This window comes from Pangasianodon hypophthalmus, chromosome 28 (genome assembly GCF_027358585.1).
Source record: "Pangasianodon hypophthalmus isolate fPanHyp1 chromosome 28, fPanHyp1.pri, whole genome shotgun sequence".
NCBI lineage: Eukaryota > Metazoa > Chordata > Actinopteri > Siluriformes > Pangasiidae > Pangasianodon > Pangasianodon hypophthalmus.
Window position 1 is genome coordinate 6,933,868 of NC_069737.1, and position 64,558 is coordinate 6,998,425.

A 64,558-nucleotide genomic window follows, 5' to 3' on the forward strand; every position below is an offset into this window, starting at 1 on the left:
TCAGAAGTGGAAAAGTAGGTGTTTACCTGCTCTAACACACCTAAACACTTTAGTTTATACACAAGCGCTCCACAAGGTTTAAATTAATATCTTTGAGTAGAAAATGGTTCAAATGAATCCTGAAACAACACTGGGAAACCCTGACCTTTGACAGAAATTGATTATCTTTCTCCATCAGTGGAACACTGAGTTTAAAATTTTTAGCATGATTTTGTAAATTTTTAGCATGTTTTTGTGTTTTGAGGAAGGAAAACTTTGTGGTGAAAAAAAATGATTATTCAGTTGAAATAGTTAAGATGAATCATAGTTCAGAATCAGTGTACTTTAGGGAAGTGAAAATGGTTTCGAAGAATGGTTTCGAAGAAATTCTTATTTTCAAGAATGTGGTGGATTGTAAATGTGATTAGTGTGTTCATGTTAAAAAATGACCCTGCTTGGTGATTCTTATCTTCCCAGTGAGTCATGAATCAAATGAATCGATACTCGCTTCACTTAAGTTGGTGTTTCAAAAGAATCAAATCCCTAAAGTGACTTGCAATGTAATGTTTATGAGCTAGCTTGTGAAAGTAATAAACACGCTATTCGTTAGTGCTAAAGTTTTGCTTCAGGAACCTGTTTTAAAAAAAAAGTGTAATTTAAATAAATGAATAATGAAATTAAGGTGAGATGAAAACAGAATGGCGTTTCAGTTATGGAAGTAAAACTCAGGGTTGCCAGGTCAGGACAAAACAAACCTCAAAACCTTAAAATATCTTTGTATAACGGAATACAGTGCTTCTAAAAGTCCATTGTCATGACTATCACTGCAAATCGTACTGTAATTTAAAAGCTGGCTAATGTTATTCTAACAAAATAAACAACAAAAAACCCACACGCTTTAGTCCATGCAGAAAAAAACTTTAAGTGCTTTAAGTACTTTCATGTTTTGCCATATACGCTTTTTAAAAAAAAAAATCTTTTTTTTTATTTACATGTGTTTATATAATTTTATAGGAATATATGCAAATAAATAAAGAAAATTCATAAATAAAAAATAAGCATAATTTAGCCTACTTACACATTAATACCTAAGAATTTTTTATTAAATATTTTTTATAATTTAAATAATTTATATATGAGCAAATCAATATATAAGATTATTTATTTATCACATTCATATATAATGATATGACAATTTTATGAATATGTACAAAAAATATAAATAAAGAAGATTAACAAAACAAACAAACAAACAAATAGTCCAAAAATTACATTTTATACAAAGACATTCTTTCACTAATATTTCCTTAATAAATGCACTCATATTATGACATAAATATTCATAAATAACACATAAATATGTAATAGCAATGAGCAATAAGCTATTTACTGTCACTGGTGTGATCTTTTCCTCCTGTACTGTGTATGTTTTCCATGGCAATGTGAATGCACCTTTAAAATGACTTAAAGTACTAAATAGTTGCGCCTTTAATGATTAATTATATAAAGGATACACATCTTCAGTAAAATACACAAGGTACAATAGATGTACCCCATGAGGTTGCTACACCTGTGGCAAGGAAAAGTACAGGTTAGTACCCTGTTTTTTTCTGAGAGTGCATGATATTATATCCATGCAGTAGGCAAAGCATGAGGCTGATGTGTGAGAACTGTGGATCTGGCAACAAGGCTATGCACAGAGGTATCTGGTAAGGAAAGGAGGAACCGCCCCCAGACAGCATCATCACCATCACCATCATCAGCAGCATCAGCATCAGCATCGCTCAGAGAGACACACACACACTGAGGGAGAGAGAGAGAGAGAGAGAGAGAGAGCTCCTGGGCTCACAACCTGCTGCTGCCGGCGCTCCTCTCCATGCATGTGAGTACTGTCCTGCTCAATACTACTCATCTTTAATAACTAATGCATGTTTCATTCATGGATTTTAATATTTTCTTTTTATTGTAGTGAAGCATTCTTTTATACTGCTGCTTATTCTCGAGATGGATACTCATGCCATCCTTACTTTGCAATATTATAACCTAATATTCACGTGCATGCACTATATATTGTGTTACATCTTGGATCTCAGGGTAAATGTCATGCTGGGGGTTTTATTTTTAAACCCTGCTCGAGAGATGCCTCTTTCTGCTCCAGGTAGCACACACTATGTACTGCATGCAAAAACAACCACAATAACAACAACAACAAGAACAACACACACAAACACACACACAGCTCATATGTGTGTGATGCTAGCCTGAACCAGTGTCCCGTGTCCTCCAGTCTAAATGTGCACATCCTGAACCATGGCTTCATGTTACACAGCTGAAGCTATACGCCGCATGGGCTTAGTGGGTTTAAGGTGAAAAAGCTTTCCTCTAATCCCATTATAATGCAGCTCTGTCACACATCCAGATCTGTTTACACTAAGAGAGACGTTTGGACAATATTTTTTTTAAAGTGATGCTCATTAAAGCTGTAGCTGATGCACGTCAGATTGCTGTGAAAATTTTAGTGGGAATTTTTAAAAAATGTATTCAATTTTTTTTTTTTTCTTTGCCAAAACGTGAGATGCTTGTCAAATAAACTTGGAGGACAGTGGCGGTTTGGAGGGACTCACTATGGAGGGGTTGTGGATCTGGCAATATATATATGTTTTACATATATATATATATATATATATATATATATATATAAGCTTGCATTGTTGCTTGCAAATTGGTGTGAAATGTTAAAAATCATTAAGATTTTAAAATGTTAAAATGTTTACTTTTTATTTTTAATTTTTTTCTCCTTTTGGTGTTAAATGTCACACTTTTAAGATATTAATTTAATTCACCTTCATATATTTAATCAAATATTTACAGATATTTACTAGAATGAGAATATTAAAAAGCACTTCTTCTTCTTCTTCTTGTACATATTTTAAAGCACAGAACTGTTTTTTTAATGTTCAATTTATTTATTTAATGGGAACATTAACTAGCACATTAATTATTATTATTATTATTATTATTATTATTTTTATTTTTATACATATTTAATAGCATGCATTTTTTTTTAATTTAGTAAGATACTTACAAGAATATTAACTAGCACATAACAATTTTTTATTGTATTATTACTTATTTATTATTATAACTTATTTAATAGCATGAAGTTGTTATTTTTTAAATACCCTATTTATTTATTTAATAAGATATATACTAAATGGGAATATTAACTGTCACATACCTAGTTTTTATTAAAAAGTTGAGAAATTTACAACAGCTGCTGTTGTACATTGACCTGGCTGGTTAAAAGGCACAGGCAACTTGAGAGAAGCTCTGGTGTTATTCCTCCTGCTAGGTTTCACGTCGATTGTTGCTGCGAGCACTGAGTCCTGCATGGAAACACAGCACACACAGCGGCCTGTGTGTGGCACACATACGGATCTTGAACTGTCAAATAAATTTAAACTCCAGGCTCATTTGAGTGGGATGTGGCTGCTGATTCTGACCAGCACAATTTAAAAATGCAAGTTACATCCCTCTGCTTCAGAGCAGTTATCAGTAGCTAATGTGAATCTGCCGGTCGTCAGCCGTTTCTACAGTAACGTGGAGGAGCTGTTGTGCTGCTCCTTCACCCTTGACTTGCACCTGTCCTCCAGCCCATTAATCTTTTCAATATTGACGCCTCCTCAGACGTATAGCTCAAGACGGTCACGAATGTTGTGGAGTGATGAATCTGAAGGAAATGGCTTCAGACGGATGCAGTTTTGACATTGCATCGTTTCATGGTGACCTTGAGCGTACATACGCAGCTGAGCACAAAAGCCAGGCAGCGCTGTGGGACTTTCCCATGGGCCTGTGCAGGCAGTCTCTCTCTCTCTCTCTCTCTCTCTCTCTCTCTCTCTCACTCTCACACAGATAACCTTTCACTTAAAGTAAACCTTACAAAAATCTGTGATTCAGAATATTGCCTTCAATACATCAGGCTAGCTTCTTCATTTTTAGATGTCTGTCCATAAAAACATGGCTGTGTCCCCAGCTGAAGCAGAACATTTTAGTCCTTTCCCCTGTTTTTCTGTAACTAACTAACAAACTATAGGGTATCACGCTGGTACACTGGGTAGCATTGTCACCAAGGTTGCTGGCTCGATCCTGAGCTCAGGTTACTGTCACATGTTCTGACTGTATCTGCGTGGGTTTCCTCTCCAGGGTTCTCTGCTTTCCTCTCACCTCCCAAAAGTCATGCAGTAGGTGGATTGGCAAGTCTAGGTGTGAATGAGTGTGCTGATGGTGCCTTGATATAGACTGGTGTGCCATCCTGGGTGTATTCCCAACTCATGACAGATCCTGACCAGAGTAAAGCCCTTACTGATGATGAATGAATAATAATAATAATATAGATAATGTGATTTGACAGACAATTTACCTCCCAGGCAGCAGAGGGCTCTAAAAATAACAAGCTACACCATTAACCACAAATTTGACAGGCTACCTGAATTTGTAACCACACTATTGGTGAAAAACATCTAGAACTGAAAGTGTTTTTTGGTTTGTCTGTCTTGGGGAAATCTTAAAGCTTGTTTGCAGAACCCTTCAAGAGAGGTCAAGTCAAGTGGCTTTATTGTCATTTCAACCCTATACAGCTAGTGCAGTACACAGTGAAATGAAACAGTGTTCCTCTGGGGCCATGGTGCTACATAAACCCAGAACTACATGGGACTACACATTCCTTCATAAAGTGCACATGCAAATGTGTGCAAACAGCACAAGACAGTACAATAAGTACTAAAACAGGACAATAGGCACAGCAAGAGACAGTGCAGCACCAACCAGTACACAGTTCTAGTGTTGAAGTGTCAGATATAACAGGTACTGCAAAAGAATAACAATATGATAAATTGCTGTGAATGCAAACATAACAACTATGACACGATATTCGGCAGATAAGCTTCTACTATATATGGACATAGCAGTTATTGGGTTAGCAGCCAGGTAGAGAGTATAGTAATGATAAAAATTATATACAATATTTTTATAAATACAATAAGTATGAGTGAGAGAGAGGGATAGAGAGAGAGTCTATGAGTATTGAGGAGTCTGGGGGAAGATGGCTTGGGGGAAGAAACTGTCGCACAGTCTGGTCATGTGGGCCTGCATGCTTTGGTACCTTTTACCAGTTGGCAGGAGGGTGAAGAGTTTGTGTGAGTGGTGCGTGGGGTCATCCACAATACTGGTGGCTTTACGGATGCAGCGTGTGGTGTAAACATCAATGATGGAGGGAAGAGAGACCCTGATGATCATCTCAGCTGTCCTCACTATCCGCTGCAGGGTCTTATGATCCGAGACGGTGCAATTTTCAATCCAGGCAGTGATGTAGCTGCTCAGGATGCTCTCGATAGTCCCTCTGTAGAATAAGGTTGTTTCCCTAGCAGGGGTCCAAGTACAACCTGCCGACTAACCTTTTTTCTTTCCCTCATACCCTTGTTGTCATTTCCAGGCTACTATGAGGAAGCCACTGGAGTGCTAAAGGTCATCCGGATTTCCTGCACAGCAGCAGCATGTATTGTGTGTGCTAAGACGTACTAGCTGAGTGTTGCATCATGGGTCAGCAATCGCACCACGTCATCAGGAAGAAGCTACGTCCAGCACGGGTGCTCGCGCTCCTCCTCGGGATCTTGGCAATAAGCTCTGTTTCCTTCTCCACCCTCGGTGCCTTCTTCTCCTCCTCATCCTCCTCCTTGTGGAGCTCCGCCTCCCAGCTAGAGGAGCCTCATGGCCCTGCTCCTCACAGGACTCTCCTCTCGGTTAGTATTACCAACGCATCAGGGAACCAAGGCGAGTATCCTGAGGACTTGTTCACGTTGGAACAGCGTCGCCAAGGTGCAGTGATCCTGCACATGCTTGGCATGCTGTACATGTTCATCGCATTGGCCATCGTGTGTGACGAGTTCTTCGTGCCCGCACTCACGGTCATCACCGAGAAGCTGGTCATATCAGACGATGTGGCTGGCGCCACCTTCATGGCGGCCGGAGGATCCGCTCCTGAGCTCTTCACCTCCATTATTGGCGTTTTCATTTCGCACAGCAATGTGGGCATCGGCACTATCGTGGGCTCGGCCGTGTTCAACATCCTGTTCGTGATTGGCATGTGCGCCGTGTTCTCACGCGAGATCCTCAACCTGACATGGTGGCCACTTTTCCGCGACGTCTCCTTCTACATCCTCGACCTGATCATGCTCATCGTCTTTTTCCTGGACAACTACATCAGCTGCTGGGAGAGTGTGACCCTGCTGCTGGCCTACGCCACCTACGTGCTCTTCATGAAGTACAATGCCCAGGTGGAGGCGCTGGTCAAGGGCTTGATGAACCGCAACCAGGTGGTGGAGGTGGCCGAGACGCAGCCTAAGGTGAGCCAGATGCCATTCTTCTACGTTTCCTCAAGGTTCTCCTTCCTTCCTCTTTTCTCCTGCCTTTTCCTCCATCACCTCCCTCTTCTTCTCTGCTCACCAGTACCTTCTCTTCTCCTCCTGTCCTCCCCTCTCTTCTCCCCACCTCAAAATTCCTTCCTTTCTTCTCCTTACTTCCTGCTTGCACTTTCTTTCCTCTCACTCCTTCTCCTTTCCATACATCTCCTTCATTCTGTCACGATTCTCCTGCTTTCATTTCCCATTCTCTCTTTTCTCCTTCTCTCTCTTCTACACACTATATCTACCATTCCCTCATGACTGACTCTGTCTGTCCTTCACTCACAATCCAGTCCTCTCTTTCCTTCATCTCCCTTTTTTCTCTTCTCCTTTACCCAAATCTCATTCCACCTATAATTTTTTCATTTCATATAATTTGTTTGCACTCACTTTTTCATGTATTCACTTTTTTCCTTTTCCAGCTTTATGACTTACTCTTCTTGATTCCTTTCCTCTCCCTTTTGGTACATTCTTTCTCTTCTCTTCCTCTCCTCATATCTTCTTTCTACCCTCATGTTTCTCTTCTCTTCTCTTCTCTTCTCTAATACTCCCAAATTGAATACCCCCCTCGTGTTCTCTTTCATTTGTATCTCACTCTTCTCCTCTTCTCCTCTTTTCTCTAATCCTTCCTTTGCTTTCCTTTCCTTCCCTTTTCTTCTGCCCTTTCTGTTTCTTTCCTTTCTCCTACTGTTCTCTCCTCTCCTCTCTGTTCTTCCTCTCTTCCTATCTCATTTTCTGTCCTCTCCTCTCTTTTCTTCCTCTCCTTTCCTCTTCTTTCCCCTCCTCTCCTCCTCTCCCCTCTTCCCACTTCTGCCCTCTCCTCTTCTACTCCTCTCCTATCTTTGTTTTTCCTTCCTTCCCTCAAAATTCACTCCTCACCTTTCTGTCCTTCCTTCCTCATGATTCACTTCCTTCCTCTCCTCCCTCTCCTTTTCTCCTCCTCTCTCTATATCGCTTCCTTCATCCTCTCCTCTCATCTCCTGTACTCTCCTCACCTCTCCATCCTTCTCTCAAGACTCAGTCCTCTTCTTTTTTTTCTATCTTCTCCTCATTCATGTTATCTCCCCTTCTCCTTACTTCTCTTCCTTTCTTTCAAAATTGACTATTCTACTTCCCTCCTTCTTTTGTCCTTCACTCACGTCTTCCTCATGATTGACTCTCCTGCCCTCCTAAGTCTCTCCATTCCTCCTCTCTCTTCATGACTCCTTCTTTCTCCCTTTCTTCCCTCTCATTTCCTCCAATCCTCTAACCACTTTCCCTTCTTTACCTTTTCAAACCCCTTCTTTTACCCTCCTCCTTCCTGCTGATTAAAATCTCTCCTCCTCTCTCCTTCTTGTCCTGTCCTCACCTCATGTTTCACTCCTTTCCTTTTTATCTTCCTCTCTCCTCTTGCCCTCTCATTTTCTTCCTCCCTCCACAGTCCACTCCTCCCTCCCTCCCTCCCTCCATCTTGCACTGATCTGCATGTCTGCGTTTCAGGATTGAGCACCTGGTAATGATGGAGTGAGACAGTGAGAGAGAGCGAGAGAACGATAGAGCGATACAGAGACAGATTGATAGGGAATGATGGAGCCTTAGGGTGACAAAGTGAAAAAGATTGAGTGATACTGACAGAGCAATACTGATCTGGTGGTGAAATTTCACCCAGTGTGCTTCTTTTTAATTTTGCACTACATTTTCACCAACACACGTCGCACACCAAAGAGTCGACCCTCTAGGTTGCCTGGCAACAGGTAGCGGTTTGGTTAGCAGGCGAGACAGCTCTACTTGCACTCGAGCGCACACAAGCATGCAATCATCAATGATTATGTTTCTTATAGTGCAGTGCACAGATTAAATACTCCAAGCTCCGTCTGCTTGTTTTCATGAACGGTAAACACATCCGTATAACATTTCATGCTTAAGTGCAGCTGGAGGAAGCCTACCTGCTCTTCTTAAAGTGTTTGTTGCTAATGTTTAGCGAGGTCTAAGACGAGCTCTGAATGTCATCCTGGAATCATTTTGTTTCTCAGAGCAAGGCTTTTAATATTGGACAGTGTTTTGCCTGATCAGCTAATTATATGATTAAATAGACAATTAAATCACAAAATATCAAACTTGAAATGCATACAATGCATATCGAAATTTATGCCAAAGTACAACCTTTTAGGAAAATTTGGATATTTTTTGGACGTCATTACAATGTAGCGCTGCTGTTAACATTTACTCTGTCTATAGCAGTATAACATTAGAGCCTGAAACATCCTTGAAACATCCTTGCTAAATTGTTCAAAGTAAAATTGGAAGTTTGGCATGGATATTGGTGTGAGATGAGTGTGTGTGTGTCTGAATGGTGAGAGAGAGAGAGAGAGGAACTCCATGATTGTGCACAGGATGTTATTGCTTGTGTGGGAGTGTGTGAAAGTGAGAGAACATCATATCAGTGTGTGTGTGTGTGTGTGTGTGTGTGTGTGTGTGTGTGTGTGTGTGTAGAGTGGCAGGTGAACATGGCAGCATGTCGTCAATGTTCTGTGCTTTGGCAGCTGCAGAAGGACGATCTGTTCATCACAGTCTGATCTGCTCCAAGAGTTTGTCACACTTCAAACTGAAGCTCAGAAGCACTCCTCACTCATCTGGCCCACACTCTGCCATGTAATGAATTTTCAGAAGGCATGATCTTGGAGTTAGAGTTAGTGTTGCATGATAAGGGTGTGGCCTGAATTAGTGGAACTGAAGACCATGAAGCTGCTCTCAGCATATCTAGGCTCATGTGGGATTACTCAAACAAACACCAAACGCCAGAGCAGCCACTGTGTCTTAAGCTCAACAAATTGTGTCCTACTTAAAACAATCCTTAGAGACATCACGACTCTTTGGTAACAGTCTATCGAGCATATTTTCTCTTCGTCCAGTTCTGAATGCTTGGACAAGGTTTTTTTTTGTCTTGATGAGCTTGAACTGGCCATTTGCAGTATTAGCTCAGCTTTGTGCTTGCTAGCATGATTAAGTCCGTATCACAGAAGACATCAAAAAAATCTAACTCCCTTCAATAAAGTGTTTCCCTTTTAGAACTCCTTGAGGAGGCTTAAAAACTCCTAAATATCTTAAGAACCCAATTCTTAGGTTAGGTTAGGTTAGGTTAGGGGTTCTTAGCTTCCTAAAGGATTCTACATAAAACCTTGAAGGGTCACAGATTACGTTTGATGTTTTTTTGGAATTTGGACCCACAGCCTTTTAGTAACTATAGTAATGTCTAAAGTTCCAGGAGAAGAACACCACGGCCAAGCACTGGGAACTTGTGGTCTGTCTAGTTCCCAATACATGGCTAAGATGAAAATGTAGATATGCTTGAACATTAGTAGACCTGTGCTAGTGATGGATGGTTCCCAGGAATATTATTTTAGGGGGCTTTAGCAAGGATATAGAGCTTCACCTACAAATGTATGGATTTGAGCATGTTCACTTCTACAACGAAAGAGTTCCGATGTCAAGTCCTGACTTCAGCATCAGCTGTTATGTACAGCTGGTGTTGCATCGTGCGTAAATCTCTAGAACTCTAGAATAACAAGTTCTGGCATGATCCAAAGATTAAAAAAAAGTGTGTGAGCACGTATTATGTCCCCACAGACACGGGAACACACACTGTGCTGACATTTTAATGGTCCTCCTGGGACCAAAGCACAAAATGCTTCTCTCAGTTGAATGAGTCAAGAGTCAGTAGTCATTGTACTAGATAGTTTAGATATGATAAAAAAAAAAACAAAAAAAAAAAACACAAACACAAACAAAGGAAGAATCTTAACAAGCCAGTGTATAACCGGCTAATTACCAAATCTTTTATTATGATCTACAATTATGATTATAAAATCATATTTTAAAATGTATTAAAGTGTCTCACTGAACAGTATTTGAACTCAAAAGCAACCTTTGTATTGGTTTAATATAAGGGTTCAGTCTAGCATGCATCAATAGTAGTAATTATAGTAAGTACATTGTTTTGAATCGATGCAAAAAATGATGCAAAAGTGTGTGTGTGCGTGTGTGTGTGATGACAACATGTTATTGTAAAAATATATAGCAATTCTTCATGGCAATGATCCTCCTTGGCGAGATTATCCCTGATGGATTTAGGTTACATGAGCTGGGATTGGGTTTTTGAGATATGATTCGTAAAAGCCATACGGTGAAGCTTTAAACAAATCAGGATTTATACTTAGCACATAAAGAAGTTAAACCAGACCTCCCCCCACATCGATTGTCTGAAGTGTTGATGAAACACTAAACTGTATGTCGCCATGAAGTGTGAAATAAAATGTGCAAACATTCACAGCAGTGAATCACCAAAGGTTTATGATGATGACCTTGAAATAGAGAAGGTGCAAGGGATATAACATGAGTGAGTGTTGAAATTTTATTTTATGCATTTACACCCCTTTTGCATCAGCTTGTATAGAATATTATGGCTAGTTGTGTATTATGTCTGTCACGTGTTCTCATTTTTTTCAAATTTGTTCTAGTTTATATTCTCCATCTTTGTGGAACCTTAGCATCTAAAAAACTCTAACAAAGTTTTAATGAACCTTTTTAGGCTTTATAGCAAATCTCATGTGTGTCCCCGGTATAAGATACCACTGTAAAGAAATACATAAAGCAAAAACAAAATGAATATTATGGTTTTCAATTCACTTTCTAAAATTTTGTACCTTGTTGATGACCTCTATAAGTGAAGTATTTTGGATGCTGTTGCTATGGGTTGCTAGGAAAAATATGAGGGAATCAATTGTAGACTGTACGTGACCTTGGGCACTCAAAAATGAAGGGATAAAATCTGTGGGTATGAAGCTTTGACAAAAAAACCTGTCCATATTTTCCTAAGTTTTCGAAGATCTAAACAGGAGGAAATTGCACAATCTAACAAAAACAAAAATCTCAGCCATTTTCTTACTTTCATACTTCTTTTGCTACACAGTTGTGTGATTATAGCACTCTTTTAAGATAATCACTTGTCACACTGTACGAGATCTTAATAAAATCTCGGCCGAATTGTATAACAGACAGAGCGATAACATAACGTGTTCTCCATGTCACATTATATGATGAAGATCCTCTAACGATAGACCTGTGATTAATGAAAAGTTACTACGTTCTGCTCCTGTCATCAATCAGCGTGATCTATAGTTTTGCTCATGCGGGAAACAGGTTCGCATAAAACGAAAACATCGCTCAAAGTGAGGTTATGAATTAATACGGAGATTTTTTCTGTCTATTACCTTGTTTCGTTTATGTTTCGTCATCGGCACTAATGTATTTGTAGCTGTCCTGTGAGTTTCATCCTATTAGTGGCTTTTAAACAAGGGTCATAGCAGCACTCACACTCATTTTAATGCTCACACATTAAAAATTCCCAACACTGCCAGAACGTTGTTGTCGGCCATCTTTGTTCGCAACGGCAGTAAATCACACACTGGTGAGTATTTCACATTATGCGTTCTAAAACCACACGACTTGTGACAGCAAAATCAGGATGAAAATCGTACAGTACAAAACCAACTTAAGGTGGAATGACATCTGTTACTCCGCCCACCAGGTGTAACCCCGCCCCAAGCTCTAGACTGCAGAGAGGACCCTCACATTGCACCTGTTTGTTGCAGGTTTTCCCTTCCCCCAACACGTCTGATCTGGGTTATAAGCTCATTATGAAGTCCGCTATAAATTGGATGAGGTGTGTTGGGTGCACGGAACACTTCAGACACTGTTCAAGACCTCCAGGATTCAAGCTAAAAATCCCTCATATAGATTACCCTAACAGATTATGTACACGGCCGGCAGATTGAATACGGTTGTTTAAATCCTAATTAAAATCCAGTTTAAATCAGCTCAGAGTGTAACGTTCGCAGATGATATCTACCTGCCTGAGGTAATTTTCTTCCCAGCCTAATGTGATTTTATAAAATAGCCCACGTGGGGCGTGAAACCGTGCAATCAGGCAACGCTGATTACACGCACTGATTATATTAGTCTTGGAAATAAACTTCATGAGGACTTGAAATTGAACCCACATATTACATTAGGCTGTTTTAAATATTTCACTATGTGCTAATTTGTGTGTAAATGTGAATGATTTATGCAGCATGAGGTTAAATAACTCCAGAGTGTATTCTGAGATGGACTGAATTAAAACATTTTAAGCCAATTTTATTACATCAGATAATGAGGTGTCTCTTTTATGTATGAGCGAAGATTTTCATACAGGGCTATTTCTATAGTAACACAGGGATTCCACATAATCTGTGACTAATAATAAACAAATCAAAAACCTATCGCTATTTAACAAAGAAAAACATATAGCTGTTGAGATGATGAAGCTTTATTTAAGGCGATGTTCATTTAATATTTACAGAAGGAGTCTCCAGTGTCAGCGCCTCGTAACAGTCAATAAGTTTTCTGAGACGGGAGAGTTGTCCGGACAGAGGACTTTGCACATTAAGGGTTTCTCGGTAACGTGATAAGCTGAGGTTTTTTAATTAACATCAAGAGAAATAAACAAGTGAAGAGAAATTGAAGTGTTAAATGTCACTAATGTGGTAAAACACGCAAGCCAAATAAGTTTGGATTTGTTTCTGAGGCTGCGGGTTGAGTTACTTAGTGATTTATTGCTTACGAGCTCGAAACACTTCTGTATCCATGAAGCTTTAATGAGTCATCAGTCGTTAATAAGCTTTTAGTAAAAGCCTGTCACCGTGGAAACTTAACCGTGTGTGTGTGTGTGTCTGTGTACGCACAGCTGTGCATGAGTGCACTTTTGTATATATGTTCTGTGTATGTGTGCATGTATATTGTTGCGTATGCATGAGTGTCTGTGCGTGTGTGTGTGTGCATGTGTGTGTTTGTGTGTGTGTGTGTGTGTGTGTGTGTGTATGTGCATTGTGTGCTGGACTTAATTACAGTTGCTCCAGATCATTGTGTCGATGCCAGAGCTCATCTCCATCATAAAATGCTCTGAATGATGAATGGAAATGTGCAGCTTGGAGCTGCAGCGTGACGCTCTACACTATCACGAGTCCTAAACACTGAAATGCAGAATTATGTGACACTCACACACACACACACACACACACACAGGAGTACACATCTGATCGAATACAACTCCATATCCTGTCTATTTCTTTTTCAGTCCATCATGTGTCAGTGTGTTGGTGTGTGTATTTGTGTGTATGTGTGTGTGTATGTGTGTGTGCATATGTCTGGGGAAAATTCACGTCTCGGTTTAATCCCAGGCTACAAGGTCACCTGTAGATGATGGCGGTGGGGGAGGACAGCAAAATGGAAAGAGAGAGAGAGAGAGAGAGAGAGAGAAATTTGAGGCCCAATCAATGGGAGCTATTTTAAAAGATGAGATAATAAGCTAATGTAGTAGGCACTGTACAGCCACTGCACCAAGGACACGGCTTTCCCTTACTGAAGCATGATATGATCTGGTGTGCGTGTGTGTGTGTGTGTGTGTGTGCACTCTATAATCTTAAGGCTGCAAAATCTGTAGTAGTCAATGTCCCTGGTGGTGTAACTATTAAAGAAAAACTCCAGCATTTTTCATCTAGCATCTGTAGTGTGATTGTGTGATTGTGTGATTACTACTGACAAAAAAAACCAAACAAACTATTTTTTGTTTGAAAATCGATTTATTCCAAACTCAGTAATTAGAAGTAAAGATGGCACAATACCACTTTTTCTTTTCCGATAACAACACCGATACTGAAACCTTGAATATCAGACGCAATTGATACCTACCCAATGTTTTTCTTTAAAAACCCATAAGTTTTAAAATGTTTTATTTAACTGAATACTTAAATAAAAAATACACAGCTAAAACACAATCTTGTTTTTTTATATGTAAAGACTTACAATTTAAAAAAAAAAAACATCAGTCTTTCCATTTATCACAGGATTAGATCATTAGATCAAGTACTTTATTTTATTATTTTACTTTATCCAGTACATTTTTTCCAGCATTTTTTTTTCAGCAAATTAGAAGTCATTCATAAAATATATTTAAAATAGAAAAGAAATTCAAAGAAAGCTATAGTCCAGTTCTGTTTCTTAACATTTGACGGTTTGTTTTCATTTATAAAATATAAGTTCTTTTTATAAAATGAAAATGGTAACAAATAACAAATGGTCAAAAAAAAAACCCAAAAAAACAAATGACATTTGAAAAAAGATGGGCGTGTCTGAATGAAGGTATTTTACGAAATAAAAACATCGGAATGGAGGCGAATGAGGTGTTGATTGTATAACATGTAACAAGCTGGCCATTTCTGTTTGCTTGTTTGTTCATTCATTTATTCATTTATGCCACTGTACTCTTATGGATTTAAAGTATTATGCCTTGAAAAATGCTTAAAATGTTCAAGAAGATACAATAAAGTATGAAAATTAAGCTTAGCTGTACAATTCCTACCTTTTTTCTGTCTTTGTTAATCGGCCTGAAAAAAAAATTGTGCATTTTTTTACAGACATCAAGTTCACTCTGTAACAAATTTCCCAAATTGTTCCATGTGACAAAGTAGTTCTATCTCTCAAATAATGACTATAGAGATTTAAGTCTTCAAAATGTATCAATTAGATTCTGTACTTAAACGTTATAAGTGATAATAACAAGTATTAACAATTAAATATTTGCTTTTCTTTGGAAATCTGATTTGTTTTGACAGATCTTTCATGCTAACAATAATGTGCATGTTGACTGTCTCGATTATCGACACTGCTGCATGACTTTCTAGGAGGTTCGGTCCTTGTCTTGTATGTGGTGTGTGTGAGTGAATGTGATGCTCTGGCTCTGCACTACAGAGAAAGAGCTGATTGCAATCAGGTCTGATAATTACTTCTGAGAAAGGCTAATTATCAAAATGACTGAACTGACTCACTGAAGTCGCCCAAATGGCTGTCCAGAGGCTTTAGCCTGGGCACAAGAGAGGAACTCGGACCGTATTCAAGGTGATCTCGACATGCATGTATTACTGAGAGCTCTGTGTGTGTGTGTGTGATGACTACAAGCTGACTCACTGTTGTGCTGTAAAATTAGTTGATTTCATCTCGAAACAGATGTACAAATTAAACCGCTAAAACAAACTGCACTTGTTTTCTTAGATACAGTGCATATGCTGCACTTGTTGAGTCACATAAAGGTTAAATTATAGGTTTGGCATTTTTAAAAAAAAATTATAGACATTAATATTCACTGTGCCTAGACGAGAACTGCTCTAATAAACAGCTTTGGATTGCAGACTGCAATCTGTCACTGCAAAATTCAACAACTGAGGCTTTTATTAATCACACAAATAAGCTAGTTTCAAGAGGAAGATTATAAACAGTAATCCAAGGATATGCTAGAAGAATCTGTCCTATATATTTATTCTAAAAAGTATAAATAGTGTCTTGGAGTTTTTCAGGATATTTTGTGAGACTTGGTTTCCAAACCTCTCTTTGAGGCGTACCAGCTATAATCCATTAGTAATCCATTAGTAATCCATAGATTTACTGAAGCACATGCCCTGTTTATAGGTGGTGCATCATAAAAAGATATTATCAGAGACCCATAGCCTAACAAACTGGATTTTCAAGATATGATATTCAAACAGTTAAAGAATTTGAACTTGGCAAAGGGAAAGGATTTTGTTGTTGGAAGATCGTGAGTTTAAATTCTGACAACGCCACAACTATCTGTGGCCGGAAGACATGACAGCAAAGTTGCCTGTGCTTTCTGGGTGGGAGGGGCATATCCTCTCTTGCCTGTCAATCACAGCGACACTAGCTAATCGTGGGCATCTGTGAGCTCAGGTATGCAGAAGAGGGTAGATAGCGCTTTCCTCTGAGTGTGTTACACTTCCCGGTGATGCAACAGTTCAAAAAAGATGCGGTTGGGATCAGTGGAAGCATGTGTTAGCCCTCACCCACCCTGGGTAGTAGCTGTTGTATGATCGGGGAGACCTGGCTGGTGGGTGGGAAATGGCAGGTGACCAAAATGGGGAGAAAATGGGGAAAAAATGCATGGTTAAGGTGCGAGTAGAGACAAACTCACTATGAGCTTTATTTGGGTGAATCACATTCCAAGTCTATAGCGTGGGTCAAAACACTGACAGGAGAGAAGATGAAGGAAATAGGCAACAGTCTAAACCAGAAAGAACACTGAAATATCAAACTTGGAAAACAAGGTTTAGACTTATGCAATATTCACACTACACAATTTCAGCCTTAACTACCCTGTCACAGGCTAATTTTGGGAATCTGTGACAAATCACAACTCCATTCCCTCACCCCCAAAGCTTGGCAAGCCATCACTCCAGTACAGTTTTCTCCATCTGTGAGATATTGTAGTTGCACCAATATTTTCAAACATATTTGATGTCCTCTGCAATGAGCACCTCTGTGCCACGTACCAAGAACATCCAATGAGAAATTATTTGGCACGTCATAACCTAATAGTTGTTAGGAAGTGCAAAAATATAAACAAACAGGATCCCTGGTTATGCACAGTATAAAAGGAGTTGTGTTCCTTTGCACTGTGCCTCCAGTTCTCTTTGCAGAACAGACAGTCCTCACTGCCCGTGTACAAAATAGCACAGAAACAACTACCACATCCAGTTTCTCAGGCTCCATCTTGACAAAGTCAGGATAGACAGCCCTCGTGTTTATTTTCATGAGATCTGCAGATATGGTGTGTTTTGGCAGAGATAATTCCAGGTGAAAGTAGTGCATGATCACTTGTCTAATGTGTACACCACTACATCCAAAAAGCAACAGATAAAAGTCACATAGAGTGAGCAAGACATCAATTATAAGATTTTGAAAGTTGTGTACTGAAAGCTAGGCATTACAGTAACTGCAAAATAGTAGCAAACTAATCAAGAACTAAATCAGAATCAGAATCAGAATGAGTTTTATTGCCAGGTATGTTTACACCTACGAGGAATTTGTTTTAGTGACAGAAGCTCCACAGTGCAACACAATGACAGTGACAAGACAAGACACAGATAATAAAAAGAATAATATACAAATATACAAATAGACAATGTACAAAATAGCAAAAACACAATATACAAAATAGACAATTTTGTATGTACAGTATGTATGTAAACACAAAATAGGTGAACACAGTTAGGCAATAAACCAATGACTGGACAGAGTTAGAGACAGGACTAGAACAGAAACCAAAACAAACACAAGCGTTTGTTACTATGGGAACAGTGACGTGAAGGGGGAAACCATGACAGATTGGTTAGCATCTGGTAGACCAGAAAGCATGGAGAAATGGTCCTTATGACAGCAAAGAATCCGTTTACTGTAGGAAGGCAAAGCAGGTTTTTCTCAATCTGCAGATTTTGTATTACATTTCTGTTTTAAATTTAATAACAGTCACACATTTTTGTGAAGGAGGGTGCAATTACTTCTGTAGTACTGCAAAGATTTTACAGCATGGTTGTGAGGAAGCAAGTCTCATGGAACAATACAAAGTTCTCAACTTTTTTCTATTTTTACTGTAGCAGAAGGACAAAGCAGATGTGTTCATCACTCTGGTCTTGATTTTAATTGAAGCACACACTGTACTACACAACAAGCACTGAAATATCACGGAGTAAAAATTATGCCTGAACACACAGCTGTTTTTATTACTCATTTATTACCCATCTGTTTTCTTTTCCATCACAGATAAATTAACACAGCATGAGCTCTTCTCCTCCTTTCCTCATCCATCATTTTAACCAGCATAAAGTCCAATTTTTTTTTGTCTGGCTGTAAACTTCGACAGCTCAGTTGTTGTTTGCCTTTGTCTCGATTTACCATCGGATTTAGCCACAATACAAAAAAAATTTTTGTGATTGTGAAATAGTGTCTAACTTGTACAAGAATTGAATGGTGTAAGCCCAGCTTAATATGCTGAAAATTAAAAAAAAAAACAGATTTTTGTCATTATTAGTAAAACTGCAACTGTGTGGCAAAACTCTTTTCACCCGAATACACTCTAAACACCATTATGACCACGATTAACATGAGTTAATGCTGAGAGTTTGACCATTTGTGTTTAAGACTTCATCCTGATGTGTGTGTTTAGGGTCTGTGGTGTCCTGCGCTGCTTTGTTGGCGATGAGGGCCGTAATTAGGTACCATAATTAGTCTCCTATAATGAGTTCTACTTGAAGAAAATCAGGTCATTAATTAGCGAGTGACTTGATTTGTTGTATGTGTGTGTTTTCTGCCTCTCGAAGTCGTTGATTGTCCGCCAGGAGTCTTTGAGGGCAGAATGGAAAAATCACAATGTCTCGGAGACTAGGGCAGAGTGTGTGTGTGTGTGTGTGTGTGTTGTTACATTCACATCATATTGTAACATTCATATTGTAATAATTGACTAGCTTTGAATATGGATTATGATGTTGTTAAGTTATTGTATAAAGAAATATTTATAAGGCTCATACGACACAAGAAGAGAGGTGCAGGAACTGGATTAAACAGTATGTTGATGCATTTTCCGAAGTCACATGCATCAAAAGACAGTTATTAAAATAAAAAGTAAGCAGCTGTCCCCTACTTGTTCTTAAGTAAGGAGTAAAACATGACATGGTGATGTGATGTGGCCTGACGCAAAGACTATTATTTTTCTTTTGAATCATGTCCCGAAATGTTTTAATCCTTTTATACCACAGCAAATTTCCAGCACTACAATTTTTATTTATTAAAGAACCATATCTCATTATCTTTTTTATGTGTTTATAGTTATTTTTAATTTGTGTAACATCCATGAAACAAGCTAGTGACTGTTCGCGCATACATTATTGCAGCTATAAACCTCTATAAACCTGTAATCCTTCACCAGCCTCTCTTTTTTCTTACTCTTTAAATTAATATGACAAAAAAAGATTTTCCTGTAGCTGACACTGGAGACTCCTTCCATAAATGTTACATAAACATGTCCTTACAGAAACTTCCCCATATCAACAGTTATACATTTTTCTTTGATAAATAACAGTTTGTTGAACAACTTCCTCATTATTAAGACTTAGTAATTGGTATTATTTTGTCTTCAACTGGTAGAAAGAGGCTTTGGCAAATTTAATACTTGCCCTCTGGACGTTTTAATTTGCACTTCTGTGTTGAAAAAGTGACATTTATTCTGTGGTAAGTCACACTGCAGGTGCTAAATTAATTTAACTGAAACACCTCAAATTTCATACTCATTGAGGCAAAATGAAAAAAAAAAACAAAAACAAAAAAAACCCTGGACAAGATGTGTTACTTTGCTGACATGAAAGACACAGTAATCCTGTATGTGCTTTTACACACACATCCTTTAAAAAATCAGAGGTTGTGTGTCTTTTTTTTATGGGTGTTTATTTTGTCAGATCCTGAAGCACCACATTAGAGATGCAAGCTCTTAAAATACTGACATCTATCTACGCAGCCCAGGAGCGTCTCTCCTCCAATAGCCTGCTGACCATAACTTTAAAATTCTCCTCCCACCAGCTTCTGAGTGTGTGAGCTCAGCGTGTTGCGGTTTCGCTGGGTCGTGATGGGCAGTGGTATTTTTAGCAGTTATTTTTCTGCACACACCGAATGATCTCGCCCTGTCTGCAAGATTACAGCTCAATAAAAGTCTTTCGGGGAGCCGGAGCATCAAGAGGCCCGAAATTGATTTTGCTGCATTTAAAACCTGCGGGAAATGACCTTCCAGGAACCTCAGCTCAGGCTAATGTAGCACTAAGCACTAATGCTGCTTCACCCTCCCATATCTGAACTTTTGCTATATGGGGGAAAATGGAAAAAAATAGAAACTGGTCCTAGATAAGCAATCATTCAGGATTCTGATTGAATGCTGGCTGGATTTCAGACTCAGCCAAACCAAACTAGTGAAAAAAAAAATCCATATGTGTCTATGATTAATATTAAACAATTTTGTCCAATAATTAGCATCGTTACTGCATTACTGTTAGCCTGAAATACTTGATTAGTATCAAATAAGATTTTTTTTTTACTAATTGTATCTATCATAGCTAGAATTCTATCATTGCATTTTATTCTTTTTAAATTGCTTAGTGAAGCCACTAAATCAAAGACCAGAACACATAGCACTTCTGCAGCACTGCAGCACTGTCCTTTGGCTTAGTTTTGGGTTTAAAATTGAAATTAAAATCTCTTGCTTCGCTTAATTTTGTGCAGTGTGAAAACAAAACAAACCAAATAGTGAGCAAATCAAAACAAAACAAAAAAAAAAATTGTACTCTGCATTTAGTTTACTGACTGTTGCCATGGTTTCACTAGTAGCTATTAATACACACTAAATGAGTAGTGTCCTGATTTCATTTCCATTATGGTTCTGCTCACGTGTGTGTGACTGGACAATCTTTCTAAAGGATCTTAAGCATCGTCTTTTTTGCCTGCTAACAGTTTCTGAATGAACACTGTGTCTAATAAAAGTGATGTGAATGATTTAAAGGAAATATCACACCTCAGTCAGGTTACTTGTTGTTGTTCTGTTCTGTGTATTGTTCTGTTTTGTGGAGTCTTTAACGGTGTACGCCTGTTCCTGTCTCACGTCCTTGTCTTCTGTTCTCTCTCTTTCTCTCTCACACCTTTATATTATTTCTGTAAAGCTTAGTCCAGTGCCAACGGAGGATGACAGCAAGCTGTCGGTAGGTCCAGTCTACGTCTTTTGTCTGCATGTTTCTGAGTGGGTTTGTTGTTTGCGTCTTTTGTGTATGTGTTATCTGATGGTTTCTTCACTTGATGCTAAAGCGTGATTCCAATTCAGAAAAATAAACCCTTGTGGTAGGAGAAGCAAAAAAAAAACACAAAAAAAAATGTTTTTGATGCCTGATGATCACATATATATTGTGATAGTATATAAACAGTATGCACCTTAAGTCCAACGTTTACGGTAATATTTACAAGGTGAAAGTTATGTGTATTCAGAATCAGGTTACACAACCGCAAATGTTGATTTGTTGATCAGATGATGGAAATCACCTGCATGTAGTTCACACCTCTAACATTCCCAGATTTTTCTTGAGTAGTAGTGTCTGAGATGGTGTTTTTCAGTAGTGTCTGAAGGACTCACCTCCAAAAACTACTGTAGGATAGAAAATGACTGAAAAAGCACATTGCATAATTTAGCCTTTATGTCGAGATTAGTCAGCTGTAATTTTTCCAGCTAATCGAGATTTCTGTAGCAAGCAGATACAAAAAAACCCATCCTGACTCTTCTATTCAGAATATCATTACTGTAATGTTTATACTGTAATACTTTACTGTAGCTTAAATGAGACATTTTTGCAAAAAAGATTGAGGCTTTATTTTTCTTGGAGTTGGAACATTTCATACTCAATTTTTACATAATTATTGCCATTAAAACACTTCGAGGTTTATGAATAAGCTCCGTCAAACACACACGCACACACACACACACACACACACACACACATACACCTGCACGAGTCTCTGCAGCTGACTCCTTCAAATAGCGCTGACGTGTTGCCATGGCGGCGAGCCGAACGGTGCCCTTTACTCCCCCCTGCAGTGCTGAGCTGTGTTTCCACTACAGCAAGCTTTGCTCTCTAGGCCCTAACCCCTACACCCAAAACCCTAATCCCAAAACCATACACCCTACCCCTTACACCCTATGACCTAATTCTAACATGGTTCATTCACTCTCAGATGTTCAGATGTCTCCTGGATCAGGGTTTCACACACTGCCATAGTTTCATAATAGAGAGTATAGTCATGGAAGAGAACGGTTTGACTGACATGTCTCTCATCCAATCGTAGGCCAAGCCAAGGCTGCAGAGAGGTGGAAGCTCGGCGTCTCTGCACAACAGCCTGATGAGGAACAGCATCTTCCAGCTCATGATCCACACGCTAGATCCACTTAGCGAAGGTAACACAAACACACACACACACACACACACATTAGACAAGCACTAAATGTATCTTATTACCACTTAAACACATGTGCACTCTTAAGAGAAGATCTTTAGTTTATTTAGAATTTTAGTTTTTGCACCATTAACAAAACTTAACAAGACAAGAACCCTTGAGTAGTAAGTGTAAAAACTTTTGGAAAATGTAAGCACTTCACACTTCACAAGGTGAAATGCAATTAAAAAAGGAGTCATTAAAACATTTTAATACTTAATTAACATTAATCACTGCTTGAGTTAATATTAACAAACCATGAACATACTCTAAGGGTCAATACACTTTATTCAGTGTTAAAAAAGTAATTAATATTTGCATTATTTTATATATATTATTAATAAATGCTGTAATAAATAACACCTGCATTAACACCTGCATTAACACAAATTAATAATGGTTTATTAATAGTAAAATATAGGTCCAATATAATCAATATTAGCTGATTTGTTTGTGCTGGTTAATTGCCAAGGATTTCATAATTCCAGCTGGATGATGGGTGCCAATACTTATACAACAATACTCAAGTTTTATCAACATGGTGATATTATTACTATTATTATTATTTATAAATGAATGAAAAACATTGCAGGAGTATTTAGTTTACATCAATATCAATTGGTACGTGTTCATTTCCTTTGTTACTTTGATAACCTAATTAATAATTTATAATAATTACAATACATTTAACAATAACTATAATTATTACTTTCTCTCTCTCTCTGGAATTTTTTCTCTTCTTTTAAATTTTTTTCTTTTTTAAATTTTTAAAATTTTGTTTTGTTTTCGTCGATGTTCACATTCACACGTTCATAATATTTTCTTTTTTCAATTTTTTCCTTCTTTTTTTCTCTTCTTCTCATAGGAGTGATGTTAAATAGTCATTAAAAAAATATAACTTTATACATATGTTGCCAACAAAGTCCTCAATTCCCTTCGAAGCATGTTTAAAAAAAGATTAATTAATAGTTCATTAATTCCCAAAGTTTATGGCTTGTCAACGATGTTAGTTAAGGGAACTTTATTGTTATGCGTTACTGACACTTTAGCAGGTTTAAATAATGAATAATATGCATATTTATATATACAGCATATCTATAAATGTGATGAGTAAAGAAGGTTGTGTGAATGAGTCAGAGTGTGTACAAGAGCTGACTATGTTTAAATGGAAGTGTGTGTGTGTGTCGGTGTGTCGGTGTACTGTAAGCGTGACTCGTGCTGTCCATTTACTGTTTAATTTGCCACATTAAAGAAGAGATTTCTTATTTATTTGAATTCATTTTTAGCTTATTTATGAATCTCAAGTACATACTGTTTTATATACAATTTTCTTTTACATATTATTATTATATTTCCTTAGAAGAAGGTTTGGTGCTTGAATGTTTATATATATATATATATATATATATATATATATATATATATATATATATATATATATATACGTGCCATGTAAATTGTATAGACACTGGTTACATTGTATACACAGTTATTGGCAATATAATGTGATGTAATTATCTGTGCAGTATCGAGGTACATGGTATTATTATTATTATTATTATTAATAACAATAAAAATAATAATAATAATATGTGTCATTATACCTGCACACACTACAGCTATATATTACATTATACATCGTATGCACATCTTTAGGCCTATCACACAAAAAAAAAAAGGCCAAAAGCAACTCGTGAGTGGCACAAAAGAAATTCCTCAAGGGCCGATGCGAATCCAATGATGCCACAGATATCCATGGCCGGGAGTCCAAGTAAGCAAAATTGGCCATGCTGTCTGGGTGGGAGGGGCATACTCTAAGTCCCCTGTCAAGGACAGCAACACTGGCCAATCATGTTGTCTGTGAGCTCATATATGCGGAAGAGGGCAGATAGCGCTTTCCTCAGCCCTGTGACGTAGCATGAGAAGCAGTTTGAAAAAATGCTCATTATTTAACTTTTACCACTACTGTTGTTTTCCTGCAGTTTGTTAGCGAACCTATATATTGTGATCCATGTCGTGTATTGTAGAAATGTCCTCTAGTATCGTGATATGATATTTATGGTCATATCGTCCATCCCTACACCAAAATCTTCACTTTAGTCAAAATTACAGTCTAATTGAACCATATCTCCATGCTGCATTTACAGAACATACACTAATGCATGCTGGGTTGATACCGATCAATTCATATGCATTTAGTTCTCGAAGAAGACAGAGCCATGTCATGTTAACCATGTCCTTTTAACGATCAAGTTAAATTAACGTTTCTTCTGAGGAACCATTTTTTATTAACACACATCAGTGAGAACGTTCTCAGTATAATGAGAACTACAGTGAAAACATGAAATCTGCTGCAGGGTGTTTTTCCATTTTAAAAGCTTGGTTGAAAACTGACCTCTCGGCTGGCCGGCATGTTTTGATCGGGAATTACCTCCTGCTGATCTGAAGGAAGTTGTTCCTATTGCTGAACTAATGGACCACACAGAGGCTTGTAACATTTTAGGCAATAACCTGAGTTACTCGTGCACTGTTAATACATATTTTTGATCTTCTTCTCGGGGGGTTTCGTTAATGATGCGCTTCTGAGCTTCTAGTTTTATTTCATCACGTTCTTCTCTCTCTTTGTCTTCCTTTCTTTCCTTCTGTTTCCTCAGAATTCGCTGACTCTGGTGAGTGAGTTATTCTCTAAATCTTGTCATCATGGCCTCCCTGTCCTTCTCCCTCCGTCCCAGTATAGTGTGTCACACTGGAGACTTTGTGCGTCCTCACCGATAATCATCAATAACGTTTTTGCTCCTCATATCACTTCTTTTGTTTTGTTTTTCCTTGTTGCCATTCATCCATGTGGGTTTTGCTTCACTGTGTGTGTGTGTGTGTGTGTGTGTGTGTGTGTGTGTGTGTGTGTTTATGTGGTAACCCTCATTGGACATTTTTCCCCTCTGATCATGTCCGTGACCCTTCGCTACAGCTGTTCACTGAGCGAGCACATCAACTCTTCAGTATGGAGCTCAGATCAGATTAAATCAGATTTGCTTAATAATTTACGAAGGGCACATAAAGCCGCTCGGTAGGACACGGCATGAGATCACCAACTCTGACTGTGTGAATGAAGAGAGGAAGGTTCGTCAGCGGAGAAGTTCACTCTGATTTCTCACTGATTAAATGAGTGCTCCAGGGCTGGGCAGTCCCGTTTCTAATCATTTGCATATTTTTTTCTTATTCATATATTCCCTAAAAAAGTTGAACAGTATGCACAGTATGAAGTCCTTAATTTTGAGGGACCATGTCTTTTTATTGTTCAGCTTTACAGTATAAATTGAAAGCACAATACAATTTTTAAAAAGGGTTTAAAAATTTGAGACAAACAAATAAATAAAAAATTTACAACATTAAATGAGGAAAACACTTGGCACATGGCAATCGTGTTGTGCGCCTTATTAATTTTTTTTTCCATTTTATTTTAAATTTTCTGTCCAAAAGAAATGTAGAGGCCATTATAGCTAAAGAGAGCATGTTTGACTATCAGCTCAGAGTTTGTTTTAAATATGGAAGCACAGGAACATTTTTTTTAATAGCATAATAAATAGAGCTGCATAAAATAACAATCACAATTACTGTGGTCAATATTGGAGCTCTATACCACTTAATTTCCCTTGGGAATAAATAAAGTATCTATCTATCTATCTATCTATCTTGGTTGAGACAAGACAATTTATATATAAAATAATATTTATAACATATAAAATATTTTTGTTGCCCTTCCTCATTTCAAAGCAACAGAAAACAACCTTCTTCTTCTTCTTCTTCTGAAATAAACTAAGACCTCTCCTTATTCTTATTAATTAAGTAGATCTTTTAAACCCTAAATATAAACACAATTATACATAAATAATAAAAAGTATTGAGGCAGAAATTTACACAGATATTATGCCAGAAACTTGAGTCTATTAATATGATACGGCCTCACACACAGGTATCAATAAACGATAACACTGAACACCCTCTCTGAAGAGGAACTTGTGACCCATTTCCTCCATTTTGGATTCTTTTTCACTACACATTCAGGAACCAGCAGAACTAATTTATTTTCTGCCAACCTGAGACATGATTGAAACAGTAACAGCGATGACAACAAAGCGACTGCGTCAACGTTTCGGTGCAAGAAACTGCAATTTTTTAAGCCCTACATGGAAGAGTGTATCTTTAACAGTCCCAGTGGTGTCGACTTGTGGAACTGGTGGACATTTTCCTGAAAAGAGTAGTGTAAAAACAAGCACTCTATCGAAAACATTTGAACATCTCTTTCTAGAACATACATTATACCATTTAATATGATGATATGTACATTTTGAATCATTTCATTTTATAAGTATAACCATGATTGCAGTCATATCCCAGTTTGAACAGCAAGTGATTTGTTAATGGTATACCATTGGGTCAGTCAGGATGAGATGACAGATCATGTTGGCAGAGGATGGGACTCGAGCAGTTTCCTTCAGCTCATTGACTCTGTCAGTCATGGCCAGTCGTGACCACCAACCAGTGGCACATGCTGTCTCGAAGGTTCAGCTCATCTTGTGCCGGCTTTCTTGCACATCCAGATGTAGGAAAAGGTGTTCATGACCCTTTTTTTTCAGAGGTCCAAAATAATAAAAACATTGAGAGTGCTGTATTATATATTCAAGCTTTACCTGTTGGAACCCTGTCATTTTTCTTCTCCTTTGCTAAAACAATGCGTGAAGCAACAACCTTAAAGTTTAGAAACACCAAATTTGGTGGAAAGTTGCAGAATGCCCCCCACTTACCCAAACATCGCCATTTTCCTAATGGTGGTGCTATAGTGCAACATTTTACCTTTTGGTCCATGTTTCCTGAACTATATAACCTACTCTCAAAGTTCTTGTTTTTCTTGATTCATTGGATAGTTCAAAACACAAGAACCTCAAAACTCTGTAAGCTCCACCCACTAAAACTCAAGCTACTTGGCATAATATGTGGAAGATGCGAGTCCTTGGATTTTGGACTAATCATCACAAAAGTGGAGTCAAAACACTCGTAAACTCATTTGTGCCATTTGTGAACAATATGGCTGCCATATGCCTATCATTGCTTCTTGGGCAGAGCTTGGCTGGCTTAAATTTCACTAACTAGTAAGTGGTTTGTTGGGTTCTTATCGAACTTGAAAGACACCTTCATGATGTGATTCTGAGCAGGTTTATTTCTCCTCTACATTTTGCTGAGAGTGCAGGCAATGACACTTAGCAACAGTTATCATATTTGTCAAGTGTGTTCATCTTTTTTTTTTTTTAAAAACTCTAGCTAGTTTTTTGTATTTATTGGACACATCTTTTTGCCAGATGGATTATAATTATTGCTTGGAGTTTACAGAGTTGTATTAAGCAACATCTCATATGGGTGAAGGGGATTTTGTGTGGTAAGTGCAGCCTTTTTTGCCTTCATGCATTCTTTATGTTGCACTTTGTGCTGCCTTTTCACATGGTTGAATAGCTTAAAAGTTGTGTCACTATGCGGCACTGACTCCATCCTAAAGCACATATCAAGTCTGTATCTACCCAGTAACAACATGCGGCTCAGCAATAAGGGCTCTGGAAAACTGATCGGAAGGTTGTGACTTCCAATCCTGGGACTGCCAAACTGCCAATGTTGGGTTCTTGAGCAAGACTCTTAACCCTCATCTGCTGCAATTTCCCTCGGGATCAATAAAGTATCTATCTATCTATCTATCTATCTATCTATCTATCTATCTATCTATCTGCTCAGTTCAAATATAAGTCACTGCCAAATGAGTAAAAATGTAAAATGCATAGTCCTTTTACTAGATATTGAATCAGTTGCCCTAAATTAGCAACAACATATAATGGTTTAATTCTAGCAACTACTTTCTCATGTTGCTTGTTCTGCCATTTGTTTGGCTGTTTTAAGATCTCAGTTACCTTGTGTTGCAATTTTTTATTTCTCCCTTCTATCCAAATGAAGCTGCAGCAGGAGTATCCAATCTTATCTGCCAAGTGCTCCTGCATGGCTGGAATGAAATCCTGCAGTCACAGCTGCCCTTTGCAGATAAAACTGGACACACCTGGGTTGAGAAGCCAAGAAAAAAAAAACAATTAAAGTTAAAGCCAAAAATCATGATCACTACTAAAATAGTTTTAATATGTGAGTTTATCCACAAAAAGCTTGACTGTGCCTTTCCACAATTTCAGAACAAGTGGTTCAGTCAGTGTTAATTACTTGCTATTGTGTGAAAAATTGACAGTGTTTCTCAAAATACTGGAAGCAGCAGGGGATTTGTTTGGGACGGTGGATGATGAATCATCACATGAAGTGCCGTCTTTTTTTTTCACTGATGGTCCTAAAATAGAGCAATCTAAACTTTTAAACTTCTAACAAACCACATAGCATTTCCTTCCAGCCACTAACTTTCTTTAGGGTTTCATTTTCTTGAGTCTCAACATTTCAGCTGCTAAAATATAAAACAGAAAAATTGTCAATCAGGAACCTACTGTCTCAATCCAATAGTCGATTAAGTGATTGATTTGCCATGGGAGCTTCATGACAAAAAAGAGATGAACCTATTAAAAATAATCTTCTTCCTACTTCTACTTAAATCTTAGGATATGTTTCAGGTTTGTTAAACATGCTCTTCTTCAAAACTTTCACCCATTGGGTGGTTGAAACTCACAACCTTCTGATCTGTAGGCCAGATTTTTAAACATCACTGCCCCTGCAACCTTGCTAACCTCGAAGCACAAGATAAGCTACTTTTTATCCATTTATAGTCATGCTTTAATGTTGCTGAACGTCCATGAAAGAAACTAGTTCCTGTTATTAATTACATTATAGCAGCTGTAAACAGTCAATCCCCCACCAGTCTCTTTTTTTTCTCTTTTGAACTCTTTTGACGAAAAAAAAAACAAAAAACAGGCCCCTTGTCATGTTATTGAGAAACCCCAAAACGCAAAAACACCTCTGTCCTGAAGACGTACTGACAATTACAAAGCGCTGACACTGGAGAATGTAAAAAAAAATCTCCATACAGAAGAAAATCACCACCTCAAAGATTACATGTTTTTCTTTGTTAAAATAATAACTCATTTTTAATAAGTTATTAGCCTTAGAATATACGATTATATACGTAGAACATCCACCATACAAGTGCCTGTGAGTTAGCTGTTACTATAGAAACGAAAATGAGCGCATTAATGTAAACCTCACTATTGTCAGAGCTGATGTTATAGAAAATGAGTCAAACACCTTCTGACCAATCCAGTTCAAGAATTCAACAGAGCTGTGGTCTGGTCTAAAATATCCTTTTATACCATATCCTTCCTCAAATCAAGCCCTATTTACAAATATGGAAGATTATACAAATGCGAAGTTTCTAAGAGACCACAGCATGTGGTTTCGTTCATGTGGAGAGTTTCTGCGGCCCACCAGGACTCGTTTAATGTTGAATCTTGTTAACTGGTGTTGAGTCCCTCATGATTAATGAGACCAGACTGATATTGACGCTCAGCACACACACTTTTACATGCCCATAGCTGGGTGCGATGTTCCAGAATAAATAAAGCCGGACTGTGAATCACAGACAGTACAAACCAGACAAGACAAACACAACACGCCATGGGTGTGTGTTTGCGCATGCGTATACGTTTCAATCTCTGGCCTCTTGCCGAGTAGTGGATATTGATCTTTCTGCTTGACCCCTGAACTGGTGCTCCATTTATCTATTTTTAAATCACACACACACACACACACACAAGTGCACACACACACACACACGCACACACACATGCACATAAATGCACAGCCCGCCTCCAATCACTTTGTCATTTGTCCCCCTGCATTTACACACATGTACACAAACACATCCAAACACTAATAATCATCTGATTAATGAATCAACTGATTACTGGGTTCGGTCGTCATTATGCCACATTTCTTCACACGCCTACATTAATACACACTCGCAAACACTAACCCAGACACATACACACTCTCCTCCTGTGCGGCTGAATCAATATTAAAAGCTTTGTGCCTCCTGGCGGGCTGTAACTCTACAGGTCGTTCTACAAGGTCATCAGCATCACTGTTTAACAACCACAAGACACACACACACACAATGTCATTCTAGTTTTCTGTTTTTTTTTTTAATGGCTTGCAAATCCGGCTTTGTGCATTGCAGTTCTTCTTGTTCTTCTTCTTTTAACTCCAAATCAATTTGTATCTAATTATTAAGTTGTAGTAGCATTATGGTTTGTATTCTATAAAAAAAATGCAATTTATAACTCAGTACAACCCTTTAATGCATCATTCTGAGTAAACTGCAGCCTCTGTAGACCATAATCTTTTAGTCCAGCCAGTGAACAGGCTAACCCAGGAACTAGTATTATAGCAAAACAGGCTAAAACACGACCTAGTGTTACAGTAAACATGCTAAAAGATGAATTAGCGTTTCAGTAAACAGGCTACAAGATAAACTAGCATTACAATAAACAGGCGAAAAGATAAATTAGTGTTACAATAAACAGGCTAAAAGATGAACTAGTGTTACAGTAAAAAGGCTAAAGATGAACTAGTGTTACAGTAAACAGGCTAAAAGATGAATTAGCGTTACAATAAACACGCTAAAAGAAGATGAATTAGCGTTACAGTAAACACTCTAAAAGAATATGAATTGGCGTTACATTAAGCAGGATAAAAGATGATTTAGTGTTACAGTTAACAGCATAAAAGATGAACTAACATTACAATAAACAGGCTAAAAAATAAACTAACATTTCAATAAACTAAGGCTAAATAGTAAATGAGCTAAAACCTGAATGAGTATTAAAGCTGAACCATGAACTAGCATTACAGTAAACAGGTTAAAACATGGACTAATAGTAAAATAAACAGGCTAAATAGTAAATGAGCTAATACAATGACTAGAATTACAGTAAACAGATTAAATAGTAAACAAGCTAAGACATGAACTAGCATAACATTACAATAAACAATATACGTATGATCTAGCATTGCCACAAAATTATGAACTAGCATTACAGTAAACAGCCTAAATAGTAAATAAGCTAAAACACGGACTAGTCTTAATAAGTTTTAAGATTTAAAATTATTTCTGGTTGGATGATTCGTTCTAAGGCAAATGTTTCCTAACCTTTTGGTAAGAATACGCAAGGATTGGAATCAGAAACAAGTAGCTTTTAGAGCTCTGTAATGTTAGCTATAGCTATGATTAATCAAGACAGATCAAGTTAGAGGAATCGGAGAAGTCAGCCATCTTGTGCTGCATTCTGGCATTACAGAAAAGACGCTAGCTCCTAGACAGCTAATTATCATTATGTCTGGACGATCGTACTACGTTACAAAGCTGCCTGGGAGTAAAACAGAATTACTAGGCAGCCTAGAAGACACTAGCTTTATCTACCTTACATTTATGTTGCCTATTATCCTGTAGCTGACTTATTATGAATTCACCTCACTGCCTTTTAGTCTGATAATGTTATTGCATGGTCATGAAAACTCTTTGTTATAAAAGAGCCATGGCGCTGCCTGAGTTATTTATGATCTTTGAGCAGCCTGGGAGTTTAGCCAGTCTGTCTGGCAGACATCCATATCTATACACAGCTAATAACATTAGCCTTGGTATTTTTGCTTTGTGATCAATCGTGACATGTTAAATTTGGATTTCGATCTCTAAAAATCTGGCAGTAAACAAAGAACAGAGCATCTAACAGATTAGGGTTTCTGAGCTGAGGGTGACATTGCACCGGGTTTGTGAGACTATGATGGAAATGTCTATGTTACATTAAAATAAAGTTTAATAATCTTTTATTTTTCTGTGGTCAAGCTATTTCAGGTAACACATTCTTAGCAGATCAAATTTTATGCCATACAATTGGAAAAAAATGCAGAAAATTTTCATTTTATACTGTATAACATACTGTATATTTCAAAGCTAAAATGCTACCTACCACTGTAGTAAAAAAAAAAAAAAAAAAACAGGCTAAAATCTAAACTAGCATAACAGTGTACCGGCTAAAACGTGAAACGTTAAATTGTTAAAAAAAAAAAAAGAATTATTATTATAGAAAAGAAACAAAATCATGAACTAGCATTATACCAACCAGGAAATCAAACTAACTAGCATTATAGTAAACTGATAAAACATGAACTAGCATTGGAGTAAAGAGGCTGTACCATGAACTAGCATTACAGTAAACAAGCTGAAACATGAACTTGCATTATATCAAATAAATAAAAAACAGTAACTAGCACTACAGCAAACTAGCACTGGCATCATGTTAAACAGATAAAACATGAACTAGCATAATAGTAAGCAAGATCAAACATTATATAAGATCACACTAGCATTATACTAAACATATAAAAACAGTAATTAGCATTAAAATAAGCAAAACAAAAACTAGCAATATGATGAACAAGCAAAAACATGCTAAAAGTGAACTAGCATTATTATTAAACAAAAACCGTATCTAGCATTATAGCAAACATGCAAAAACAGTAACTAGCGTTGCAACAAACAAGCAAAAACAATAACTAGCATTATAGTTTACAAGCAAAAACAGTAACTAGCTTTATAGTAAACAGTATTTAACATGAATTAGCATTATACTAAACACATAAAACACTAGCTAGCATTATAGTAAGCACGCTAAAATCCAAACTAACATTACAGTGTAGATTATTTTGTTAACATGCTAAAAAATGATTATACTAGCATTATACTAAACATAAAAAACAGTAATCAGGCAAAAACAGTAACTAGCATTACAGTGAACAAGCAAAAACACAAACTAGCTTTAGTGAAAAGCAAAAACACTAACTAGCATTAGTGAACAAGCAAAAACACTAACTAGCATTAGTGAACAAGCAAAAACACTAACTAGCGTTAGGGAACAAGCAAAAACAGTAACTAGCGTTAGGGAACAAGCAAAAACAGTAACTAGCATTACAGTGAACAAGCAAAAAACTGTAACTAGCATTACAGTGAACAAGCAAAAACTGTAACTAGCGTTAGTGAACAAGCAAAAACAGTAACTAGCGTTAGGGAACAAGCAAAAACAGTAACTAGCGTTAGTGAACAAGCAAAAACAGTAACTAGCGTTATAATAACCAGGGTCTAATCTAAAATAACATTACAGTGCACAGGTTATTTCATTAACATGCTAAAACATGAACTAGCATTATAACAAACAGGCAAAAACAGTAACTAGCATTACAGTAGACATGCTAAAACACGAAGTAGCAGGTACTAAACTAAAAGCTAGTGTTGAGTATTAAAGTGCAAATCACAGAGGTGATGTAGAGTCACGTGTTCCTCTTTAACAATAACATCGTTTGAATACATTTTCTGTTTTCTGTGCTGATCAGTCAACATCGTCACATCTCTGTTCTTAGTTTTCCTCCTTATGGATGATTCTGGCATTCCAAAGGGGTGTGTGTGTGTGTGTGTGTGTGTGTTGTGGGTCTGTTAAACATCTTTATGTTGTTGTACCCCTGTTCTGCACTTATGTTAGTGAGATTGTGTTAAGGAGAGAGATTTTCCTGAACCATGTTCATCGCATTGCTCTTTCATGCTCACCTCCACCTCTTTGTGTGTGTGTGTGTGTGTGTCTTTCAATGTGTGTGTGTTGGTGTGTGTTGCCTTACACTTGTCTCTGTGTGTGATGTTGTAGAGCTGGGGACTTATGGCAAGCTAAAATATTATCACTCAATGACCGAAGAAGGTAAGATCCTTTCTTTCCGTGTGCAATTCATCATCCATGCTCATCTTCCCTCCTCACCTCTTCCCTCATCACGCTTTGTGTGTGTGTGTGCGTGTGTGAGTATGTTTGTCTTGTTTTCACGCTCCTGCTTTGACGGCCTCTCTTGGTGAGATTTCACTAACATAAGTGCAAATCGTGTATGACCATTTCTTTTTCTTTGTTTTTCCTCCCCAAGCATCTTGCACCTTCATTTCGTCATTCGGATTCTTTTAGCATTTTGTTGGTGTTTCCGCTCCTGTAAATTGACAACCTGAGAACACGACTATGTTCATATTTAGAAGCTACAAAACTCTCTTTCTCTCTCTCTATCTCACACACACACACACATACACACACACACACAAAACATGCTTGTCACGGAGCTGATGTGAAGTATAGTGTGAGTCACTCTGGGAGGAGTTATGGAGTAGCAGCAACAGCTAATGTAATAACGACGTCCCCTCCCACCTCTCTCTCTCTGTCTCTCTCTCTCTCTCTCTCTCTCACACACACACACACACACACACTTTCTCTCTCTCTCTAAATCTATAATGGTACTTCTGGGATGTCTGGTTACAGCTGAATTGCTTTAGTCTCTTTGAGGACGGGTTAGGCTCGCATCATGGCCAGCACGGTGACAAATCGGCTTGTGCGGTTCCTCTGATGTTGGAGAGAAAGAGCCGACGCACGCTGGCTTCTAATTTTAGCTCCGTCCTCATCGCTACACACTCTTCACACTCTTTGATGTTGCATAATAGAGCATCATTTCACCTGCTAATTTTCCACACGAAGGAAAGAGGGGTGTTTTTCAATAATGCGTTATTATTTGCTCTTGGGTTCTCCTGTTCTCGTTTGATGTCATCTGTGTCTCGAATTCAATTCCAGTACTGAAGAGCGAACCTGAAATCATGAGGAATGGGTACGAATGAGAACAAGCGAGAGCAACATGGTCAAGTTTATACGGAGATGTATAGGCTAAACTTTTCGTACAAACTGAGTCATGTAAATCGTTACAAATTCACAAGTGTGAAACAATGTGACTAGCCAATAAGAACAAATAGAGAACCTTTACTTCAGCTTAACAGTGTGTTAAAATCTGTTTCTGAAGTAAAAGAGGTGAGAACTGGGTATCATAGTCATGATTGGTCAGTAGGCGTGGATTACTTTTTGTATAAGCACAGTAGTTCGCTAGGTTTATATTAATGCACTTTTTCTAATACGTTATTGTTTATACACAGGGACGCTTCAGATAATCTGAGACTAATAGAAAATGGATTAAAAATGTGATGTTTAACAAAGACAAAGGTATAATCGTTGATGTGGTCAAATTGTTTGTTAGGAGACATTTATGTAACCTTTACCGAAGACGCCTCTCATGGCAGTGCTTTGTAACAGTCAGGGTGCTTTGTAAAAAAAAAAAGCCTTCAGGACAGAGAAGTTACTGCTTTCTTGTTTATTGGCGACATGACAAGCTGCACTTTTTGTCTCATTAACCTCAAGAGAGAGAATATAGGAGAGGCTGATTTTCCCTGAGGACGTCCCATAACGTTAAAAGTAAATACAAACAGTTAAAAAGTTGTTCGTTAAAGTAATCATTGGCAAATCGTTGTGGCATAAGCGCAATAACACAATTCGGACCAAGATCATATGAACCGTTAATTTGAAAAAACACCCAAAGCATTCACCATTCCCTGATTGCAGAATGTTTTTAAAAAGCTTACGTGGACTTAAAATGCTGGCAGGATGTCTTTTCTGAGAGACACACTTGATAGCTAAAAACACTTAAGATATGCTTTCGTAGTCTTTCTAGACCTTTTTGCTGTTCTGTCGTCATTCCAAGTGGGTGATGCTTCAATATGATTGACAGAGTCCACCCAAAGTCCCACCCACTACGGTCTCGAAGCTGCAGCATTCTGAGCAAAGTTACGATGGTTGGCATGAATTAGAGCGTCTCTAGCCTGAGGACTTTATCACCCAAGCTCACTGACCCCCAAAAGGTCATATGATGCAGATGTGCACATCTGTAGGGGTTAGATTAGCTGGTCTGGGCCACCGCTGATGGCTACAGACAGCCTGATGGGCCGAGAGCCAACTGGAGTTAATGATTTTGTCAGGAATGTCATGGAGTGATAATCAGGGCGTTATCGAGAAATAGAGTTTACACAGTGTGTGTGTGTGTGTGTGTTGTGAATGTGCTAACACTCTGACACATGCTATTCCACTAATGCTAACACACCTTATATCCTTTAGGGAGTGCTAGCTATTACGCTAGCATTACATGCATTTGTTTGAGTGAATATGTTATCTAAATACACATGAGCTACTGGCCTGAGTAGTACATGAGTACACAAACATGAGTAGCATTAAATTAGCAGATTATGTAGTATATATTAGCATTACTGATATGATTAGCTAAAACACCATAATCCAAAACTCTGTTCTAAGCAAGCTCTCACTCTTCCGTCATCTTTCAGGAAAGTTCCGTGAAAAGGCGTCAATCCTTCACAAAATTGCCAAAAAGAAATGCCAAGTGGAAGATGCTAATGGAGTGGCTGGTAAGTTAACCCGCTATATTTTGCAACTAGCATTAAAAACCATAAATCACTTCATTAATTTTTTTTTTGTCAAGAATGATACAAACCAGTGTATTAACACCTGCATTACATCCACACAAAGAAGGTAATGCCTAGCAATCTCTGCTTACTAGCTAAACACTAATATCAGCAGTTAGCATTATCATAGATAAGCGCTGTCAAATTTCTGTAATATTGTAGTATTTGAACGCGTTTGAATATTAATGAGACAACATATATTAGCTACAGTTAATGTAGCTATCTTTCCATGAGAATCAGTGATCTCTTTGGCTATTCATACATTAATGTTACTTTAATGGATAAAAACTTGTATGAATTCTAACATACAAAGGTGAATGTTATTCTATTTAATATGAATAAAGTTGCAGAAAAAAAGCAACCAACATTAGCGTTAACCTTCATAACTTTTTATACAATCTAAGTTAGGTGATGATTTCCAAATTTGTAAGTGCGAGACCAAGAGAAAAAAACTTTTTAAACTGAATTTAGTTAAAATTATAAATTTTATACTTTTATATACATTTAAGTGTGGACAATTATTAACTTTCCCTCAAGTGTAAGTGCTACTTGAGATTTCATCCTTTAATTAAATAAGATTTTTGCAAAAAATAACCATATACGTTCACTTAAGTATAATTTCTGCACTTTTTCTATCGCTAGGAGTTAGATGGTTAAACATAAACTAGCCATAATTAGCATTAAGTAGCACAGTAAAATTAGGCTAGTATCATGAGTCAGAGTTTGAAAACCAAAATATCGTAATAAAACTTAGTAAATTATGGCTCATTTTTGTAATTTATAATCTTTTTTTCTCTCGTCTGATCCACATTCATCCTGATCAAAGTGAACACACACGTCTCTTATATCCACACACCAATTATGCTAACAGAGCCACATTACCATATTAGCATCTTAACACAACTCAAATGGCACGGCGCCATTCACACACGCTTTCTTTGATGTTCTGTCTGACCGGTATTATCAGTGTTCAGACTTATTTTTACACACACACACACACACCTCCTGCAGCTGACTGTGCTCTAACAGTGTGTTGTGTTTATTTTAGATAAGAACCTACCGAATAGCTCCAGCGTGGAGGTGGAAGTTTCTCCACCTCTGAATGGCACTGCGGGCCAAGAGGGCGACGCGGTGAGTCAGTTTAACAACACACACACACACACACACACACTCACACACACACACAACTCTTCAATAAAGACTCTGATATACTAAACAATTTGTGCCTTTTTTCAGTCACAATTTTGTTGCATTCTGCACAAAAAAACAGAAAAAAAAGTGGGACGTCTGATTACATATTCCATTTGATTTGATGAACTTGACTATTGTACTAGACTATTATCGGCAGCCATTTTGTGCTAAATTTTGAATTTGTTTGCTTCCCAAGCCCTTGCAACGGTATAGACGGTGTTACGAGGTGCAAACTTTTACTGCAAAATTGATCATTTTGTCCAGAGCCCATCATGATATATGTACACACCGAGCGTGTGGTTGTTTCCCTAAAACCCTGTAAACTGCACACAAGTTTAGTGACACCACACAATAATCACAGCTTATTAAGATGTAGCCACGACTTAATTATCGCGTTCCCTCTCATTGCTAAGACAACACCTGGCATTAACGTGCATCCTGGGTGATCTGATCATACCTGGACAGCTCTAAGGACAGGTGTGAAGGCGGTCCAGTGTGTCTCGGAGACTCGTTGTGATCCGAACAGTCAAACCATTTTTCGGATGTGGTCTGAGACGCAGCTGCTTTTCGTAGTTTCTTTCGTCATCTGATCTCCCATTCGTTTATAAGACCACATGATTGAAACCTTTGAAACAGAGCACACATTTACATGAGACAGGATTCCAGGACATGCCAAGTGTAAACAGCTATGCGTTTCAGCTGTCCACTTGTACTCAGATCACTCAAGATAGATGTTAATACGAGGTGTGAACAGGGCCTATGTCGTTAGGATCTTGTTCCTACGTGGTAATTAGTCGTAGCCACATATTATAATTTTTTTTAAAGTAGGGGAGGCACCAGTGGGGAGCCGTACAAAAGTATCACTTTTGCAGTACTCCATACATTTGGACTGTCGATGCAGGTTGTTTTATTTTTTGAATTCATTCTCATTAATGACAAATGTGTAATAACGTTTTAATACTGCCTCTGCATTGGAGGTTTTTTGTGCAGATCTGGTAACCCTGGGCATAGCACATATGTCAAAATATTCACATTTATTGAAAGATTTAACACACCAAACAACAGTATTTAGTGTGAACTGTAACGTCACACATTTTACAGCTCACAGTATTGGACTCCTCCTTTACAGAAATGTCACATGACCTGAACGTTTTTTGATCATGAACATTTACACAATTATTGACTGAGTTTTTCACATGATGTTTTTGTACAATTCCTTTATTTTCACTGTTAATCCTTCATGTCATGCAGGTTTTTATTTTCACGTCTTGTGATGTTCACACGTTTACTTAACGTGGTGAAATGGACCATAATGTGATGACAATATATATGAAATATTTGTGATGTGTGTGTGTTTGAGGTGACTCGATAACTTTGAGGTCAAGACTAACTGATAACAGAAGGTAATGAGTTTGCACTTTATACTCAAAGGGGAGAACACTTTTCATATTTAACCTTCCTACTGTACCACACACACACACACACACACACACACACACAGATACTCCCTGGCTTCCCTCTTGTTTGGTTGATGAAAAGCCTACCACCTCCTGCCCCCTGTTGGCGCAGCACGGTGCCAGGCGAACAGATGGCGCAGCTTGCGTGCAGACAGGAACAGTGCCCTCTCAATGTCACCGTGACAACCGGGTCACCAGGGGCCAGAAAACACACACTCCGTTCCAGCTCTCTTAGACACAACATCAGTTTATACGGCCTGCCACTCACACACACAACACATGCCCTATCAGTCATTTACTCCACACACACACACACACATACACACACTCTCTCTCTGGAATCAGAATGAGTCTTGGTGCAAAAACAGGAAATGTGTATCAGCCTGATTGTAATCCCTTAAATTAAACCTTTACAGACGGCCTCTAGACACTTCCTAGTTTGCTTTATATGAACTATATGGTGCAAAAGTTTGTACACCTCAAACAAAAATGTAGTACAGATTGAAATGAAGGCATTTTCTACACCAAATCTTCAAATGTAGCCTAAATACACCCCTCTTCACCAAGCACTTAAATTAGCACTTATAAAATTGAAAAATGTAAATTGTACATACATTTATAAAAAAATGTAAATTGTACACAAGTCAAAGTTTTGCCTCGGATATGAAAAAAAAATCAGAGGCAGTTATAAAGGCATAGGGTGGACATAAACGTTTACATGTTAGAGAACATTTCTACCCTACTCTGATAGAAGGGGGTGTAAACTTTTGAACTGATCACCATCCTTTTTGTTGTTTTACAATTCATATCTAAAGCTACACTGTTTTTTGTTTTTGTGAAGCCAAACACACAAAACATTTATTTATAGGTATTTTGCCTTCTCCATTTTGTCCTAAAGGTGTACAAACTTTTACACTCAATATATACCCTATATATAAATGTAATCATTTATAGCATCAGTACAGTCGTGAAACCTACTCAAAGTAGTGTGTTTCTTAAAAAATGTCCATCTTAAATGTTAAATTGAATCCATGAACTGATAATAAAGTAAAAAAAAAGTACTTTAGAAAAAAAACAGATAACATCACCAAAGAAACAAATAAAATAAAATGAAATTAAATTAAATGATTTCTGTTTACGAGCATACGATGTGCAGTAATGATATTATTAAATATCATTAAAAGTTCATCTCAGTAGATCAGTAGAAGTTTGTTTAGCACTGACTTTTTGTACGTATTGTTTTTTTTTTTAATCATTATTATCTGTTTGAGTTAATATTTATAGTTACTGTTTAAATAATGTGCCCAGAAGAGGTAAAAGTACTCTTTCAGAATGTGGCTTATAGCCATACGTTCAAAATTTCAAGTTTTTTGTGTACAAATTTTAGATTTTAAGTGAGCTGGATCATTCTGTATTTACGGCTTGTTTTGCAGTGACTCCCATCGTTTTCTTTCAAAAATTGCTTCATTACTTTACTTAATGCCAGAGAAAGATGAATTCTTTCTGGTTTTAAGTCCTAAGTTTGTGCTTCATGTCCTGATTGTACACATACTGCTGTTTGCATCTGCAGCAGAAACTCAAATCCGTCTTGAGACCATTAGTCTGAATCCTCAGTGCCTTCATGTTATCTCTGACACTCTTCTGGGTTTGGAGAGAGAGAGAGAGGTTTTGCTGACACTTTGCTCTCCCCTCTGCCAAAATCCCGCTGGATCTATTTTCGGCGGCCCACGCACGCTGCTGTCCCATGATGCACCTGTGTGCGTCTGGCAGGAAGCAGCGGCGCTGGCTTGGCACCTGTGAGTGATGCGAGTTATGCTGCTTGATAATTACACCACTCCTCCTGCTCACTGCCCCTGATCACACACACACACACACACAGATACCAGAGGAGCTCAAGGTCAATTTAAAAGCCAACACCTCAAACTGCAGCTATTTTTACTTGAAAACGGCAAAGAAACGAGCTCTCACCTCCGTCACCACGGAAAGGAGAGAAAACGGATTTAGAAAATAACGCAACGCTGGTCCACATCAGTTAGCGCTGAAGTTTCTGACTCCTGTCTGGAAAATCACTTCCTCTTTAACAAGATTTCTGACCATTATTATTGTATTTTTTTCCACATTTTTTGTTATTAAAATTTATTGTTATTAAAATTCTCTGTTAAAGCACTTTGAGTTGCTTTTTAAATGTAACTAATCTTTATTTATTTATTGGTAATTTACAGATTATTACAACTTTTAACCACCTAGTTCAATCAGTAATTTCATTCAGTTTTCCATCAATTAGTTTACTGTACCGTTTTAATTCCCAGAGAACGGTTAGTCACCTTACATGACCTTGCTGTGACTCTTATCTGTGGATTTTTTTTTTCCCATGGTGCACTTCCAGTGCATATTCCTGGATGCTTTTCCCATCTCACGCAAACCAGCAGCCAGTGATCACCTGGGAGTGTGTTAAAGATGGAGATCTCACACACACACAAACACACACACACACACACACACAGCAAGCTGACTGTTCTGATTCAGCAGTTCCCTTAATGAGCTGCTGCCTTAGAACAACAAGAAGAACAACAACAATGTGCACCATGTAACGTACAACGCACGATGCATAACTAATGAGCGCAATGTTCACACAACAGCCTGTGTGTGATTCGCAAAGGATACTCACGAACCAGAGTGTAACCTGGCTATAAACACAACATAAAAATAAATAAATAAATAAATAAAAAAAACATGGGGTGTTAAACTCATTTTAGCTAACAGGCCACTTTACACTAAGTCCAATATCAAACCCCAGTCAGGTCTCAGGGACCAAGTAGCAACATGTTATGTGTAAGATGTAAGAATTGAGAAGACGTAAGAATTTCCGATCTCTGACCAGGAAAAATCACGCCCTGAACTCGGAATTTCTACTTAGGAGCTCAGCAAGTGCCATCAAATCAAAATGGCCGCTCACAGCATCAGCAGTGAACAAAGTAGCTCTTCTGACCTTTAAATGAGTTAGACAGGATATACAAGTATTAGCTTTAGATCATCAACATACAGACATATTTACTTGTTAAATCTATAACACTGATGATACAGTGCACTGTTTTGAGGAGGAAAATATACTGCATGTACCCCCACCTCCCTGCCACACCTACCCGAGGTCAAGCATATGTATTTACCCCATGAACTTTTTCATTCACCCAGATTGCTGTGCAATCCCTAAATTAGTTCTTTTGTAAAGAGACATGGTTACAATTTCAAATTTTTACCCTGCTAATGAACAAGCCCATACCATTAGCAAATTTTGTCAGTAGCTGAACTTACTAGTTTATTGCTTTTAAGTAGCGCTTTTTTCAAGTGTGGTCCAAACTTTTGGCCCAAAATTTAAAGCGCGGATTTGAAATTCATTTGAGCGAATACAGCAACGCCTCAGTTGAGTAAAAGTCATTATTTTTATTTAAACAAATATTCAACTAGAATGTTACTCAGTTGACATGATCTGATTTAATTTACAGGACAAGCAGTGGTGGTGAAGTTGAGATAAAAGAAATTATATCTATATTAAAATATACATAATATTGAACATAATTTAATATCGACTATTACTTTTTATCTCTGAAATAATGTTACGCAAAGCACTCTCTTGCTAGCAACAACTGATTAGCATTATCATAGACTAGCACTGTCACGTTGCATTGAAATTAAATTCGCATTTAATTACTTAAAAGTCGTATTCGGTTGTGTTCGAAGATTAATTAGTCTAGCACAGACAGAATGAACATTGGCAGCACTGCTACACAAAATTAAAAAACAACTGTTGTCTTCTTAAACTTTAGCCACTTTGTGCCTCAGTTTCAGACAGACTTCATCACAGATGCAACCAGACTGAGTTTGTCCTGTCACACCATCTGTTTTGTTCCACAACTTTCCGTGGCAGTTTGCTGACAGAAAGAAACGTTTCATGCTGACAAACTGACTTGCTCAAGTTACAGCAATGTCTTGTGGATCACAGCAAAAAAAGGATTCAGCAAAAAAACTACTTTTTGAAGTTTTTAAACTGTTTCTGATTTTTTCCCCAAAGCAATCAATCATCTTCAACTTATCTTCATGCAGAAATAGTTCTTTAAGCCAACATGCAGTACTAAATTGACACTATATATGCTCACTACATAGGGCGTAATATAATAGGGCGATGATGTATTTAGCTATCGGCAATTATTAACACGTAAGCAGGGACGTAAACACGCAAACTTCAACAGATGTTCATTTTGGAAAGGAGCAAAAAAAAATTTGTTACCATGACAACCCAGCGGTAAAAACATGTTCGGTGTAATTGTTTATCAAAATTTTTTAATAACCTTATAATTAGTTTTTAGCCTGCTGTCCAATCAGAAGAACTTGACATAAAGGAAGCCCGCCCCTTTAATTTGCATGTTAAAGCCTGAAATCCTATAAAAAATCATTAAATAAAAAATGTAAATGTTTAAATAAACTATTAAGTAGCTTTAATGTAGTTATTGATGAATTTGTTGATAGATTCATTTATTTATGCATTTATTAAAGTGATTTCATTATGTATTTAATTATATTTTGTTAATTCGGCACTCCATAATTGGCCAGCACTATAACTATAGTGATATAATAATGACACTGAAGGGTCTACTAAGAAGTGAGTGTGTGTCTGTGTGTGTGTGTGTATGTGAGAGAGAGAAAAAAACCTCCCCTGGGAACATGTTCATGCTGTCAGAGTTGCCTTTGCACCGCCTGTTCCAGGCACTTGACCCATTTTTGAAGATGCTCAGTTCCTTCTGTCAGAGACGTTAATGGAAAAGTGAATGCGTATGCATTTGCATCTGAGACTGAAAGAGTGTGAGGATGTAGTGGGTGTATACGCAAGAGTGTGTCAAGCTTTTTTCCCTTTGGCTCTGATCACCAAGGTTACAACAAGTAACCAGGTGACCAATCGGTTCAGCAGGAGGCTCCTACAGGATCTATTCTACCAAAACATACAGACGGGTGACGAATTAAAGGAAAAAACAATGTGACGTGTTAGTAAGGTAATAAGGTAACGTGGTTAATAACACGTCACTCCAAAATCTCATCAAACTATTCAGTGAGCCCTCGTGCTCTGTGGATGGGGGCGGGGTCATCCTGGAAGAGACCACGCCCATTGGCGTAGAAATGTTTCATCCTAAGATAAAGGGGATTAGTCAGAAGAACTTTGTATTGATTTGCTTCTGTCTAAGAAGACAATTGGCAAACCTAGCACACCTAGCTTATGTGGCATGCTCAGACAAGTGCTGGTTGTCCAAGTGGGAGTTTACACCACTCTAATTGGAGACGGTGTGTGTGTGTGTGTGTGTACGACATGACAGTTCCTCTTAATCCTCTTCAAACAGGGTGACGAAGACGATGAGGAAGATCAGCCCCTGAGCCTGTCGTGGCCCGAGAGCAGCCGTAAGCGATTCACGTATCTCTTCCTCCTCCCCATCGTCCTCCCGTTGTGGATCACGCTGCCCGACGTCCGTAAACCCGTGAGTGTGTATTTTGACGGACAGCTAACATCCTCCAACTGTTCAGAAAGACTATAAAGGCTCAGGGTTTTCCAAATTTAGTTTGAGAAGCGTTTTGACAAAGCATAAACCAGAATTTAAAGGTACGCAATGTAACTTTATGACCACTATGGGTGCTGTAGAGCTCTGTAGAGGAAAGCAGGACCTTGTATATGTTGAACGTAGAGTTAACGTAGAACATGTTTTTACAGTGAAGGAAATGGGGGGTCCTTGTCATGGACTGCTGCAAACATTTGAAGATACAGAAAAATGTGGGACGAATTTATAGACCAAAGTAGGCAATGAGTTAAAATTAACATTCACAAAAAAAATTCTCGAAATAAGACTTGTAATACATGACAGTGCCATTTTTTTTTCTTACAGTGATCAGACTGTAGCACAATGAGCATGTCAGTGAAACAAATGGGTGGGGCTAAACATTGTAAATATTAACATTATGGATTCTTAATACTGCTGCAAAATCAAAGGTCCAGCGGGTGGAGCTGAACTCCTCCTATAAGCCTAACCTAAAATCTGCTAACCCATGAGGCACTCGGAACAACACGGAACAACAAACCAAGGCTGAAACACGACTTGTGTCCAACCCCCTGGGCTTTTGGTTTGACTCTGTGCCAGGTAGGAGGTGCTTGGTCAGGTCTGACTCCACCCCCTGGACTTCTGGTTCTGCAGCCAGGGGTACTTGAACAATCCAGAAAAGGACTTTTAAACAAAACCACTTTTGTTTATTTTAACATCTGTTTAACATATCGATAAACCTTCAGAAACAAGAAAATGGGTTACTTAAATAACTTAAATAACTGAAAATGTGTTAGCTAAGCTAACTAACTAAGCTGACTGCCAAGCTAGCTAAGTATTATTATTGACTTTTTAAAGGTATAAACTATCATTCCCACTGATCAGGTACTGGTTAAAAATGAAACCGCCAACATGCATCATTATGCCTACTTGAGGGTGATTAATTTGCCTAATTTATAATACTTAATAAAGTGTTAAAAAAGGCATTTCTTGAAAGAATAAAGAATGAAATTGAACAATAATGATCATTATTATTTTTATTATTGCAGTCATCCAAGAAGTTTTTCCCCGTCACGTTCCTGGGCGCCATCTGCTGGATCGCTTGCTTCTCCTACCTGATGGTGTGGATGGCTCACCAGGTGCAGGAAACAAAACACACATGAGACAAAATACAAAAGTGCTTGAGTCAAAACATGGCCAAAAGTGTTGCCAGTGGTTTGTGACTCACTGACAACACACCTAAACACTCATCTCAACCACACTCATACACACACAGCAGATACACAACTCTATGCAGGATATAAGTAATGCAGAAAAGAGGCTTCTGGAACCTGCAGTTAAGGGACTCGATGTGAGCAGATAAAGTATGGGAAGAGCGTACTGAGCGTGAGTTGCAGTTCTCGACTAATTCTAGAAAATGACATCAGCTGGATCAGCGACACCTCTTCCTGCGGCTGCCAAAAATGCCAGCGCTGCTTTGTGACTCATTGGCGCGTGGAAGAATGACTCAACGATTTAAATTGGCTTTATGAGCAACGTATCGACGCCTTTTTCTTTTCTCTTTTGTCAGTAACGGAGTGTAGGCCGATGTGTCTGGGGAGGAAAGTTTGGCAGTTTGTGAAGTTGGGAAGCAGCAGGAATTAGGACAGTAATAACAGGATTTTTATCCTCACAGGAAAACTGTAGCAGTTTGTACGGCTCGGTTTGTGGAGTTAATTTTTTTTGTGCATATTAATGTTTTTTTAATGCTCTAAAAACCACACCCAAAACACATCAGTCATCAGTTAATGAATTTAAACACTCCTGCACAGTGAAGCGAATGGTCTTCCTATAAATACGGTTTCAAAGCTTTTAAGTATATAATCCAGCCACTCAAAAATATTAACGCAGATACAGGATACATCACCATGTTTATCACGGACATTAATTACTTTATTTTATTTCCTTTATGAGTTAATTACTTAATTTATTACTTTATTTCCACCAACAAATCCCAAAACAGTATCTTCACACCATTGTGTATCATTAACACCTACTGTGTCCTAGTTTTATTAAAACTGCACTAGTTTCCAAGATGCTGATTTTTTTTTTTTTTCAGAGTAGAAAATGATGTAATGATGTTTATGATTTCCACCACTATCACATTATTTAAAACATTTTTAAAAATCCTATTTATTAACAACAGCATGCAGGTCTCCAGACCCCAGTTTGATAAGATTTATGTCCAAAATTAATAGAATCCATGATAGTGGGGAATTAAATAGAAATAATCAGCATATTCAAATCCAATGCTTTAAGTGGTAGTATGGTATTAAATTGCAGAAAAAAAACCCTGAATTACCGATATTTATATATATCTACCACATTATTGACATATATGACTGTTACTCATACTCAACACTATATTGCAGAACTCTGTTCATGTAGCTTGGGTGTGACACACATCCAGACCAGGTTTGTTAACATTTAATTTAGATTTTGTGGATTATACGATCAATGAATTCAGGCTGTATTGTCTCGTACGCAACATTTCACATAAACAGAATAAGACTCGTACTGAAATTGATACTCGTTTACACTATTGGTTAAAAATGATCACATACTTCAGATTCATAAGAAATATAAGAAGCTAACTTATGGACAATGTTATTATAAGGGGCAGGCTTAGCAGTCATAGCTTTCTATACAACTACAGTATGTTCACATGAAATCCAGTTAAACAGCTCTGGTTCGAATTTGGAGTGAATCATTTAGGACTTTACTCTGGAGAAATTGGCTTGAGTGGATCTTGTTCTAACGCCACGCTGTTGGGCGTCTCCTCCGCAGGTCGGCGAGACCATCGGCATCACGGAGGAGATCATGGGGCTGACGATCCTGGCAGCTGGAACCTCCATCCCAGATCTCATCACCAGCGTCATTGTGGCCCGGAAAGGTCTGGGGGACATGGCTGTGTCGAGCTCGGTCGGCTCCAACATCTTCGACATCACCGTAGGGTGAGAAACATTGCACACTGGCTGCCTGCGGGCTTCTTATGATTATTATTAGGGCTTTAATTAATAGGGGACCAAGGAAAAACCGAGTTGTATTTTCGTTGTTGTGTGTATGCACAGATACGGTATTAGGACCTCAAATGTCCTTCCAATCATCCAGTCCTTACAGACGTGTTTTTGCAGATATTTGGAAAAACTAAAAGCTCTTCAAAATACTGAGGTTAAGGTTATATTTAGACACTGCATCAATTATCTACAGTAATACAAATGTCAATCGAAGGTCCTTACAAAGAGTTCCTTACGAAGATGAGTGTGAAATGCATGTAAGGTGTAATATTAAGCCCTTGCATACACACAGTGCATAACAACCATTAATGCTGTAGAAAGCATGATAAGAGAATGGCAAATACACTGCTAATAAATAAAAGTGAGATTTAGTTAATTTAACAAATTGATTAAACCAGTAAACTAATATTATAGAAGAAAATCAGTTACTTTATCAAAGAATGGTACATTTTACTATTCATGTCAGAAGATTTTCTAATGTTTTGCATCCAGGTACACTTTTCAGGGCAAAAAAAAATCTGCAGCACAGACACATCTTATAAGAATGCTCATTTTATATCAAGAAAAGTCCTTTTCAATTTAACAGACTAATTCCCAGTGCAAGAAATTGCCAGTTTAGCTGAACCGCAAGAAGGAAAACCTGTTCCATGACAATGCTCACCTGTGATTTCCTGTCTCTCCTCAGGTTACCGTTCCCGTGGCTCATGTACACTTTGGCAAACGGTTTGCAGCCCGTGGCGGTGAGCAGCAACGGCCTCTTCTGTGCCATCGTGCTCCTCTTCCTCATGCTCATTTTCGTCATCATCTCCATCGCAGCCTGCAAGTGGAAGATGAGCAAGCTGCTGGGCTTCATCATGTTCCTCCTCTACATCGTCTTCCTGGTGGTCAGCGTCATGCTGGAGGACAAGATCATCATCTGCCCCGTTTCCATCTGACGCACGCGCATTCCGGTCACGCAGTCCAGCAAAGCACCCTTTCGGCGAAGCTCCGCCCCTTTTCATCAAGGCAGGAACTTGACATTGAACCTGAACCTCAGCTGTAGTTCCTTTAAAAGCTACCCCTTTAACACATCAGTGTCTGTTTTCACCCTGTCTTTTGAAACATTCCTCATATCAACGTATTAGAGCGTCCTCTCCAGAAGCCTCATCCATGTCTATCCAAACCCTGCTTTCATCATATAAGAGCCCACTTGTTCTTGGCCTTCAACCGGGATGGCTAGATGTGTGTGTGAATTTCTAGATTTTCTGGATGCCGGACCTTCTGTAGTGGAGTTTTCTGGAAAGCTAGTTAGCTACTAGTGCTGAGTGATGCATCAAAAGCAGAGAAAAAGAACCATCAAAACCAGTGCAATTAGTAGAATATTCCTATATTTAACCTCTAAATACATGCTTTCTTTCCATCAGACAGATATAGAAGTACAGAGTTGTAAAAAGCAACTTTTTATATTATTTTGCTATTTAATATTTCTTCCTTTTTTTTTTTTAAACTTGTAAAGAAATTGAACGCAGAACTTAAGGCAAAAGTGTTAATTAGGGCAATTCTTCAAAACCTAGTTGTAATGGAAAGCCTGGAGTTAAACAACAGAAGCTCATAATTATAAACCTGGAAAACAAGTTTGAAAAATATTTTTAAAAAATAACAGCCATAAAACAGTATGAACAATACACAGAAATCAGAAAACCAATAGAAAATGCTCCCTAAAAAATACTTCCTAATGGTTTCCATTAACCAACAAATGGGCCAATTTCCATTAGACAGTATGTTTTTCCCCCCCAGCACTAGAGGTGCTAAAAGCATGACAAGACATCACAAATACACTAAGTCAGGGGAAACAAGAGGCAGGTAACAACAATCAGGTAAATAGACTAATGACAAGAATGAAACAGGAACATGAACAAACAGCAAAAACACACTGTGCTGTTGCCATGGAAGCCATGACACGAATTACACTAATTTACACCATTTATTTTCTGTAGTAAAGACAGAAAAGTCAAGAGTCCATTGTGTTTAATTCTATGGAGACTAATAATCATTAGTGACATGATGAAGTGAATTACAAAACAGCAATAAATAAAAGAAAAAGTAGTTACTTATTAATTCATAGTTATGCATTATTTAATAAAGTGCTTAAAAGGTGCACAAGTGAATAATAAGCTGTGACTTTAGGGGGTTAATTCTATGACTTTACTAGACAGTGGGATGTTTTCTACTCAGTTTAATTCTTTTATTAAAATAACAATTTGATTACAGAATTCCAACAAAGAAAAGAGTATATAATTGCTTATTGTACTTTTAGCTACTGAAATTGTACTATATTTCAGTGTAAACCCATTTAGTCTTTGACCTGGAAAATATTTTGCTTCAAACTAGCAAAATGGATGATGGAAAGGAAGGAGGTGCTGATATGCGATGTTAAATCATATGAAAATTAATCTTCTGAAATAACCCAGCCAAGCAGTTTATTTGTTTAGTTAAGTGGAAAGTGATTCCAGCATTTTTGCAAATTTAAAAAGGTTAAAACTGTTGATCAGAAAAGCTTTTTTCATGTAAATTTCCCCCCCAATGGACAAATGTTATCGCTCAGCACTAGTGGTTTAACTATAAGCGAGACAGAGAGAGATGCTCGGGATGTGCTATGCACAGCATTTGCTGAAACTGGGACTTTTCTCCACACCCGTCTCACGGGCAACTTTCTGAAGTTGAATCCGCAGCTACATTTTGCATGAGTGCTAAACTGTGCAGTTTCCCTTCGACTGGAGATGTTCTCAAATGAACAATCCCGGGACACCTTGATGTTTTTACGTTTCATGGAAACATGAATGTTTCTGGTCAGACAGTCTCAAAAAACAAACAAAAATGATGACTGAAGACAAGAAGGCTTTGCGTGAATTTGGGGCACCATTTTGTACGTCCAGATTTTTGTTTTTTCTTAACCACCCCAACCCCCCAACTATACGATTCATCTGCTCAGTTATTCTTGCTTGTGTGTCAAATGGCCGAGTAACAATTCTACCTGGCTGTTGCTATGATAACCGATATAGCGAGTAGACCTAGTCGAAGTGCAGTATTGGGGGGGTATTAAAAAAAAATAAGGAAGAAAAAAAAAAAAGATTCATGATCTGTAACTCAGCACACCCCCCATTTCACACTTGAGTATGTAGTGGTATATTCAGATAACATAGATTAGCCTCCTAAAATAGTATGCAAGAGGAAAAAAAGAAAACAACAACAAAAGGAGCGGACTGTTGAGTACACGCTTATAGACATAGTTCAGTGTCAAACTAGCCTGTAGATACTTCTTATATATAAATATAAATAAATATATATTATATAATCTCTCGCACTGAAGAGGCTACGTGCAATAATCTCATTAAATATTCAAAGCATGGAGCGCAAATGGATTTTCAAAAGTATTTCCAGATCATAGTTAAAAATACATGCGTGAACACTGATGTAGCCTAACTCATCAATGCTCATTAATATTAACATTTAATACTCCAGTACAAGCCACTTTTTTCAAAGGAGACTTCTGAAAATTTCCTATGTGTTTTGTACGTCTAATAGTACAGCAAAGGGAAAACATCTGTTCAAACACACTTTAGTTTTAGAGCATAAGGTTTGGACTGACCAGGACCGAGTCTCTGACCTTTTATCCCATTAAACTTTCAGCTCTAGACTCCATTACAGTCTTACTGATACACGATACAGCACTCACAACATATCGGTACAAACTCAGTCATTTAGACTCACTCTGCAGTATAGAGACTCATCTATCAGCACAACAGCATGACTAATCACTAATACAGAGTGGTGTATACTGACCTGATACACACTGATATAGAAGATACACTCGTTTCGATACTGCTCCGTCACCAACACACTCACTTTTTATGGCACAGGGATGAAAGTGTGTCCTGTTAAACACCTTATGGAACATTCCCTTAATATTCCCATTGGAGAATTTCAGAATTATGGCTTTCCTATGAGTAATCATGGGAAGGTAGATTTAGGACACTAACATTTCATCATTCTTCCTCCTAGGCTGCCATGCTGGACCTCAAAAACGCAGAATGCAAGTCTGTGGAACTCAACGTCTGAGACTTGCATTAAAATAATTTGCATAAATGAATGACTAGGCCAATAGGAACCTCCTGAAATGAGACTCTCCCAATAAATAACCCATTAAAAAAAATAATAAATCCAAGAACCATTTTACAAATCAGTAACCCAAAGAACATAATGACCAAACTATAGAAATCCACTAAGAACCTGCTAGATAATCTGACCATATTCTAATCAGTTACCAAAGCAAATAAGTACCTTATAGGAATCGGAAGTTCCAATACCATCAATTACAATTACTGACCCATAAGAATCGAGATCATATTCTACATCACTAAACCATATTGAACTTTTCACTGAGAAAAACAATAAGGAAGTTACTGTGCACGTCCGTTCCTAAAGCATTTGCGATAGATCCATTTTTAAATGTAAAGCTGCCGAAACAAATTGACTAGCTCGTACTTGATGAATCTCCTGCGATGCGAACAAACAAGAAATATACAGAAATTAACAATTTTCTAGATCCTTTAAACAAGAACATGAGAAAACAGGTTTTTTTTCCTCTCCACGGACTTAAAACTTGTGCCTGAAGAAACGACTTACCCTGATGCACATCATTACCTTGTTGATACGGAGTGTGTTTACACCAGAGAAATGGTGAAAGTGTATCATAGTTTGGATGCTTAAAGCTATTTAAGAGGAGAGGTGTGAAATATTTGCTCCTATATTGCAGCTTCTATATGTATTGTACAGTTGGAGCAAGTCAAATACTTTTATGATTATTACACTGAATCTCATTCTTATTGAGAATCTCTATAAGAATTATAACAGACTGCAATATAAAACGTGTTCATGTCAGATTATATGACGAAGATCCTAAAGAAAGTTACTGTGTTCTACCATACTGGGTGCACAGCGATGGAGCATGAGAGGTTCACGTCTTGTCCTTAAATCAACCCACCGGACACTAGAATTATGTTTTTTAATTTGCTATTGCTTTTTGAAAGTCGTTTATCGCCAACTGGATATGTCCCAGGAACAGCAACATCACTTCCTGCACTCATGAATGAGACCATATTCAAATTACTGACCCATAAAAATCTAACAGGAACCATCTCACAACTGGTAACCCAAACAAACAAAACCTATAAAAATGCAATAAGAAGCTTAGAAATAACTTAGAAATAAGATCATATCATATTCGGTTAACTTAGCTATATAATTCCAATAAGAATCTTATAGAAAACTGGACCTTAAAAATACAATAGGAACCCAATAATGATTCGAATATGGCTTGGATTCTAGCTCTTAACAGTTCAGCAGGAACCATATTACAATTGGTAACCCAAAGGGAAAAAAAAGACTGACTGAAATCTGCCCATAAAATCCACCATGTACTATGAACTCTAAATAAAAGTCACCAGAGGCTTCAAATTGAATATCCAAAGGAAAATTGGGAATCTAATAGGAATTTTCCGTAAGGAGTGGACACACTGGGCTGCATTACATTCTTCATCCACTATATGCATAAATGATTGAAAGCTGAATTTTATTTTGTAAATCTATGATATACATACTGTAGAATAGATATATTACAGGGAGAACCTGGCGAGGTTGGCGTAATGTACTCTGCGTGTATTTATGTACATGGACCTTGTTTATTTCCTGGCCATTTTTAACCCATGACATGCACAGTGAGATTTAGATTGTTTTTAACTCAACATCTCAGTTTGATTTTTACTGGAATGTGCAGCTAGTGTATTAAAAGGAGAGGTTTCTGACCTCATTAGAGAATGCAAAATCAACTATGGTGTTAATTTACTGTCAAAAGTAATCGCTTATGTAACCTCTAAATTATTATCAGCTATATTTCCCTCCAAGGATTTTTTTCGGAAAATGTTTTAGCACTTTAACATGTGTGTCAATTTAAGCAATGGAAATTAACATTTTGTAAAATATTATTGTCAAAAAAACTCTGTTAATCTCTAGCAGATAAACCATTTGTTGATACCTGAAATGTTGCTACAATGGAAACGTTTGTTGAGAAAAATAAAAAAACTTGCGCATAAATTAAGAATTGTGACAAAATTCCCCTCACGTATTTCTTATAACAAAAAACAAGCAGCATGGCGGAGAAATGATCTTGGACGACAACCTCTTGAAACGTCATAGTGATGCCCAACGGTACACAATTTGCGATACAAGTTGAATTAGAGATGGAAACATGTCATGACAACAGAATGATGAAATCACGTAAAGCAGTTTGAATTGCTAAAAGTAAGTTTGATGGAAATAGGCTGCTGGGGAGCAAGGCAGGCTATCTCAGGCTAAAAAAAAAAGGATTTATAGCTGCAATATGCGGATTTATGAAAATTAATCAGCTTTGTAGACTGATATAAAAATCACGATCCTCGTGTCATGATTTTTTACGATTTATTAATGTATTTTTTACATTGTACGATTACTTTTGACAGCAAAATAGCTCAACAGTGGAAATTCACTCTCAAATGTTTGGAATTAATGTTCTCAATTTAATGTACATTTTGTTTTATTATTATTATTATTCTAGCACTTTGGTTGTGACTTTACAGGTTTATAGATCAATTTCTTTGTAAGACGTTAAACCCTTTTTTAGATTTATCCAGTATGAAATAACATTCAGAACAATATCATATCATAGTAAAATTAATATCCAGAACACCTTTTGTTTGGAAAATTAAATCTTGAGAGATCATTTATAACATTTATATAAATAAAGATTACTCCAGAACATAACTCGGCAATTGAGAACACTTATTTTTGGGAAAAATGTATTAAATAAAACATACTCGTCTATGGCATATGAAATGTTATGGTTTCTAATTTCTATTATTTAGATTGATTCAGATTACAAACTTTTGACTTGCACTGTATTTGTGATATTTTTCTTTCACTGTCACCCTCAAAGATTGTATAAACTCATTTTTGAATTTTTTTTAAGACTCCATATTTATCTCCAAATGCAGAAACTGTGATATACTGCAGATCATTGACATAGCGTCAAATTCAGTTCTAAAGTTCATTAGGAGCAAAATTACTTGACCTTCTGATTAAGTCACTGCTGCATTTCAGTCTTGCCTGGACATGAACGTACATTTTTCTACACACTCACGACTGTGGGACTTTCTTTTCGGCACGAACACAGAAAGACAGCTCACGTGGTTCATCATCGTGATCGCAGAGACGGAATTTAACACTAACACCTCACACTTGTCATTTTCATCACTGAATGTGTACATATATACATATATACACTGGATCATGTAACTTGTGTAAAAGAAAAGAGTCTATGTATAAATGCAAAGTATGTAATAAAAGAAATAAAGGTAAATATAACGATAGTGTTCAGTTGAATTTTTATCAAGTAACTACTTGAACTGTACACAACTTTCCACCATTGAGAGATTTGCAACAATAATATTTAAATTTATTACACTATAACTAATTTTTTTCTTCTCAGGATTCTCTAAAGACTCTCTAGGTTCATTATTATATTTTAAGTAGAGTGAAGGGAGGATTAGCTGCCCTACATTCACACTAGAGGTCAACAGGTGACCAGTTTCCAGGTAAACTAAATGTTAACGTAACAGAACATGACTTTAAACTGACACAGTGTGATTTAAACACACTTTCCTTTATGGTTGTTTGCCTGTTTACTTCCAGTGGCATAGACAGGAATTAACTTCAGCAGTGGATGAGGAAATAAACTAATCACTGTGTAAAATCCCTACAATTACACTGCAAAGAGCTCGTGATTTTTGGGCGGAAGCTAGACAAGGCAGGAATGTTACTTAATTGTTCAAGACACAATCTACCATCAACCAATTCGCCATATTAATGTTGTCATAGTGACCGTTCTACTGTGATGATTAAAATAACATGCTAGTAAATGAAATGAGATCAGATCCATGCTTGTATTTTTTTTCCTGCTCCTTAAGTACACTTTCAGCAGTAACAGCAGTTACGTCGATATCCTTGAGCTCAGAAGGAAGCTAGCTACCTAGTATCTTTCAAACATTCCTGATTGGTGAATTCTGTCTCTCACCATAGCATTTGATCTAAATGTATTAATTTAGAATTGTCAATTTTTACAATTACGTCAAAAAGAGAAAAGGAGAAAAACCTTAGTTTATAAACCAAAACAAAACAACAACAACAACAACAACAATTAAGGCATTCATTGGAGTCTAGCACAAAAATACTTAATTTAGGATTTTGTGTAGAAAGTTGGTGAATTTACACCAGAGACATGATGCATTAAGAAAAGCAAATCTCGAGTGTCAGGAGCAAGAGAAATAATGAATTGCGTTAAAATGACAGTAATAGTTTAATGTGATTTTAGGAAAATATAAGATAAGATCACAGCCAATTAACAGCCTTAATTGAGCATACGTGTTGAAGCTACGCATTAAAGGGTTAAATTGCTAAGGTTAAATAAATGCTAGAACTTATCTTTAGTACCTTTGTGTCCTTTTCGGACTTTTGGGGTCTTTTGCTGAGTCACATTGTTCCTGCACTCTGCATTTCTACCTCCATCCATCGGGGGAGCTCCATGAGACAAGGACCTCGTCGCTCACCAGAATCTCTACACCGGTGTGTGTGTGTGTGTGTGTGTGTGTGTTACAGGAGACAGAGGTACTGTGATGTACGTAAACACCTGCATGAATAAACACAAACACTGGGTGTACATTAAAAAGCATGGGTGTGATAAAATTTTGGAATTGTACACTACTCACATAAGGTCAGTGCCCTTTTTAGTTTTCAGTGTTAGTTTAAAGGTCACAGGTACCTGTGTGTTCTGTGGGAATACAAATTTTAAGAGCTATTCTTTCTCTGCCAGTATAGTTTCTGCCAGTCTTATTCCTTTCTTTATAAGTCAAATGAACCAGGATACTGTAACTATCACCTTTTTGTAATTGATAATTCGTGGTGCTCCTTTCATATCCTTTGAACTGGAATGTACCCCCATAGGTGTGAATTTTTTCCTTGTTTCTATGATAATGAACTGTCTGAGTAGGATAGTTATGCTGATTGGATTAAGACTAGTGAAACGGGGCGGTTGGCCAGAACTGTCTACTTCATTTGCATGCTTTGTTTAGGGTCGCCACCATAGTGCTTTGCCTCCATCTCTAGGCACTGCCCCCAAATGTATATAATCTACAATGCATCACTGCCTTAGTCAGACTTGATGACTGCAGCGACCGACCAGCGCGTTCTCAATAAAGAATCCTGCTGAAGAGAATCCAAGTCTCCTGGTCTTCACTGAAAAAGTTTCCAACAGTTCACAGGGGTGTTTGAGGAGTATATGTATCTGTTTGTTGGCCAGTGGTTGTGGCACAGTGCTGATTGTGGACATGGGTGTGGTGGTGCTGCCTGAGGCCGATGACATGGTGGTTTGCAAGGGCATGTCAAGAAGTTCACTTCCCACAGAGAAAGACAGCATCATCATCTGTTTAAAAAAATCAGGTCACTAAACTTATTCAACCTGATGGTAGGAAGTTAACCAAACATCAGTTAATAAAAAACAAAAACAAAAAACCCTAGTTAACCACACACACACAAAAAAATACCTCAAGTTAAACACCCCCCCTCACTCAAAAACAGAAATAATGATTTCTTGGACTTATGTGGTCTTTTGCTGAGTAACGTTGTTCCTGCAGGTCCTGGATTTTTGTGAAACTCTGCATTTCTGCCTCCATCTGTCAGGGGCAGCATGCTATACACCCACACCACTGAGCTGCTGGGAGGAAAGGGGCGGAGCCTAGGCTTGCAGTAGCGACAGGAAGTCATGTGGGTGGTGCTGCAGGTACGACGCTGCACTGGGCATGCTCAGATTGCGCTGTGTAAATATTGTGTAAGAACAGTCTTCGCTGTAATTAAAATCAATAATTGGACAAAACTCCTACTTGAGCACACAGGCAACATCTTGTGAAAAAGGCTAATACACAAATTAATAAGAATATACTTGCATTTATTTATCATACAAATAAGTAATGGCAAATAACCAAAAATATTTTGAACTTATGAATTCTGATTAGTGTAGGCTACAAACAAACTATTGAAGATGATGAACTGATTACGAAAATGTGACAAAATGCAACGGGACGTGACGACGTTAGCCGTTAAAGCTGACACATAAGCTGTACTAGAGATTGATTTTTATACCACTCAAGAACACCAGTTCCCATTTTAGTTTAGTTTTGAGTTTCAAGAGCACCAGTTCCCTGTTTTTTGTTTTGGTCTAAAGATCATCAGTACCTGTTTCTCAGCTTTACCAGTGTGCTGGAAAATTTATATAAAGATGATCAGTACCTGTTCTGCAGTGTGTATGATTACCTGTACCTGTTTGCTCTCAGGTGTATAAACGCCACCTGTACCTATGTTTTGGAAACATAAGTGTACATTTATAAAAGATCATCAGTACACATTTTAGTTTCAAAGTGTGTAAGATCTGCATATGATGGCCTGTACCTGTGCAGGCTCCAGAGTGCTCTAATGATCTCCGGCATGTGTGATCACCGGCCCCTGTATCTTCTCAGGTGTGCAAGATCACTGGTACCTGTGTATTCTATAGATGAGAGCGGCTAAACCGAGCCAAAAGACAGAGCTGCAGGAATGCCATGTGTCCTGGAGATTTGAACCAACAAACAGAGGAAATAAATCCTGAATATTAGGCTTTTAGGATTTAATTGTCTCTACACAATATTACACTGCTTTTATATCTAGTGAAGTTTCATGACAAATTATATTATATTACTAGACCTGAAAACATTTTGTGTAGTAGCACCGCAATTTAACATTTACGTACGTACACTAGTATGAGTTATCCTTCAAAAATACGCCAGCAGAGCAGTCTTTTTCTGCCCCCAAAACAGATGAGCCAATCCGCATGTGAACCTGGAATGAAAGCCCCGCCTCCTTCCCACAGTCTCACATGCTCGAGTGAAACTGAGTGAACCTGTCTCGCTTTCTGTCACAGTAAATGAAGAAGGGTTTGAGTTCATTAATGAAAAAAAGAAAAAAAAAAAAAGTGTATTTTTTTTTACTTCACTAACATTAGACAAGTGTATGTAATTTTATATTATATTATATTATATTATATTATATCATATCATATCATATCATATCATATCATATCATATCATATCATATCATATCATATCATATATTACACACACACCAGGTCACACACCAGGTCACACACCAGGTCACACACCAGGTCACACACCAGGTCACACACCAGGTCACACACCAGGTCACACTGTTTATTAGGGATGCCACCAAAACCACCCTACAACTACTACAAACGAGAACATACATACACACAAACTGTCTGCAATACAGTTGCATTTACGTGTGTATTTGGGGGAAGGTAAATAAATTTTTGACCGAAAAAAAAAATACTGCTACAAATAAAACTATTTTTTAAACAAATTCATAATAAATTGATTTTTATATTTAAAAATAAAATTAATTTAAAAAAAAAAAATCAAGTAGCTTTTTATTTTACAATTTAAAAAATTAGGCCAAGTACAAAATTTCAACTTGATATCTGCTTTATCCAGCCAGTTTCTAATTATCCCATTTGCTGTTATCCAATTACTTTATTTATTTTAAATAATTATACATTTGTCATACATGTTTAATTTAATGATTCTGTTTAAATGTGACCTGCGAATTGCTACAACTTGCTACAAGTAAATACAACATTCTTGTCTCTAAACGTCCGAGATATTAATTACAGTTGTTCATCTCCCAAAATTCAAAAGACCCCAAAGTGCCAAATACACTGCCTAAGTTATTTTTATTACAAACTACAAAGAGCAAATAGAATATACAGTAAAAACTGATTTTATTTCACTCCACTGTATACAACAATAAATTGTATAGTGCACTTGGTTTTATATGTATCCTTAACAAAGCTATTGAATATTTCTTTAATGACAACAACCAAAAAAAATAAAATTAGTTGCTGTAGTTGATAGAAATGAAATGTTAGTGCATTCGATGTTACACACAAACTATTAGTTTTAAAGTAGTTATAATTTATATAACCACACATGTTCAAATTTTCCTTTCATAAAAATGATAATATTTATCAGATCTAGTTATTAAAGCATTTTGTTTTACATAATCAGCACCTACAGGTTAAAACCTAGGGATTTCTTTTTGTAAAATATTCATTTCAAACACTTTCACCCATTTTTTCTTTCTGTAGTAAGCATCAATAATGCATTCGGTTTTTTATATTCATAGTTTCTACAGTTAAAACTTCATTCTGCTTAACATGTGTAACATGTGCACTATAAAAAAAATCCACACAAGAGCAAACTTTTAGAATTAAAAAAACACGTACAAAGGTGAGTGGTTCAAAGAACCCGAGAGAACGTTTCAGTGGTTAGGAGATGTGGAAAAACAGCAAACTCATGAAAAAGAGCAGTGAACACAACCACAAATACAAACTCAGCAAGAAAACAACAAACCACATCTGCAAACTCAAACTTCAACAGTGTGGATGGGGAAGCCCCCACAGCCGACACGTCCCGTCCTTATTGTCACTAAGTTACAGGTCTGATAAACCCTTAAAATCTACTTCAAACAGAGAGAAAGCAACAGAAGAAAAACATCTCAGACATGTGACCATGACCCTGTGGGGAATCACTGCCAAAATCTAATCAGTTCATCTGCAGGTTACTCTGATAATTCTATACACACCCTACAAACATTCAACCACTCGCTCTAAAGATATCACGCTGGTGAGAATCTCAACCAGACAACACAATAATACAAAACCTCCACCATCAGAACGACTACAATCACACCCCCAAACCCAAACGCAGCTACTAAATCAAGAAAGAGAGAGAGAGAGAAACAAGTAATTATAAACCCCAGGGGGAAAACAACTTGAAACCCAGTAAAGAAAGCCAACTGCGACCATGAAGAAAAAAAAAAAAATCCAAATGCAACTCAGGAAAAAAAACCCTACAAACTCACAGGGGAAAAACTCTCAACTACAAACTCAGGGTCAAACTACAAACATGGAGGGAAGCATGGGTCAAACTACAAACATGTGCGTGCGTGCGCGCGCGCCACAAGTAAGGGCCAAACTACAAGCGTGCGTGCGTGTGTGTGTGCGCCACAAATAAGGGCCAAACTGTGTGTGTGCGCGCGTGTGCGTGCCACAAATAAGGGCCAAACTACGTGTGTGTGTGTGCATGTGTGTGCGTGCGTGCCACAAATAAGGGCCAAACTACGTGTGTGTGTGTGTGTGTGTGTGTGCACGCCACAAATAAGGGCCAAACTACGTGCGTGTGTGTGTGTGTGTGTGTGTGTGTGCGCGCGCCACAAATAAGGGCCAAACTACGTGTGTGTGTGTGTGTGTGTGTGTGTGTGTGTGCGCGCCACAAATAAGGGCCAAACTACGTGTGTGTGTGTGTGTGTGTGTGCGCGCGCGCGCCACAAATAAGGGCCAAACTACATGTGTGTGTGTGTGTGTCACAAAAAAGGGCCAAACTACAAGCACGCACGGGGGTGGGGGGTCACAAGTAAGGGACAAACTACAAGCATGGGGGGGACTACAAACTCAGGGGGCCACAGCTAAAAACACGGCAAAAAAAAAAAAAAACAAGCACAAGAAGGGAAAAAAAACAGCTACAAACACTGAGGAAAAAACAAACTACAAAAAAACCTATACAAACTCAGGAAAGAAAAAAAATCCAAACTACAAGCACAGGAGGGAAAAAACAAAGTACAAACACATACATGTACACATTAATTCAGCTAAAATTAACGATACGAAGTTTAAGAAGATTAACTGAAAATTAAATATTACCTTCTGCCAGCACAAATATCCACAGAGTGATGGAGAGTTTGAAGTCTTTTACTTTGTAAAACAGCGCCATTGGAAACACTGCTTCTTCATTTGTGACCGTTTCTTCTTCTCCTGCAGGAGACACATCGTTGTTCTCCGCATTACCGCCATCTTGTGCTCTAGCGTAGAAATGCGATTAAGCGGAAATGCGCATGCGCTAATGTTTTAGGTTCGAGTTTAACCTACCGCGCATGCGTAAACGACGTGTCCACGTAAATTAATAATAAATGGGACCCAAACACTGCAATTTTTTTTTTCATAGAACGTCAATATAAATATGGATCTTTATTATATGAAATTGGTTTACTAACAATATTTTTTATTAGTTTTTCTTGCAAAAGGTCACATGTAATTCTTTTTAATTGTTTTAAATCATTAAAACAGACTTACTTAGACATAGATTACTAAATAGAGTTATTAAAACTAACTTTTAAAGGGTTCTGTCAAGTCACATTTCCTCTCCTCACTTCCTGTTGCACAAAATGCAATATAATGTCATGAAATAACTCACGGTACACGGATCTCTACTGCATTTTTCCCATCAGATGTCGTTCCTATAACAAAATATCAACAATAATAAGAAGAAATATAGTCACAAGTGGTCAGTTACATGGATTTGGAGTCCAGGGAGTGTGAAGTGCAGCCAAAGAGTCCATGATATGTTTTTCTTTTATTCCTCAGCACTGTTATGAAACTGACACACCCCATACTGTACACTATTCACTGGCACATTTCAGTCGTTCTGACTGTGCTGTTTGTACGGAATTGAACACACCGTGTCACGCTGTTATAGGAAAATAATCAGTGATGGGACAGTGTGATGAAGCAGAGTTGCTGTTACCACCCTGAAGTTGCTTACTTTCCAAAAACAGCACATCCTGAAGTGTTTTACTCCTCAGTCAACACATTTTTTTATTTTTTCACTCAGGTTATAGGAGCTATAAACATTTGTTCCCTCACCACACTCTCTTTTTCTCTCTCTCTTGTGATTACCGAGGAACCACAAACTCCTCTGTCCTGAAGACTTTCCTGTGGTGGAAAACTGACTGTTACAAAGCGCTGACACTGGAGACTCCTTCCACAAATGTTAAATAAACATCTCCTTACAGAAAGCTTCACCAGCTTCACTATGAATGATGAGAATAATAATAAAAAAAACCAAACACAATCTAAAAAAACAGCAAAACCAGAAAACACTGCTACAAACTCAGAAAAACAAAACAAAACAAATATAAACTCAGAAAAATTGGCTACAAAATTTGAGGGAAAAAAAACCCTACAAACTTGAAAAAACAAACACAAACTTGAAAAAAAATAAATAAATAAAACTGAGAAAAAAACTACAAAATTCAGAAAATACTACAGACTCTGAAAACATTACTACAAACCCAGAAATACACAAATATAAACTCAGAAAAAATGGTTACAAAATGTGAGGGAAAAAACCTACAAACTTGAAAAAAACAAACACAAACTCAGAAAAATGTTTTTTAGAAAAAACTACAAAATTCAGAAAAAACTACAGACTCGGAAATAAACAAATGCAAACTCAGAAAAAAACGATTACAATTTCAGAAAAAACTGCAAACTAGGGAAAAAAACAAACAACTGCAAGGGAAAGAAAACAACAGTTACAACCTGAAAAAACACAACAAACTGTTTTTCTTTGTTAAATAGCAACACATTTTTAATCTGTTTATTATTAGGCTTAGATTATACAGACTGTCCAGCGAACAAATCCCTGTGAACGAGCTGTTCCTATGGAAACACTAAGAAGAAAAGAGAAAACATTTGTGCAGTTTTCTCCATCGACTGTTGCTCTTTGTGAGAGATGCTCGTCTCTGTGCATGCTGTGTTGCATATCTCGTCGTTTAAATTCGTCTCAGATCGAACTGTCTAACATTTCACGTGAAATATTTCTGCTTCATCGATACAAGAAGCCGATTCGATCCTGCTGCTTCATTTGTGAAATGATCTCATGCAAGTAATCAGCTAAATCTGACAACATAAAAACCATTACAAAAAAAACAAAACAAGAAAATTTAAAATGTAAAACATGTCAAAAACACAACTCGACACTGCCAGGCATATAACATTCATAACACTACAGTATTTAATAAACAGGCAGGCAATGCAAAAAAAAAAAAAAAAGTAATCTGATGATCTATATTATGTGCAAAGCATGCTGGGAAGGGGAGATAACCACAGTACAACACCTCATCTGTTTCCCATGCTCACAGTTCATGTATTTCACTATCACTGATCTGAAAATGCTGTTCAGTAACATTTAAAACAATCAAAACATACACATTTGAGCAGCAAATTATTTCTGTTATTTCTATCATTTCACTGACTGAAGAATAAAATAGCAAGAGATCAGACACGAGATCTCAAAACACCGGTGTTGTTGTTATTGTTGTTGTTTTTTTTTTTAATCTACAGTACTGTGCAAAAGTCATGCAAAGAAATGCTGTAGAGCAAAGATGCCTTCAATAATAATGAAATTAAACGTTTCTACGTTTTAAAAAA

At 37.5% G+C, this 64,558-nt stretch overlaps 1 protein-coding gene across 6 annotated transcripts; it reads left to right on the forward strand.

The window, feature by feature from the left end:
• The first annotated feature begins 1,746 nt into the window (after nt 1-1,746).
• LOC113544357 (sodium/potassium/calcium exchanger 2) lies at nt 1,747-49,467 on the forward strand. Of its 6 annotated transcripts, XM_026943142.3 has the most exons (12): nt 1,747-1,861; nt 5,471-6,380; nt 21,059-21,097; nt 22,230-22,338; nt 25,031-25,045; nt 34,097-34,147; nt 36,640-36,720; nt 37,826-37,908; nt 44,813-44,947; nt 46,051-46,140; nt 47,828-47,994; nt 48,743-49,467. In XM_026943142.3, exons 2-12 carry the CDS (start codon nt 5,574-5,576, stop codon nt 48,990-48,992), a joined length of 1,827 nt encoding a protein of 608 aa, XP_026798943.1. In that variant the 5' UTR covers nt 1,747-1,861; nt 5,471-5,573; the 3' UTR covers nt 48,993-49,467. The 6 variants fall into 6 exon arrangements, with proteins under 6 accessions (XP_026798943.1, XP_026798946.1, XP_026798945.1 ...); XM_026943145.3 differs by lacking the exon at nt 34,097-34,147; XM_026943144.3 differs by lacking the exon at nt 21,059-21,097.
• The last annotated feature ends 15,091 nt before the right edge of the window (nt 49,468-64,558 follow it).

What these genes read in the sequence shown, in the direction of transcription:
- LOC113544357 (XM_026943142.3), top strand. Translation starts at nt 5,574, where the DNA reads ATGGGTCAGCAATCGCACCACGTCATCAGGAAGAAGCTACGTCCAGCA. An exon ending in AGATGCTAATGGAGTGGCTG is followed by an intron (nt 36,721 to 37,825) that starts GTAAGTTAACCC and finishes TGTTTATTTTAG; the next exon opens with ATAAGAACCTACCGAATAGC. An exon ending in TGCCCGACGTCCGTAAACCC is followed by an intron (nt 44,948 to 46,050) that starts GTGAGTGTGTAT and finishes TTATTATTGCAG; the next exon opens with TCATCCAAGAAGTTTTTCCC.